We start from the raw sequence: 72089 nt of genomic DNA, 5'->3' as shown, positions 1-72089 counted from the left end.
TTTGGGGTTACATCTAAATCAAGGAAGTTTCTTTAGATAATGGAGGGAAAGAGGTCTGAGGAATTTATTTAAGGGGAAAGTAATTCAAGATGTATTTTAGATGTTCATTTTTGCACACTTTTATCATTTATTGGGTGAAATATTTATATTTAAAACATATAATACATAGTATACATGGCCAAAATGTAGTACATAATGGCCCCAAATAGTTCTTCAGCTTTATGGAGACAATTTTTCAGCATTTTAAGTTGGTGATGCTCACCACAGGATTACCTTATGGAATCAGAGGTGGGAGAAATACCTCACTGATTACTTCCCAGATACTAAGGACTAAGAAAAAGGACTAAGAACTCTGCCATTATTAATAATGAGTGAAGAGAATGATAAATATATTTTTTTTAACTCCACAGAAATATAAATTATATGTAATACTGGTGGTAATTGATAGGGTAGGGCAGGTAACAAGTTGCCATTTCCCATCATTGTCATTAATTTAAAATAACAGAGCCATATGGACTGCCAATAGGCAGTTATAAGATTAGTCATAAGCCTCATGGTTGCAACAAAGCAAAACATTATAGTAGACACACAAAGACAAAGAAATCAAAGCATAACTCTCCAAAAGTGAACAAATCACAAAGACAGTAAAGAAGAAAGGAACACAGACATTATAAACAGAAAACCATTATCAAAATGTCCATAGTAAATCTTTACAGATCAATAATTACTTTAACACTAAATGCATTGAATTCTATAATCAAAATGTATTAAACTCTAGAAGCTTCTTCATACAGTTTATGAGTGATTTCAGAAAATATATGTAAGGTACAAGAGTTGACTTTAGGCTACATATCAGCTAAACATGTACGGTTGGAAAAAGCTACTCCACCCAAGCGTTAGCCAGAAAAAGAACAGGAACAGCTATACTTATAATCAGACCAAAGAGACTTAAGGATAATCTGTTATAAGAGAAAAATAAGATCATTACATAATGTCAGCTAATCAAGAGGATTAAACAATTTAAAATATATAGGTACCTACAATTAGAATGCTTAAATATATAAAGGAAATATTAAGCACATTTAAGGGAGAAATGGGCACAATGCAATAACAGCTGGGGCAACAATGCCCCCCTTGAAGCAAGGGCTACATCATATGGCCAGAACAAGCACACGCCTAATGGGCTGTCCTTTGCAGAAATGTCTTAATCACTTTGAGAAGACTGAGGTCATGTCCGCTACCTTTCCCAAACACAGTGGTAAGAAAATAAAAATCAATCCTAGGAGGAAAACTGGAATTTTCATATCTGTGGAAATTAAGCAATAAGTTACTAAATAACCAACAGGTCAAAGAAGAGAATAAAAGGGAAATTAATGCATCTTAAGACAATAGAAAAATGGAAAATATAATATACAAATATACATAGTGTGCAGTGAAGACAGTTCTGAAAAGTAGGTTTATAAAGATAAATTGCATATGATGGGTATTTACTAGGCTCATGTTTGGATCATTTTACAATACATACAAATATTGAATTATTTTTTTGCTCACCCTGAAATAGTACAATGTCTTCTGTAAATTATGTCAGTAGAAAAGTAACTTCAGTATTCTTATCTAACACTTTGCAGGGGAAATGATAATATGGAATTGCCATATTGTGACAAGAGTTATGATTAGTGATAAGTTTATTTTACATACAAAAGTAACAGTTAAATACAAAGCAAAAGTTATAAAAAATTAGAAGTATTGGATAAGCCATAAAATCAGGCAATTTCAGAAGTAAATATAAAACAGCTAAAGATAACAACTCTAATGAAGAGTAATTGGTATTTTGAAAATTCTATACAATAGAAACGAAATGTTTTCACTAAAATGTATGTTTTATTTTGGAAATCACAAGTACCGAGCCACATATAAAAGAGAAAGACAGATGAAACAAAATTTTAAAGTATCTTAAAAGAACACTAATTAATTTGTGCTAAAACATACAGGGTATTAATAAATATTTCAATAATCCCATGTCATATCATGAGAAAAATAATTTTCATAAGAAAAATATTTAGAAAATAGTATATACTTGAAAATTTTTATTATTATACCATCTACAGTGGTAGTTAGGGAATATACATCTAAATTCTTCTAATAAAGGAAATTGGTAAATGATGTTCTTCTCTTTAAAAAAATCTGTGTACTTTTTTATAAAATGAACAAATGTAATATAATAAGAATAAAAATTATTGCATATATTACATGAATAAAATATCTCCATTTTTGTTATCATTCACTGCTGAGGTACACATGATAAACTATAAGAAAACGACCATGCTAAATTGTATCATTACAGAAAGCATTATATGTTTTCCCCTTTCCCAAATACATGGCGTCACCTGTTAAATGCACATGGATATGTCTGTATACATACCTGTTAATTCCATTTCAAAACAGAAGCTCACGCTGTAGTGGATTCACATTGCAAACAACAGCACCGCACAACCTTCATTTCCTGAGAAGCCTCCTGAGGGCTCTGGCGATGTCCTTGTTCCGCAGGCTGTAGATGAGGGGGTTGAGCGTGGGTGTGAGGATGGTGTAGAAGACGGAGAGCACTTTATCCTGCTCAGCGGGGTGGTAGGACTTAGGCAGAAAGTACTTGAAGATGGCAGCCCCATAGAACAGAGACACCACAGTCAAGTGAGAAGAGCAAGTAGCCAAGGTTTTCCCTAGCCCCAGGCTTGAGCTCATGCCAAGCACAGTGAGCAGTATGTGTCCATAGGAGGCCAGAATGGCTGAGATGGGAGGGAGGAGAAAAATCACCCCACTGACAAAAACACCCTTTTCATACTGGGAAGTGTCAGCACAGACCAGTTTCAGTAAGTGTGGGATCTCACAGAAGAAATGATGGATTTGCCTAGAGGCACAGTAAGGGAGATTCATAGTATAAATAACATGGATGGAGGCACTGAGCAGTGCACCCAACCAGGACGTGAGCACCAGGAGTGTGCAGACCCTGGGGTGCATGAGGATGGGGTAGTACAGTGGGTGGCAGATGGCCACACAGTGGTCATAAGCCATGACGGCCAGCAGCAGGCACTCGGTTCTCACAAGTCTCGTGAAGAGGAACATCTGAATGCTACACCCCAAGAAGGAAATGTGATGGTCCCCAGAGAGAAAGTCCAGTGCCATTTTGGGGACAAATGTAGAGATGTACAAGAGGTCCATGAGGGAGAGCTGGCCAAGCAGGAAGTACATGGGACTGTGGGGATGAGGGTCAGCCCTAATGAGGGTGATCATTGTGGTGCTGCCCAGCAGGGCCCCCAGGAGATCCAGCACAGTGAGGGCAAAGAAGGTCCAGGGAGCTGAGGGGCCTTGAAACAGATCCGAGAGGAGTGAGTCACGCCCTGAAGTCTGGTTGTTCTGCCATGACATTCTCTTGCTCCTAATTTGCAAATGTAAAGATCATTTTTAAATAATTGTAATTATAAGCATTATTTTTATAGTGTGGAGAAAATTTTTAAATTAATCCCTGCCTCACTTCCCAATATCTCAGGTCTGTTCCCTTCCTACCCTTCATCTTTTAATGTTCATAAATAGATATATTTTCCTTTCAGCAGAATTTACTAAGAAATCTTAAGAGATCATCTACGATGTAACACATTCCACACTAGGGATTATGGCATAGTTGTTTTTTACATTTTAATATATAGTCTAAATATATGTTTATTATTAAATTTTTTTAGAAATTTTAGCTTTTATGCAATTACATTAAACTTCCACTTTGGGTAACAGCTCTGAATCCAGAGACATGAATTTATTAATTAAATTCATTAATTAATATATGTTTCAGTTGTTTATCACATTTATCAATACATGTACATGGAACAAAAATGAAAAAGTTTGTAGAAAAATTCAGAGTCAGGTAAAGGACACAGCTATCATCAACTATATCTCTTACATACAGTCCAATACCTTCTTGGATTATTAGTTGCAAAAAGGAAATAATATCATCTAAGGAGCCATCGTAAAACAAGAGCTGTAATTAAATATTTATAATAGCCATGATTTGGAAGCAACCTAAGTGTCCATCAGTAGATGAATGGATAAAGAAGATGTGGTACATATACACAATGGTATATTATTCAGCCATAAGAAGAAAACAAATTCTACCATTTGCAACAGCACAAATGGAGCTAGAGGGTATTATGCTCAGTGAAATAAGCCAGGCAGAGAGAGACAAGTTTCAAATGATTTCAATCATTTTTGGAGTATAACAACAAAGCAAGACTGAAGGAACAAAACAGAAGCAGGATCACAGACTCCAAGAAGGGACTAGTGGTTAATAATGGGAAGCAGTTGGACTGGGTGGTTGTGGAGGAGGGAGAAGGGGATTAAGGGACACTACAATTTGCGCTCACAATATGGGTAGGTCATGGGGACAGCAGTACAGCATGGAGAAGACAAGTAGTGACTCTGTACCATCTTACTGCAATGGGGTGTGTGGGAGACTTGATAATGTGGGTGAATGTTGAAACCACATGTTGTTGATGTGAAACCTTCATAAGATTGTATATCAATGACACTTAAATAAAAAAGTAAAAACACGAGCAGTAATTATGTAGATGATAGTCTTTGAAGATTCATATTTAAATTTGTGTTTTAAATAATCCAAGCAAATAAGTAAACTCATTGGGCAAAGAACAACATGGATGCTGTGTATCTTACATGCCTATTATTTATATGTCTACAATCTGTATCTCTAAATGTGGAGGACCTTAACATGTAGTGATTAGGCATAAAGAAGTCAAACATGACAGAAATTCTGTCTGTTTTATGGCTGGAAACCAATACAATATTGTATATCAAGCAAAAATAAAACAGTGCATGGTGGAGAGCAGGTTACACAATGGAAATATATTTCTAACTCAAAGAAACTGAGTAAGTGTCTTACTGATGGTAACTCAGCAGCAATGTCACTGCTGGAACAAACACAAGGCTATCCTTTCTTTTCTTCACTTCTTGGTCTTGTTCCAAAGTGAACTTAGTGTAATTTCTGGAACAATATATGATACTAAAAGACGTTATCAAGAGATTATTTTGATTATCAGTTATACGCTGAAGGTAAAGTGTTGGTACTTTTATCTTGATCTGCAACCTAACTTTACTCTTGAAAGCAAGAAATAATAAAAATCATGAATTTAAACGATACTGGGAGTTTCCAAAAGTTACTGTATTACATAATATTAAAATATATGACCTGAATTTAATAAAGGAAATCAGTAAAGCAGCTATTGTAAGTTTAGATAGATAAGTTAAAGACACTCAGAACACATAGTTATGCACCTTTTCACTGAATGCACGCTCTCTAGGACACATGGTGACAGAGATGGCATCTGCTGTCCTCAGCCCTCTCCACCCAGCACTCCCAGAGAGGAGAAATGAAGTCAGTAGGTACCCGTTGTGCAATGACGTATTGAACACTTGAGAAGGATCAATGGACACACACCTCACAGAGCCCTGGCTGAACAGGCTGGTTCTCAGAATCATTATACATGAAACACAATATTGAGATTAGAAGACTTATGGAAAATTTCTAGTATCAAACACGCCAGACAGTGAGACATCTTCTAGGCTCACCGGTCCACTGTCCCAATTCACATTTAAAATTCAGCATATCTCACCTGGTATTTAACTCTCAAGCAAAGATTTCCTGATTCATATGGTACCTAACTCTAAGGCACCAATATCAACTGCATTACATATTTTAATAGTATAATCTGCAGAATGAAGAAAAAAATTTCACAATGTATTTAAATTAGCCCTTATCATGGACAGAACATAGCAGGTATTCAGTTTACAGTGAGTTAATGAGTATCTTGATTAGATTTTGACCTCTCTGACATTTAATAAATAACATTGATATATGTAGTTTTTTATGCTATTGATTTAATTCCAAAATTATCTACTAGATATTTTACAAAATATTTCCTAAGCATTTGGAGCTGAATGATGGCTCCATTCCCTAAATGGCTCATCCTCTGCTTGATGGACCACAGGTTTGACTTTCATATTTTTAAAGCCACTGTAGTGATGATTGTGAACAATTTAGAAAATATAAAGAAATACAGTCACTTAAATTATTAACAACCAATAAGATAGCATTATTTGGAGACAATTTTCCTCAACTACAATATAAAAATTTCATTCTATTCAGAAACATGAAGAAGAATAAAATCAACCAATGGAATTTTGTTTAGTTTATATATTTGGAAAAGTAGTTAATTATATTTAAGGGAGTGTTTATGCATCATTAAGATGATTTGTATTCAAATATTTACCAATCCTCATTCCCTTCAGTTGTCAAATATGTCAAGTGTTCAATACGTCATTGCACAACGGGTACCTACTGACTTCATTTCTCCTCTTTGGGAGTGCTGGGTGGAGAGGGCTGAGGACAGCAGATGCCAACTCTGTCACCATGTGTCCTAGAGTGAGTGCATTCAGTGAAGAGGTGCATAACTATGTGTTCTGAGTGTCTTTAACTTATCTATCTAAACTTATCTATCTAAAAAAATATATTTCAGGAACTATTTAAGCACAGTGGATAGATTTAATAGTCAACATATCATTCTTAAATATAAGTAAATATAAGTAGCTGTTGAGTGTGGCCTTAGAGTTGAAACACTGTACCACTTTAAAAGTTAAATGAAACCAGATTATCCATCCTGACATGAAAAACTGCCTTATTACATAAATTGGATGAAATAAAACCTAGCTCCTACTGAACTAAATTGCCTATTCAGGCTGAAGAAAGCATGTATGTAAGATTGCATAGACATGAGATGCTTTCAAGGAGGTGTTTTACTGAGGATTACCATTTTACTTGTAATCATATTTAGGCTACAGTATCATATATTAAGCAGCTCAAGAAATCATAACAATTTTCAACATATTTCCTGAGAAAAATACTCCTACTTACTCAGATAAATAAAATTAATGCTGCTTCATTTCTCTTCTCATTAAAACTTAGAAACAGAGAAGCCTGAACAAAGGAGGCTAACTACCTTGAAATTATAACTTCAATAGGTCAAGGCTAATTTACTGTTGTGCATACAGTCCACAGAGGAAAGCGGGTTTGCAGGCCTGGTCCCTTAGGTAAACAGTGCATCAATTATTCCTCTGTCCTTGATGCGTGGATGTGGTTACAGCCACTGTACATGTATATGAACCTCTGGAAATATTCCTTGTCAAATGATCTGTGATTGAAACATTAAGAGAGTTGGAATTTCCAAAAAACTTGAATACTAACAGCAAGTTGTTAAAAATAAACTATTTGAAGTCTACATTAGAAAATATAGAATACTCTGTTTTCAGCTCCCACCTGTAAAGATATTGGAAGTGCTTACTCATATCCTTACTAGAGGAAAAATTCCAAACCAAGGTTAAATCATTGAACTTTCTATAAATATCAGAGAACTGAGCTCATAGGAGAAATACTCCCCCACATGTGCAGAGATTGCCAAATCATTAACCTCATGGATATGATCACCTTTCCTGAAGGAGAAGCTGCCTGAGCTATAAGCTGTGATTTTTCACAGAAATAGTAATAATGGCAAATTGATCAAGGCTGAGGTTGAATTACTTGAGGATCAGGTAGGACCAGGTTAAAATAGAAAAAGTGTGGAAAATGCACTCTCAGTATGCTGTGTTGCAGCTACAGTTCTGTAGTGGAACAAAATTTCACATGGACTAAGAACTTGGTTACACGCTGAGTCTCACAGTAAACAACTGTGAAGGATACAGTCCTGGCTCTGTTAGGGACAATTATCCTTGTACACAAAAGTCATATGAGTCTCCAAAGTAATGGCCAACTCAGTGGGGTGAGTCTTTCTCAGATCTGTAACCCAACTGCAGGGAGGGCTCACCTCCAAGCACACATCCAAACTGCCACCACCTCTGTCTTCCTCTCACAGCTAACGGGAAGGGAAATGCTAAGAAATATTTGAGAAACTCAAATATCAAGACCACTGGCCCAAGAGAAGACTGAGATTTAATCATAAAATTATGAGATGTTTCTCCGCGCATATACCTTACCACCCAATCAACACAACCCCAGTATAATAGCAGTGGATTATAGCTAATAATTGCCATATATGAACTATGACTGTGGAAGCATTCTTGGAGAATCCCAAAGACAAAAGGGGGGGGAAGGACACTAGAGGAATTTGAAGTTTCTGTCACCTACAGCTGCAACTAATATGAAACTCATTTCAATTTTCAGCTGGATTACCATAATTCCTCACACTGAAGCCCTTTAATGTCAGTTCCCATTATCCAGTACATCATGTCAGACATTCAGTAGAAAATTACAAGGTCAGCTAAAAGGAAAGGAAACTCATTGTCTAAGGAAATAAATCAAGCATTAGTACCAGACTGAGATATGATACAGATTGGGGATTGCCAGATGAGTAATTAAAATGAATATGATTAATATGCTAAGCACTCCAATGGGTACACCATAGAGCATACATAGAAAAGATGAATAATGTAAGCAAAGAGGCAAAGACTATAAGAAATAATAAAACTGAAATACAAAATGGGAAATAATTTTTCAAATAAAAATCTGTAACATAAATGAAGAAAGTCTTTCATGGATACCTCACTAGACTGAACATGGTTGAATAGAGAATCAATGAGCTTGTAGATATGTCAATATAAATTTTCCCAAACAAATAGGAAAATAAATAATAATAGAAAAAGAAAGAACAAGAAAAATACTATGGGATGTTTCAAGGGATAGAGAATACAAAAAAATTCAGTACCAGAAGGAGAGAATGAAACAGAAGAAATATGCCAAGTGTTCTCCAAAATTAATGACAGACACTAAATCACAGCTCTGGGGATTTCATAAAATCAAAAGAGGAAGAATGACAAAAAATGTATATATAGACATGCCATATCCAAATTTCAGGGAGCCAGAGACAAATGGAAACTCTGGAGATAACACAACTGCAAAACAACCTTCTCTCAGAAACAGGGATTAAATGGTTATGGATCTCCAACTGACAGAAATCATACAATCAAGCAAGAAGGGAAATGAAATACCTAAAGTGCTTGAAAAAAAATAATGGTCAATCTAACACTTGGTAGATAGGGAATTATCTATGAATATTAAGGGAAAAAATTCTTTCTCAAACAAAAAGGCTGAGAGAGAGGAATTGAGAATAATGTGTTAAAAGTTACCTGCATAAACATGAAGTGCTACAGTGTTTTTTAAAAATGGATTCCATTAGCTGTAAACTATTTAATTTGCAACTTAGTGCACATAGATTAGTAACAAACATTAAGGAATTAAAAGAAAAAGTAAGTATGAGTCATATTTTAAGAAGAGAGCCAAAAGTAAAAACATGTAATCAACAATCAGAGCACCTAATAGAAAGCAAATTTAAGAAATCTGAAGGAAGAAATTCACAGTGATACAATAATCATAAGGAAATTTAATACCCCATTTTCAAAAATGGCTACTTAATACAGAAAATAAATCAATAATGAAAAATTTGATTTGCATTACACATTCAGCTAAATGTAGTTAATAGACATATACAGAACATTTGATCTCACAACAGTAGAATAACTATTTTCCCATGCCTCCCTGAAATATTCCTTAAGATAGATCATATATTAAGCCAAAAAACAGCTCCTAAACATTTAAAGTAGATAAAAATCACATTAAGCATCTTTTTTCAACAACAATGGTGTGAAAGTAAGAATCAATGATGAGGAATAATAGAAAATAATATATACGTAAAGATTAAATATGTTGCTTAACAACCAGTGGCTCACAGAGTAATTCAAAAGAGGAACCAAAAATGGTTTGCTACAAATGAAAATAGAAACGAGTAACTCCCAAACTTATGAGATGCAGCCGATGAAGCCCTAAGAGGGATTTTATCACCATAAATATCTACACTAAAGGAAAAATCTCAAGTAAATTAAGGAAATTTAAACCAAAAAGAAGCTGGAAATAGCAAACTAACCCAAAGTTAGAAGGGTTAAATAACAATGAATAAAGTGAAGATAAAATGAAAGAGAGAATACAAGTAGACCAACCTTTACCCAGACACATTGAGGAAAAAAAGAGAAGACTCCAATATATGATCAGCAAGAGGGGATATTAGAAATGATGGCAGAAATACTAAGAATCACTAGGTACAACTATAAATAATTACATGCCAACAAATTGGACAACCTAGAAGAAATGGATGAATTCCTAGAAATTTATGATACACAACTAAATCATAAAGAAATACAAAATTTGAAGATCATTAATAAGGAGTCATTAACTACTAAGTAGATTGAACCAATAACCAACAATCTACTAACAATGTAAACTCTAGGACCAGATGGCTTTACTAGTGAATTTTGTCAAACACTTAAAGAATGATTAATAAAAATTCTTCCAAAAAGGACAGACTTCCAATGGTAAAATAAATTAGTAACCGGGATGTAATGTATAGCATAAGGAATATAGTCAAGATATTGTAACAGCCTGGTAGGGTGATAGCTGGAACCTAGAATTATGTATATAAATGTTCTACCACTGTGTTGTACACTTGAAACTCATGTAATGTAATACTGTGCGTCAACTACCCTTCAATAAAAAATAATTATTAAAAAAAAAAAAAAAAAATTCCTTCAAAATATTGAAGAGAAGGGACCAAACCCAAAATATTTCATGAGGCCAGTATTATCCTATCAAAGGCTGATAAGAACACTTGGATGAAATACTCCCAACCAATATCCATAATAAATATAAATTCAAAGTTATCTTTAATGAATAGAAATGCAAAAATTATCAGCAAAATATTAACAACTGAAATGAACAGTACATTGTAAGAATAATACTATGTAATCAAATAGGATCTACCCCCTGAAAATCAGGGATGTTTCAACATATGTAAACCAATATATGAGATGCACATAATAGAATGAAAGATACAAATAAAATCCTATCAACAAATAGAAGAAAATCTTTTGAAGAACTGCAACATATTTTCATGTTAAACACAGTCAACAAACTGGGTAAAGAAACATATGTGAATATAATTGAGGTCATATATGAAAATCTCACTAAATAATAAAACTTTGGAATATTTTCTTCGAAGAAAAAAACAATATAAATGTGTCCACTTTCACAACCCCTATTCAAAATAGTACTGAAAGTCCTAAGAAGAATGAGCAATAAGACAAGAAAAATAAATAAAAGGCACTACAATTAGAAATGAGAATCAAATACATCATTGCAGATGATATAATTATATACATACATATATGAATAAATTAGATGAAAGCAGAACACACATATATACATGGTTATGTACATATGTATGAATTTTGGAGGTAACTTCTATATTTATTACAACAGTTAAATTATTGATAACATTTAGAAGCTTAAAAATTTTTATTAGAAAATATTTAATGTACAATATTATATTGTTTTCAAAGGTAAAACCCAGCAATTTAAAAATTAATACACATAGCTAATGATAAACATGGTAAGTGTAGTTACCATCAGTCTCCATACCAAGATATTACAATATTAGTGGCTCCATTCCTTATGCTGTACTTACAATACTGTGATGAATTTTGTTTGAACTTTGATGTTTTTGCCTCTTTATTCCCTTCACCTATTTCATATGTCCCCACAACCCCTCCACGTGGTAACCAACAGTCTGTTGTCTGTTCTTACTAGTGTGTTTCATTTTTTTTCATTTGATTCTTCTCTAAATTGAACATCAAAGTGAAATCATGTGGTCTTTTTCTTTCTTTGTCCTACTTATTTCATTTATAATAATATGCACTTGGACCATCCATGGTATGCAAATGAAAGATTTCACTCTTTTTTATGGTTAAGTGAAATTTTGTTGTATATACGCACCACATCTTTATCCAATCACCTATCAATGGACACATAGGTTGCTTCTGTATCTTGGCTATTGCAAATAGTGCTGCAATAAACATAGGAGTACATAAACCCTTCTGAATTAGTGATTTCATTTTCTTTGGGAAAATTCCTAGAAGTGAAATTGCTGGGTCACTTGAAACTTCTGTTTTTAGTTTTTCGATAAACCTCCATTCTGCTTTACATAGTGGCTGCACTAGATTACATTCCCACTAACAATGTAGGAGGATTCCCTTTTCTCTGCATCTTTAATAACACTTGTTAATTCTTGTTTTTGTGACATTATCCATTATTACTGGTGTGAGGTGCTATGTCATTGTGGTTTGGACTTGCTTTACCCTGATGATTAGTGAGGTTGAGCATCTTTCCATGTGTCCCTTGGCCATCTGTATGTCTTCTTTGGAAAAACGTTCTGATCATTTGTCTATTTTTAATTGGGTTATTATTTTTGGTATTGAGTTGTATGATTCCTTTAAAAATTTTAATGGTATCCCCTTATCAGAGGTATGAGTTGAAAATATATTCTCTCATGCAACAGGTTGTCTTTTTATTTTGTTGATGGTTTCCTATGCTTTGTGGAAGCTTTTTGGTTTGATATAGGCCCATTTACTTATTTTAGCTGTTTTTCCCCTTGTTTGTGGAGACACCCAGAAAAATATGAAGACTCACAGCCAATAATTTATTGCCTATGTTCTCTTCTAGGCATTCTAGAGTTTTAGAACTTATACTTGGGTCTTTCATCCACTTTGAGTTTCGTTCTTTTGCATGGAGCTGTAAAGTTTTCCAAACATTTATTGAAGAGACTGTCATTTTCCTGTAATATACTCTTGCTTTCATTGTCATAGATTAATTGACACTGTAATTCTGGCTGTACTTCTGGGCTATACAATGAGTTCCATCGATATAGTGTCTCTTTTGTGCCATTTGTTTTGATAACTACATATTTATAGTGTTGGTTGAAATCAGGTATCACAATACCTTCAGCATTGCTCTTTCTCAAGATTGATTTGGTTTTTGGGGGTCTTTTGGTTCCACACACATATTGATTTTGCCTCCTGTGACTTTAATGAGTTAATATATTTTACTATTTTTGGAGGAGTCTTTAAAGTTTTGCATATATAGTATCATGTCATCTGCAAATAACGACAGTTTTGCTTCTTCCTTACGAATTCAGACACACTTCGTTTCTTTTTCTTTTCTGATTACTGTGTATGAGACTTTTAGCACTGTACTAAATAGAAGTGGTAGAGTGGGCATGTTTGTCTAATTCCTGACATTATATAAAATGCTTCCAGTTTTTTAAGACACTTTTAAATAAGAAGAAGCAATAACTACCATTTTTTAAATCAGGGATGAATTCTTGTTTTTACCAATGATAAAAAAATGCTAAAATTAGAGCTTGAATTCAGGTAGTGTAATCCCCCAGTTTGGTTCTTTCTTAGGATTGCTTAGGCTATTTGGGGCATGTTGTGCTTCCGTATGAACTTTAGAACTGTTTGTTCTGGTTCATTGAATGATGCTGTTGGTAGTTTGACAGGGATTTTGTTGTATCTGTAAATTGCTTTTGAGTAGGATGGCCACTTTGATAATATTAATTTTTCCTATCCTTGAGTATGGGATAGATTTCCTTTTATTGGTGTTATTTTAAATTTCTCTCATGAGTGTCTTATAGTTTTCAGAGTAGAGTTCTTTCACCTCATTGATTAGGTTTATTCCTAAGTATTTTATTCTTTTTGATGTAATTGTAAGCAGAGCTGTTTTCCTGATTTCTCTTTCTGCTAGTTCATTGTTAGTATCTAGTATTGCAACAGATTTCAGTGTGTTAATTTTGTGTTCTGCAACTTTGCTGAATTCAGCTATTAGTTTCAATAGGTTTTTGGTGGAGACTTTAAGTTACAGTAACCACAACAGTTTGGTACTGGTACAAGAGAAGACCCATAGATAAATGTAACAGAATTGATAGCCCAAGTATAAACCCATGCATATATGGTCAATTAACATACCATAAAAAAGCCATGAATATACCATAAGGAAAAGACAACCTTTTTAATAACTGTGTTTGGAAAACTGGACAGCTTCATGTAAGAGAAAGAAACTGGATTACTATTTAACCCATACACAAAAATAAACTACAAATGGATTTTACCTAAGGGTAAGACATGAAACCATAAAATTCTTAGAAGGAAATATAGGCAAAAATCTTGAACATAAGCATGAGCAACTTCTCCTCTACACATCTCCTTGGGAAAGAGAAACAAAATTAAAAATTATCAGTTGAACTACATAAACTAAAATGCTTCTGTAGAGCAAAGGACACCATCAGCTGAACAAAAAGGCAACTTGAAGTATGGGAGACCATAGTCATAAATGATTTATCTCATGGTTTAACAATCAAAATATATGAAGAACTCAGATAGCTCAACACCAAAACCAGATAACCTTCTTCAAAAATGGGAAGAAAAACTGAACAGACATTTCTCCAAAGAAGAAATATAGATGGCCATTAGGCATATTAAAAGATGATCCACAGCACTAATCATCAGGGAAATGCAAATAACAAACACAATGAGATATCACTTCACACCAGTTAGAATGACAACTATTCCAAAGACAAGAAATAACACATTGTTGTCAGGGATGTGGGGAAATACAAACCCTTCTACACTGTTGGCAGTCATGTGAATTGGTGAAGCCACTGTGGAAAAGCCACCATGAAGCAGTATGGAGGTTCCTCAAGAAAATAAAAATAGGAAAATCATTTGACCCAGTAAGTCCACTTCTAGGGATTTATGTGTAGAAACAAAATCCCTGATTCAAAAATATATATTCAGCCCCATGTTCATAACCTCATTATTTACAATAGCCAAGTTGTGGAAGCAACCAAAGTGTCCATCTATAGATGAATGGATAAAGATGTGGCACATATACACACAATTGAATACTATTCAGTCACCAAAAAAAGATATCGAGAGTAAAAATTCAAAATTCAAGATGGCGGCATGAGAGGTGAGACAGAGAAAGCCTCCCAAAACTGCATATAGTACGAAAATATAGTTAATACAATCCTAAAAGAGTTACAGAAAAGAAGGCTGCACCTGGAGAACAGAGCAGACCTCACGAAACAGGGTAACGTACCAAAGCCTTGATCCGGTGGGACCCAAGCCCTTCCCCCACCTTAGCTCACTGGTGGGAGGAATAGAAATGGAGAGGGGAGTGGGCAGAAGACTAGGACTGCTGAACACCCATCCCTGGAGGTCTGCTTTGGGTGCACAAACCTTCATTGCATGGTGCTCTGGAGATTGGTGGGTTGAAAAGCTGAGACAGGCAGAATATTTGGAGAGACTGAGGTTCTGGACATCTGTGGAGGACTGGCATCCACATCTGGCCACTCTGGCACCATGGAAAGGTGGGTGGTCTGAGAGGCTTCCTAACAGCAAGAGGGCTGCTGAAGGGGCAGGGTTTGTACAGAGCTTGCTGGGCAGGAGAAGGGATAGGTGGACAAGGCTGTCTGGGCATGCTCTGCCCAGCACATTGGGAACTTTCGGAGCTTCAGGCACTCCATCCCCCTGGGTGGCTACTCACCTCTTAGGCCCCCCAGTGTGCTACACAGCTGGCTGCACCTTCCTCCTGACCTGTCTGCACTGACTCAAAAACTGGAAATCCCTGCCTGGGTGTCAGGCAAGCCAGAGGGAGACCCTGCCTACAACAGCCAGAGACACAAAGCACAGAGACTTACACCTGTTTGCTCGGCCCAGTGGTTCTGACAGCAGAGACAGGCAATGCAGCCGGGAAGCAAGAAACTGCTCTTTCCTCCTCCCAGGCAATAGCACTGCTCCCTGCAACCCTCAACATAACTCCAGGGGCTAAGCAGGTCCAGAGACAAGAGCTTCTGGGCACTTGAGTGTGCCACATACAAATATGAAATGTCAAAGGAACCTAGTTCAAACAAAAATCTCAGAAACACAAGAAAAAGGGACAAATGAAACTGAACTCAACAATCTTCCTTAAAGAGAGTTCAAAATAAAAATCATAAACATGCCCATGGAGGTACATAAAAATATTCAAGAACTCAGGGAAGAAATCAGGATGGAGATTCAATCACTAAGAAATTCCATGTCTGAAGTGAAACATACAATGGAGGGATGGAAAAGCCGATGACATGTAGTAGAAGAGATGGTAAATGTAATAGAAATTAGAGAAGAGGAATACAAAGAAGCTGAGGCACAAAGAGAAAAAGAAATCTCTAAGAATGAAAGAATATTGAGAGAACTGTGTGATCAATCCAAATGAAACAATATTTCCATTATACGGGTACCAGAAGAAGAAGAGAGAGGAAAAGGGATAGAAAGTGTCTTTGAATAGGTAATTGCTGAAAACTTCCCGAATCTGGGGAAGGAAATAGTCTCTCAGGCCATGGAGATCCACAGATCTCACAACACAAGGGACCCAAGGAAGACAACATCAAGACATATAATAATTAAATGGCGAAGATCAAGAATAAAGACAGACTTTTCAAAGTAACTAGAGAGAGAAAAAAGATCACATACAAAGGAAAATCTATCAGGCTATCATCAGACTTCTCAACAGAAACCTTACAGGCCAGAAGGGAGTGGCATGATGTATTTAATGCAATGAAGCAGAAGGGCCTCGAACCAAGACTACTATACTGGGCAAGATTATCATTTAGATTTGAATGAGGGATAAGCAAAAGCTGAGAGAATTTACCTCCCACAAACCACCTCTTCAGTGCATTTTGGAGGGACTGCTATAGATGGAAGTATTCCTAATGCTAAATAGCTTTCACCAGGGGAAATAAAACCACAGCAAAGAAAGTGGGAAAATTAATTACTAAGAAGATGCAAAATCAAATCAACTACCCCCAAAGTCAATCAAGGGATAGACAAAGAGTACAGAATATGATACCTAATATATAAAGAATGGAGGAGGAAGAAAAAGGAGGGAAAAAATATACTTTACGTTGCATTTATAATAGCATACTAAGTGAATTAAATTACAATGTTAGCTAGTAAGGGAGTTACCCCTGAACCTTTGGTAACCATGAATCTGAAGCCTGCAATGGCAATAACTACATGCCTGTTAATAATCACCCTAAATGTAAATGGAATGGTCTGAATGCATAAATCAAAAGACACAGAGTCACTAAATAGATTTAAAAGAAAGACCCATCTGTATGCTGCCTACAAGAGACGCACCTCAAACCCAAAGACATACATAGACAGAAAGTAAAAGGATGGAAAAAGATATTTCATGCAACTAATAGGGGGTAAAAAGCAAGACTTGCTGTACTTGTATAAGACAAAATAGACTCCAAAACAAGGAAAGTAACAAGAAACAAAGAAGGACATTGCATAATGTTAAAGGAATCAGTCCAACAAGAGGATATAACTATTATAAATATCTATACACCCAACACAGAATCACCTACATATGTGAAACAAAAACTAACAGAGTTAAAGGGGGAAATACAATGCAATACATTCATTTTAGGAGACTTCAAAACACCACTCAATCCAAAGAACAGATCAAACAGACATAAAATAAGTAAAGACACAGAGGCACTGAAAAACCTATTAGAACAGAAGGACCTAACGGACATCTACAGTACACTCCATTGAAAAGCAACAGGATACACATTCTTCTCAAGTGCACATGGTATATTTTCAAGAATAGATCATATACTAGGCCACAAAAAGAGCCTCAGTAAATTCAAAAAACTTTAAATTGTACCAACCAGCTTCTCAGACTGTAAAGGTATGAAACTAGAAATAAATTACACAAAGAAAATGAAAAGGACCACAAACACGTGAAGACTTGATAACTTGCTCCTAAAAATTAATGGATCAAAGAACAAATAAAAACTGAGACCAAGCAATATATGGAGACAAATGAAAACAATAATTCAACAACACAAAATCTGTGGGACGCAGCAAAGGCCGTGCTGAGAGGCAGGTATATTGCAATACAGGCCTACCTCAAGAAAGAAGAACAATCCCAAATGAACAGTCTAAACTCACAATTAATGTGACTAGAAAAGGAAGAACAAATGAGGCCCAAAATCAGTAGAAGGAGGTACATAATAAAGATTAAAGCAGAAATAAATAAAAGTGAGAAGAATGAAACAATAGAAAGAATCAATGAAAGCATGAGCTGGTTTTTCGAGAAAATAAGCAAAATAGATGAACCCCCTAGCAAAACTTATCAAGAAAAAAAGAGAGTCTACACACATAAACGGAATCAGAAATGAGAAAGGAAAAACCGCTATGGAAAATAAAAAGAATTATGAAAGAATTCTATGAGAAATTATATGACAACAAACTGGATAACCTAGAAGAAATGGACAACTTTCTAGAAAAATACATCTTTTTAAAGCTGACCCTGGAAGAAACAGAATATCTGAATAGCAATCACCAGCAAAGGAATTGAATTGGTAATTTAAAACTAATTAAAACAAATACACAGACCAGATGGTTTCATGGCTGAATTTTATCAAACAATTACTGAATACTTAATACCCATCCTCCTTAAAGTTTTCAAAAAGTAGAGGAGGAGGGAATACTCCCAAACTCATTCTATGAGGCCAACATCACTCTAATACCAAAACCAGGCAAAGACACCACATAAAAAATAAAATTACAGACGAAATCCCTGATGAAAACAGATGCAAAAATACTCAACAAAATATTATCAAACCCAATTCAAAAATACATTAAAAAGATTATCCATAATGATCAAGTGGGATTCATCCCAGGATGCAAGGATGGTACAACATTAGGAAATCCATCAACATTATCCACTACATCAACAAAAAGGACAAAAACCGCATGATCATCTCCATAGATGTTGGAAAAGCATTCAACAAAATTTAACATTCATTCATTATAAAAACTCTCAACAAAATGGGTATAGAGGGCAAGTACTTCAACATAATAAAGCCGTATATGACAAACCCACAGCCAACATTATATTTAACAGCAAGAAGCTAAAAGCTTTTCCTTTAAGATTGGGAGCAAGACAAGGATGTCCACTCTCCCCACTTTTATTCAACATAGTTCTGGAGTTCCTAGCCATGGCAATCAGACAACATGAAGAAATAAAATGCATCCAGATTGGCAAGGAAGAAGTCAAACTGCCCCTGTTTGCAGATGACATGATATTATACATAAAAACCCTAAAGAATACACTCCAAAACTACTAGATCTAATATCTGAATTCAGCAAAGTTGCAGGATACAAAATCAATACACAGAAATCTGTTGCATTCCTATATAGCAGTGATGAACTAGCAGAAAGGGAAATCAGGAAAAGAATTACATTCACAATTGCATCAAAAATAATAAAATACCTAGGAATAAACCTAACCAAGGATGTAAAATACCTGTACCCTGAACACAAAAGGACACTCATGAGAGAAATTAAAAAGGCACCAATAAATGGAAACACATCATGTGCTCATGAGTAGGAACAATGAATATTGTCAAAGGCCATCCTGCCTAAAGCAGTCTACACTTCCAGTGCAATCCCTACCAAAATACCAGTGACATTCTTCAACTAACTAGAAAACATAGTTCTAAAATTCATATGGAACCACAAAGACCCCAAATAGCCAAAGCAATCCTGAGAAGGAAGAATAAAACTGGGGAATTGTGCCCTCTGACTTCAGGCTCTACTACATAACCACGGTAATCAAGACAATTTGGCACTGTCACAAGAAGAGCCCCATAGACCAGTGGAACAGAATAGTGAGTTCAGAGCATCCAAGCATATATGGTCAATTAATATATGATAAAGGAGCTGGGGAAATGACAGCCTCTTCAACAACTACTGTTGGCAAAACTGGTGTTGGCAGCTACATGCAAGGGAATGAAACTGGACTATTGTCTAACCCCATACACAAAAGTAAACTCATAATGGATCAAAGACCTGAATGTAAGTCATGGAACCACAAAACTCTTAGAAGAAAACATAGGCAAAACTCTCTTGAATATAAACATGAGCAACTTTTTCCTGAACACGTCTCCTCGGGAAAGGGAAACAAAAGCAAAAGTGAACAAATGGGACTACATCAAACTAAAAAGCTTCTGTATAGCAAAGGACACCATTTGTAGAACAAAAAGGCATCCTACGGTATGGGACAATATATTTGTAAATGACATATTGACAGTAGGCTAACATCCAAAATATATAAAGAATTCACACACCTCAACACCCAAAGAGCAAATAAACTGATTAAAAATGGATTGAGGATCTGAACAGTCACTTTTCTAAAGAAGAGATTTAGATGGCCAACAGTCACATGAAAAGATGCTCTACTTCACTAATAATCAGGGAAATGCAAATTAAAACCACAATGAGAAACCACATTGATATATCACAATGAGATATCACCTCACACCAGTTAGGATGGCCAACATCCAAAAAACAAAGAAGTACAAATGCTGGTAAGGATGCAGAGAAATGGGTACCTTCCTACACTGCCAGTGGGAATGCAAATTAGTTCAATCATTGTTGAAAGCAATACGGAAGTTCCTCAAAAAACTAAAAATAGAAATGTCATTTGACCCAGGAATTTCACTGCTAGGAATTTACCCCAAAACATAAGATCCCAGATTCAAAAAGACATATGCAAGCCCATGTTTATCACAGCACTATTTACAACAGCCAAGATATGGAAGCATCCTAAGTGTCCATCAGTAGATGACAGGATAAAGAAGAGGTGGTACATATTTACAATGGATTATTCAGCCATAAGCAGAAAACAAATCCTACCATTTGCAACAACATGGATGGAGCTAGAGGGTATTATGCTCGGTGATATGAGCCGGGTGGAGAAAGACAAGTACCAACTGATTTCCCTCATTTATGGAGTTAAACAATGAAGCAAAACTGAAGGATCAAAACAGCAGCAAACTCACAGACTCTAAGAAAGGACTAGGGCTCACCAAAGGGGATGGGTGGGGGAGGGTGTGTGGGAAGGGAGGAAGAAGGGGATTGGTGGGCATTATGTTTGGCACACATGGTAGGGGGTTTATGGGGAAGACAGTGTAGCACAGAGAAGACATGTAGTGACTCTGTAGCATCTTACTACACTAATGGACAGTGACTGTAATGGGATATGGGGGGGACTTCATAATGAGGGTGAATGTAGTAGACACATTGTTTTTCTTGTGAAACCTTCATACAGTATATATCAATGATAACTTTTAAAAAAGGCATGGAATGACTTGATGAATAAAAATGACAAAATCCAACTATTGCTGCTTAAAAAGACTCACTTCAGCATTAAAGACAAATAGACTCTCAAAGTGAATGAATGGAAAAAGATATTCCTTTCAAATGCAAACCAAATGATAACAGGAATAACTATACTTAGACAATGTAGATTTTCAGCCGAAAAATTTAGGAATAGACAAATAAGGTAACTATATAATGATAAAGTGTTAGTTCACAAAGAAGACAGGGCAGTCGTAAATATATATGCACCCAACATTGGAACACCTATATATTCAGCAAATACTAACAGATCTGATAGGAGAGACAAGAGAATAAAAGAGAGGACTTCAATACCCCCACTTTCAGCAGTGGATAGCTAGATCATCCAGAAATAAAATCAACAAATACTTTTTTTTCTTCCTGGTTTGCAAACAGGTGCCTTACTGTCCCCTCATATGGCCTTTCCTCAGTGTACACTGAGAGACAGAGCGAGGGCCCTGGTATCTCTTCTCTTCTAATGAGTGCGCTAATCCTATGGGAATCCGGTTTTACCAATATGGCCTCATTTAGCTTAATTACTTCTGTACAGTCCCTGTCCCCAATACAATTGTTCCACTGGGGATTAGGTCATCCACATAGGAATTTTAAGGAGTGGGGCCACAATTTAGTCTGTGGCACAGAGCAAGGGCATATGAGGGAAAGCAAAACCTTAGATCTTTTGAAATCTGTTGGCCTCAGCCCCAGAGCTGACGCCAGGGGGCGCTCTGATACAGTGGAGGGCCTGTGCGCTCAGGACGCTAAAAGTGAGAGCTGCGAACAGAAGTCTGAGCTCCTCATTTCAGTATGTTCCCTGTGGGAAAATTTCAAACCACCTTGTCCCCTCCTGTTGTCAGTAAATTTTCCAGGGAATCACATATATATTGAACTAGTATTTGTTACTAGATGTCTTCTATGCGTCCCAACACATGATCCATCTGCTCAAATGCAGATGGCCAACCTGCACAAGCAGCATTGAAGGACCCCAGTCACTCTGATTTTGGAGAGAGTGTAGCTCATGAAGGGTCCAGGACATCAATCTGGGATCCTGCATTCACATAATCCCTTCAGGACAGCAGGACTTGCTCCCCCGGCTGCTCGGAATGGCAGTGTCTGACTCCTCTCAGCTGAGTCCCTCACAGGCATTGCTCTTGGTGAGGAAAAGCGCTAAGCCCCAGGTCATGCTCCCCTGCTGGGGACAGGCCACATCCTATCGAGGCTCAGTGAGGACACAGAGGGGCAGCGTCTGCCCTCCTGCAGGCCGACCTGGAGGAGCTGCCTCAGAGCCCCTCCTAGGGGGGCTGAGAGCTTTGCTGTGACTCATCACAGCTCAGCTTCTCCCTGCGCCCAGGGCTGACGCATTCACACCCTGGGTTTGACCCTGAGAGCATTCCCCAATGAACTTGAGTGCTGATCTCTGCTTCCGTCTATTTCCCAAGAGACACCAAGTGTGTTAATTAGGGGGTTCGGGGGAGGGCAACAGCAGATTATTTTTTCCCTTGCTTCCTGCCTGATAGTCTGTGGCTTCTGGTTGAGTCAGATAACCTGTTAGATGCCCTTTAGACAGAGCCTGTCTGTGTGAAGTCTGATGAACGGGTGGGCAAATCTTCTTTTCTTGCCAGGATGGTGTTGTAAATTTATCATTGGTTTGCCAATATTACCCCCATATTTATAAACAGAATTTAATTAATTTCAACTCACCCACCCAGGTTCACTGTACTGTCATTTGCATCATCCTACAACACAGAGAATGTCTGGCCATCGCTGTCATGCCCCCTGCATCTCACATAGGGCTTTTCCCGCTTTGGGCCAAGTCCATTCTCCCCCTTCTGACAATGGCCAACCTGTGTTACTAGAACCTCATTTTGATGAACCTGGGACCACAGCCATGAAAGTATTCAGAAGAAGGAAAGATGAAGACTTTATAGAAAATGATGACTACAGTCTGGCTGAAGATCTTACTTGAAACCTAAAGTCTACTTGCAAACAATGTACCACTTGTACTTAGCGAGGTCCTGGGGTATTAAATAAAAACATATATAACTTGACTTTTAATGTTGACTGAACTCATGATCAATCACATTCTAAATGGGAGTAAGATTCACCATTTTACATTAAATGCCACAAAGGAGAAAATGTTGATTGACTTACCTTTAAACAAAGAAACTGAAAATCACACTTCAATGGGATTAAGCAATTATAGTATTTGACAGTTGTACAGAGGCATATTTTCCCATAAATTATTCTTTGAAGAAGATGTGTTGTTTTAATTTTCATTAGTGGAATCTGGTATTAACATATACTCATAGTCAAGACCAAGGTCACAAAATTGGCAAAAGATGCAGCCAAGTTGGAAACTTTGCTTATAAACTGAAAATATTAAGGACAGTCAATAATGAAATCATGAAAAGCATTCCAGATAGAACAAAACTACAAGAGCTTGGTACAGTGAATACAATCTGCTGTGAATGTTGTTGTTATTATAGCAGATTTTAGTACTTGTGTACAAACATATAAGATGTAAACTAAAAGTCTATTACATGAACACAAATTAATACTTATTTTTATAAGTATAGTTCCCATCTGCCATCATACAAATGTCTTATGGTAGTATTGACTAAATTCCCTGTGTTGGACATTCATCCTCATGATTAATTAATTTTATAATTGAAAGTTTGTATCTCTTTATCCCCTTCACCTGGTTTTCCCTTTATTTACTCCTCTCCCCTAGGCAACTATAAGTCTGTTCTCAATTTATGAGTTTATTTCTATTTTCTTTCTTTGTTCATTTGTTTTGTTTTTCAGATTCCACAGATAAGTGAAATTCCATAAGTCATTTAGCCTTATACCTTCTTCTATCCATGTCACCACAAATGTCAATATATCATTATTTTTATGACTGAGTAATAGTCCATTGTACATATGTGTCATATCTTTATTCAATCATCATCAATGCACACTTAGGTTGTTCTATATCTTAACTTTTGTAACTAATGGAATAAACATAGGAGTGGTTTTTTTTTAAGATTAGTGATTATGCTTTATTGGGTGTAAATTCGCAGAAGTGGAATTACTGGGTAATATGTGGTTCCCATTTTTAGTTGATTGAGAAACCACCACACTGTTTTCCATAATGGCTGCATAAATTTACATTCTCACCAACAGCATAAAAGTGTTTCCTTTTCTCAACATCCTTGCCAAATACTTGTTTCTTGTCTTTTTGGTAATTGCCACTTTGATTGGTGTGAGGTAATATCTCATTGTGGATTTGATTTTCATCAAACTAAAATACTTCTTCATAGCACAGGTAACCACCAACAAAATGAAAAGGCAATCAGCTGAATAGGAGCAGATTTTTGCAAATGATATATCTGATAAGGGACTAATATACAAAATATATAAAGAACTCATGCAACTCAAAAGCAAAAAAAAATAATGATCTGATTAAAAAATGGGCAGAGGACTTCATTAGACATTTTTCTCAAGAAGAAATAGAGATGGTCAACAGCTCCAAGAAAAGATGCTCCACATCGCTGATCATCAGAGAAATGCAAAACAAGTTGTTATTTATAGCAGAGCTGTGATACTGCCAAATTAACCTCAGGACATAAAAGATAGGTGACTTCTACCATGGGCTAATCATTTTAATCACGATGGTGATATTGGGCTCTCAATAACATACTTGGTAATGTTCCCCACTTATCAGAGTTGAGACAAGTACTAGCAGAATCACATTAATTACTCCTTATTGTATTTTTAACTCATCATACATTTTCAAGGACATGTATTTACATTTCACTTTTGCTCATAAATGAGTCTCTTTCATTTTAGTCAATCACAGTTTTCTGAAAGGAGGTGTGGATGTATATTGAAGCTCTGGGGTTCTTTTTAAACGTCTTGGGCATCCACAGTGGCATACTTACACAGCTCAGGCATAGAAATATGGTGGTATTTTTAGCAAAAGACGTCAAAGGCCACACCCCTTAAGAGTGCACTCCAGACACTGATATAAGCAAATCTGATGCAGACAGACTAGAAGATCCTTCCTCCATCCACAGTGGTGTTTTAGGACAATGCTGCTCAGAGGGATGCCAGGGCAACTTGTTGGGGGTCATCATTTTCATCCTATGTGAGTAGGTCATGCTAAACTCAACATATAATTTGCTTGTGGATTTTGGGCTCCAGATAATCCACAATTTTACCACTGCCTCTATATAATTTTACAAATAAAATCCCACCTCTTATTCATCCTGAAGATGAATCATATGTTAGCCAATTCAGTCATGAAGTTAAAACTCTTGTAATAAACTGTCAGTACAATCAAGTAAATATTTTGGCTGCTACTAATTTATTTTTTACACTACAGGTTGATTAGTCATCTCAGTATCCTGGGTAAAAGAAAAAGATGTACAGTTTTAATATTAAGGTGGGGCAATAGAGATCAGAAATTTACAGAAAAGAAAATCATAAGTAGAGTTCTAAATTTTCTGTTATTATGATGAAAAGTGTAAAATATATTTGTCCCTTCTACTAACATTGAAAAAGAGAAGGATTTGTGATATAAACAAAGATATCACAATTTAAGCACCAAAAGGACTATGGAAACAGAACAAAATATAATTAGAAATTCTCTACCTTTCTGATGCTATACTGAAGAAAGAGAAGGAAAATATTTACTTTTCAGTGTTATAAATTTGCCTATTTCTACACAAGTCAATGTTGATATTTCATGCTTCCATTTAATGTCATTGTAGATATTTAATTTTCAAGATGAATTAATTTCTTTTTATTAACTTCAACCACATTTTGTACCCATAACACTTGTTAGAATTATCCCTTAGAGTCCTTTTTCATAAGTTATTAGTGGTTAATTATCTCACTTATGTAATATGAAAATATATAAAATAATTTTACTAAAAGAATTTTGTTATAATATTTTAGACAAATATAATTGCCTACCACTCATTTAATTGAACTAGGCACTCTTACAGGATCATTGCATTAAAAAATATAAACGCTATAGTATGCTGACTAGACAATTAGAATCCATGGTCTCTGGTTGTTTTTATACATTTATTTTAAATAAAAATAAAATTCATAGATGTAACACCGATCTCCATTGAGAATTTAATTGCTAATTACAGCAAATTTAACAAAATACTTGACCAATAGTAGAAACTTCATAATAAGAAAATATACTTTGTAAACTAATACTCATGTAAGTTGTGGATATTCTCAAAAACATCTAAATCTATTTTGCATGATTTAGCAGGAGTTAGCTCAAATAACTATATTTTTGCCAAAGTATTTTTTACCCTGTAAAAACAAAAAATGTATAATCTGACATTAGAATCCTATTAAATTACTACTTAATATAATGCTAAAGGAATTGGAAGCAACCCAAATGTCCATGGATGGATGAACTAATTAATAAACAAAATGTGGTATGTACATACAAAGAACTATTAATCAGACTTAAATAAGAAGGAAATTCTGAGCATGTTAGGGCATGGATAAATGTTGAAGATGTAATATTGAGTAAATTAAGTTGCTTACAAAAGGATAAAAACTGTGGTTACATTTATTTGGGGATTCTAGAGTAGACAAATTAACAGAGCCAGGAAGCAGACTGCTAAGGGCTGAGGGGAGAGCAGAAGGTGGCATTATTGTTCTTTAAATTTTATTTTTATTGCAGCATCACTGATATATAATCTCATATTGATTTTAAATATACAACACAGTGGCTCAACAGTTACCCATGTTATTAAATCCTCACCTTCTCTAGTGCTGTTACTATCTGTGAACAAAGAGAGATGTTGCAGCATTATTGACTGTATTCTCCATGCTGTGCTGCTGTCCCCAGGGCATTGCTGTTTCATTGGTTCAGATTTTCAGCTTAAGGAGATGGAAAAGATTTCTCAAGATTGCACAATATATGAAATAATTCACTTAATTGACCAAACTCTTAAAAACGGGTAAGATGTACCAAAATTTAAGAAATTTCCCCAACATTACACAGTTACTAAATTACGCATTGATCTCTAAACAAATTAAATATTCTATCAATTGCCAACAACAGGGAATGTCAACATACAGGAAAAACTGAAGTCACAAGTAAAAGAAATGAGGGTTTTGAGGTCCTTAAGGGAAGGAATATTGAAGGTAATAATTAGTTATTTAATATAGTTACTGTGAGTGTGATGAACGCATTGGAGATATGATGGTGTGTAGATCACAGAATTTTGGTAAATGCAGGGTCCACTAGGCAAGGGGGAAGTGTGTATCTAAGATATCTAACTAAACCAACCAACTAAAACCCTCAAGCAGAAGGCTGCCGGTACAATGGTGATGTGGAATCAATGGAGTCAGGGATTGAGGGAGGTTTTGCACTGATTTTTCCAGTTTACCTGGCTTTACAAATTGGACATGTAAAGTCGGGGTGGGAGGAGAAAAGCCCTTGGAACAGTGGGACCCATTCTGCTGTGAAACCTCGTTGAATTAAACCAGAGCTTGAGGTCAAATCATCCTTGTCTCTGGAGTTATAGTTGCATTTATCCCCCAGGTTAGAACAGTTTCAGCACCAGCAGATCACTGTCCATAAAGATTTACATTCCCTTGGAAATGAAGAAGAAATTAATTTATGTCTGCTTGGGTGAAGATCCATGGAGTTTTATTTTATCCTCTTTATCCAGGAAAGGTTGTGTCTTTGTGACTTTGAGGGGAAAGAGCCTCATTACAGCAAAATACCTTTTACAGTCAATGAAAGTGTGATTTAATATTCTAGTCTTACAATGGGGGAAAATGTTTCCAAGGTCACTGTTGTTTTCATTGTATAACTCAGTAAAATCAGACCAAAGACACTAACAATTTGTACTTTAGCTATTTTTCCACCTATAGACTCAATCCTTCCAGCTTATAGGCTTCAGAATATAAGTCCTCTTGTTTGGAATGTAAAATTGCCTTCCTAATCCAGGAATATTGATTAATCCAATCAATAACAGGAAAAATTAACTGATTTTTGGAAGGCTTCAATGAATTTTGATATGTTATATATGTGTAAAGCTCAATAGCATGTACACAGATATGTATAACTAAAAACAATGATTTAGCTCAGCTTCTGGATATTGTCCAAACATATATAAGCCAAACATAATCATACCTGAAAATAGGTGAATAATATGGCTGTAGTCCATTTATGTAGTGTAACATAGAGCAAAACCACACTTAACAAAGCATTTGCACTTCTTTGGCAACTTGTTAAAATTATGCCAATTATTCAATACTCAAGCCAAAGAGTAGTTATGGAAACCTTGGAAATGAGAAAAAGTTGAAGCTAATTTTATGCCGAAGTTAATAGATTTTTGCAAACGGCAGATGAAGGTTTTGAAAGCACACAAGTGAAACAGATGAAACAGAGTGCTGTGTATCCTGGAACTCATCTGCTTCTCCATTTGCAGTGTCAGTCCTGTGTGAAACCATGGCGAGGGGGAACACCACCTCAGATTTCATCCTCCTGGGGCTCTTTAACCACTCAGGAGACCACCTCTTCCTCATTGTGATGGCTCTTACAGTTGCCTTCACCTCCCTCGTGGGCAATGCCCTCATGATCCTGCTGATTCACCGGGACCCCCAGCTGCACACGTCCATGTACTTCCTGCTGAGCCAGCTCTCCCTGATGGACGTGATGCTTGTCTGCACTATTGTGCCCAAGGTGGCTGCTGGCTACGTGACAGGGAGAAAGTCCATCTTCCCCACTGGCTGTGGTGTACAGATATTGTTCTTCATCACTCTGGAAGGGGGAGAGTGCTTCCTCTTAGCAACCATGTCCTATGACTGCTATGTGGCTATTTGCCACCCCCTGAGATACCCCATCCTCATGAGCTGGCGATTATGCCTGAGAATGACCTGGGGGTCCTGGTTCCTGGGGGCAGCTGATGGGCTCGTGCAGGCTGCTGCCACCCTGAGCTTCCCATTTTGCAGGACTCATGAGATTGACCATTTCTTCTGTGAGGCGCCCGCTCTGGTGCATTTGGTTTGTGGTCACACATCTGTCTTTGAGTACGCCATGTACACCTGCTGTGTGTTAATGCTCCTGGTCCCGTTTTCCCTCATCCTGACCTCCTACAGTCTCATCCTTGCTGCTGTTCTCCAGATGCGTTCTGCAGAAGCCCGCAGAAAGGCTTTTGCCACCTGCTCCTCACATTTGGCTGTGGTGGGACTGTTTTATGCAGCTGCCATATTTATCTATATGAGACCCAAATCCTATGGGTCAGCTAACATTGATAAAGTTGTTGCAGCATTTTATACTATCTTCAACCCTATGCTGAATCCCATTATCTATAGTCTAAGGAATAATGAGGTGAAGGGAGCCCTGAGAAAGTGTGTGGGTCAGTGTACAGCCTTGAGTCATGACTAACATTATGCTTCTTTGCCCCAAAGTGTAAGACTAAACAAACTGACTGAGATTTTCTAGAGCAAAGCATACATACATACATACATACATACATATATATATACACACACACGCACACATGCACATACATTTTTCTATTTTTCTGAATTGTGAACAAAACTGCATATTTGCAGATCACATACTAAACTGTCATGAGCAAACCAAATTGTGGAGTTTTATAAATCTGTGATATAGAAATCCTAACTACAATGTTTCTACTCCAATTTTTGCAAAACTATTTATTTAAAAAGTCAACTAAGTATTTATTTTTGAAGATCACTTGTTGATATTTGTTTTAAATTACTGTATAATTTACAAAGAGTAGATTGTTCACATGTGAAGTGTGCCTTTCAATCACTCTCCACCATACATGCGTTTGTAACTCAGGCCCAGTATCAAGACACACAACTTCCCCCATGGCAAAAATGTCCCAGGCGTCTTTTCCAGGAAATTCTCCCCAGCTACAACCACTGCTGTGATTTAAATGTCTAACCTCCAGTTTGGTATATTCTTAATTGTCATATCAGTGTAACTAAAATACACACATACATATATATGTGTGGATGTATATGTATATCAGCTTAATACCTTTTTGATGATCACTCCACACTTTCAGTTTTCTGAAATTTGTTCTTTTTTTGTGCTACATTTTAGTTTATTCTTTTCATATATCACCTTTTATTTATCCACTGTTTTGTCAATGGATACCTCGGCTATCTTCAGGTTTGAACTGTTATGATTAAAATTTCCGTGACCTCCTATTTGTGATCATATATTTTTACTTCTTTTGGTAGATACATCATGAATTTTCTGGCAACCCTTTTCAAAGTGGTTGCTTGATATTACACTATACAGCAGAGCACACTACGACCAGTAGTTTCAAATGAGCAGAAATTGTGGGTTTTCTCAGCCTTTTTCATTTTAGGAACTCTACTGGATGCAGTAACTCATTTTGGTTTTGATTTGCATTTCATTGATGACTAATGATGCTAAGGAGTTTGTTGTCTTATTTCCTAATTGTGTATTGTTTACAGTTTTTGAAATATCTATTTTAGTCTTTGAAGAGAAAAAGACATGTGATTGCTTCCAAAGCTATCAAAATTGGTTGTTTTACTGACAAAAACTAAATTTGAATAGCTTGAAACTATGTTTATCTCTGTTTTATGTTTGACTCATGAATTGTAATAATGTACTCCAGTTCCATTTGTGGAATCGTGTCACTGATGATCTGATTCTTTTTTTAGTAGGTACTTTTTGTCTGAAAATGAAGAATAAAAAATACATTGCAAAATGCTGGTTTCAGGTGTTCAAAGTGTATTTCTTATCTTATTCTGGTATCTAAATATCTAACTACAAAAGTACTCAACCAAGAAATTTGGGACATTCAAGGAGGCTATTGAGTTTGCAAAGTAAGCAAATATAAAAATATGTGTCCAAATTTCTATACAAATACATACATATATGCACACATGCACATGCATTCTGTAAGTACATATATATGGTTATAAGACATATTTATGTATATATATTCTTCTAAGCATATACGTATGCATCTAAGACATGGCAACTCACTGCAGAATCCTCAGTAAAAATAGTGTGAAATAACATTCCCAGGAATTCATTTTTATGTCTTCACCTTTGCCATTTTTGCTTGAACCTGAACCTTACTTTTCACAACCTTTTCTTTTCTTGAGTAGATTTATGTCAGGGTTTGTTTCCTGTATCTCATGAAATAAAAGACACAGAGAAGATCAGGGAGTGTGAGATGGATCCAGTTCTGTGGCTTCTTAGGGGATATTGGAAGTGGTACCCGGAGGAATCAGAGGAAAGCTTCTTGAATAGAATGTTTCACAGGGTCTGATGGGTACCTGCCATTTCACAGTACTTTAAACCCAGTGTATAGCCACAAATGCTGACATACTTTGATAAGAAAGTGACATTTTGAAAATTCATCTTTTTCCAAGTCTCTTTAAAATACATTAAGTGGATTGAGAGAGTCTTAAGTTCCATTGGTTTAAAAAGAGTTTAACATCATAAAATAAACATAACAAAAAGAATTGACATATAATGGACTTGTTCATTAATTTATATATATACATATTATTTTGTTATCATTAATCTATAATTAAATTAATAACATTATGTTTACTAGGCTCTCCCCTACCCGAAGTCCCGCACACAAACCCCATTACAGACACTGTCCATCAGCATAGTAAGATGTTGTAGAATCACTACTTGTCTTCTCTGTGTTGCACAGTCCTCCCCTTTCCCCCACATCCCACATTATACATGCAAATAATAATACCCCCTTTCTTCTTCCCTGCCCTTATTCCTCCCTACCCTCCCATTCTACCCAGTCTCTTTCCCTTTGGTAACTGTTACTTCATTCTTGGGTTCTGTGATTCTGCTGCTGTTTTGTTCCTTCAGTTTTTCCTTTGTTCTTATACTCCACAGATGAGTGAAATCATTTGGAATTTGTCTTTCTTCACTTGGCTTATTTCATTGAGTATAATACCCTCTAGCTCCATCCATGCTGTTGCAAATTGTAGGATTTGTTTTCTTCTTATGGCTGAATAATATTCCATTCTGTATATGTACGACATCTTCTTTATCTATTCATCTATGGGTGGACATATAGGTTGCTTCCATTTCTTGGCTACTGTTAATAGTGCTGTGATAAACATAGGGGTGCATCTGTCTTTTTCAAACCGGAATGCTGCATTCTTAGGTTAAATTCCTAGAAGTGAAATTCCTGGGTCAAATGGTAAGTCTATTTTGAGCATTTTGAGGAACCTCCATACTGCTTTCCACAATGGTTGAACTAATTTACATTCCCACCAGCAGTGTAGGAGTGTTCCCCTTTCTCCACAACCTCGCCAACATTTGTTGTTGTTTGTCTTTTGGATGGTAGCCATCCTTACTGGTGTGAGGTGATATCTCATTGTGGTTTTAACTTGCATTTCTCTGATAACTAGCGATGTGGAGCATCTTTTCACATGTCTCTTGGCCATGTGAATTTCTTCTATGGACAACTGTCTATTCAGCTCCTCTGCCCATTTTTTAATTGGATTATTTGCTTTTTGTTTGTTGAGGTGCATGAACTCTTTATATATTTTGGATGTCAATCCTTTATCGAATCTGTCATTTATGAATATATTCTCCCATACTGTAGGGTACCTTTTGTTCTATTGATGGTGTCCTTTGCTGTACAGAAGCTTTTCATCTCGATATAGTCCCACTTGTTCTTTTTTCCTTTTTTTCATTGCTCAGGGACATATATTCATGAAGAAGTCACTAATGTTTATGTCCAAGAGATTTTTGCCTATGTTATTTTCTAAGAGTTTTATGTTTTCATGACTTACGTTCAGGTCTTTGTTCCATTTTGAATTTACTTTTGTGTGTATGGGGTTAAACAGTGATCCAGTTTCATTCTCTTACATGTAGCTGTCCAGTTTTGCCAGCACCATCTGTTGAAGAGAGTTTAATTTCCCCATTGTATGTCCATGGCTCCTGTATCAAATATTAATTGACAATATATGTTTGGGTTAATGTCTGGAGTCTCTAATCTGTTCCACTGGTTTGTGTCTCTGTTCTTGTGCCAGTACCAAATTGTCTTGATTACTATGGATTTGTAGTAGAGATTGAAGTTGGTGAGTGAGATCCCCCCCACTTTATTCTTCTTTCTCAGGATTGCTTTGGCTATTTGGGGGTCTTTGGTGTTTCCATATGAATTTTTGAACTATATGTTCCAGATCGTTGAAGAATGTTGTTGGTAATTTCATAGGGATCACATCAAATCTGTATATTTCTTTGGGCAGGGTGGGTATTTTGACTATATTAATTCTTCCTAGCCAAGAGCATGGGATGAGTTTCCATTTCTTAGTGTCCTCCTTGATTTCTCTTAAGAGTGTCTTGTAGTTTTCAGGGTATAGGTCTTTCACTTCTTTGGTTAGGTTTATTCCTAGGTATTTTATTCCTTTTGATGCAATTATGAATGGAATTGTTTTCCTGATTTCTCTTTCTATTGGTTCATTGTTAGAGTATAGGAAAGCCACAGATTTCTGTGTGTTAATTTTGTATCCTACAACTTTGCTGTATTCCAATATCAGTTCTAGAAGTTTTGGAGTGGAGTATTTAGGGTTTTTTATGTACAATATCATGTCATCTGCAAATAGTGACAGTTTAACTTCTTCTTTACCAATCTGGATTCTTTGTATTTCTTTATTTTGTCTAATTGCCATGGCTAGGACCTCCAGTACTATGTTAAATAACAGTGGGGAGAGTGGGCATCCCTGTCCTGTTCCCAATCTCAGAGGAAAAGCTTTCAGCTTCTCGCTGTTCATTATGATGTTGGCTGTGGGTTTATCACATGTGGCCTTTATTATGTTGAGGTAATTGCCCTACTGAGAGATTTTATCATGAATGAATGTTGAATTTTGTCAAATGCTTTTTCAGCATCTATGCAGATGATCATGTGGTTTTTGTCTTTCTTTTTGTTGATGTGGTGGATGATGTTGATGGATTTTCGAATGTCATACCATCCTTGCATCCCTGGGATGAATCCTACTTGGTATATCCTTTTGATATATTTTTGAATTCCGTTTGCTAATATTTTATTGAGTATTTTTGCATCTACATTCATCTGGGATATTGGTCTTTAATTTTCTTTTTTGGTGGGGTCTTTGCCTGGTTTTGGTATTAGGATGATGTTGGCTTCATAGACTGAGTTTGGAGTATTCCCTCCTCTTCTATTTTTTGGAAAACTTTAAGGAGAATGTGTATTATATCTTCTCTGTATGTCTGATTAAATTACTAGATAAATCCATCTGGCTCGGGGTTTTTTTCTTGGGTAGTTTTTTGATTACTGCTTCAATTTCTTTGCTGGTAATTGGTTTGTTTAGAATTTGTGTTTCTTCCTTGGTCAGTCCTGGAACATTGTATTTTTCTAGAAAGTTGTCCATTTCTTCTAGGTTTTCCAGCTTCTTAGCATATAGGTTTTCATAGTAGTCTCTAATAATTCTTTGTATTTCTTTTGGGTCTGTCATGATGTTTCCTTTCGCGTTTCTGATTCTGTTGATGTGTGTTGATTCTCTTTTTCTCTTATTAAGTCTGGCTACAGGCTTATCTATTTTGTTGGTTTTCTCAAAGAACCAGCTCATAGTTTCATTGATTTTTTCTATTGTTTTATTCTCCTCAATTTTGTTTATTTCTTCTGTGATTTTTATTATGTCCCTCCTTCTGCTGACTTTAGGCCTCATTTGTTCTTCTTTTTCCAATTTTGATAATTGTGATGTTAGACTATTTATTTGGGTTTGTTCTTCCTTCTTTAAATATGCCTGAGTTGTTCTATACTTTCCTCTTAAGATTGCTTTCGCTGTGTCCCACAGAAGTTGGGGCTTTTTGTTGTTGTTCTCATTTATTTCCATATATTGCTGGATCTCCATTTTAATTTGGTCAGTGATCCATTGACTATTTAGAAGAGTGTTTTTAAGACTCCATGTGTTTGTGAGCCTTTTTGCTTTCTTGCTACAATTTGTTTCTAGTTTTATACCTTTGTGGTCTATAAAGTTGGTTTATTAGAATTTCAATCTTTCTGAATTTACTGAGGCTGTTTTTGTGGCTAGTATGTAGTCTATTCTGGAGAATGTTCCATGTTCACTTGAAAAGAATGTGTATCCTGTTGCTTTCGGGTGTAGAGTTCTATAGATGTCTATTAGGTCCATCTGTTCTAGTGTGTTGTTCAGTGCCTCTGTGTCTTTACTTATTTTCTGTCTGGTGTATCTGTCCTTTGTAGTGAATGGCGTGTTGAAGTCTCCTAAAATGAATGCATTGCATTCTATTTCCTCCTTTATTTCTGTTAGTATTTGTTTCACATATGCTGGTGCTCCTGTGTTGGTGCATATATATTTATAATGGTTATATCCTCTTGTTGGACTGAGCCCTTTATCATTGTGTAATGTCCTTCTTTATCTCTTGTTACTTTCTCTGTTTTGAAGTCTATTTCATGTGATACTAGTAGTGCAACACCTGCTTTATTCTCCCTATTGTTTGCATGAAATATCTTTTTTCATCCCTTGACTTTTAGTCTGTGCATGTCTTTGGGTTTGAGGTGAGTCTCCTGTAAGCAGCATATATATGGGTCTTGTTTTCTTATCCATTCAGTGACTCTATGTCTTTTGATTGGTGCATTCAGTCCATTTACATTTGGGGTAATTATCAATAGGTAAGTACTTATTGACATTTCTGGCTTTAGATTCATGATTAGCAAAGTTTCCAGGTTACTTTCCTTACTACCTAAGAGTCTAACTTAGCTCACTTAGTATGCTGTTACAAACACAATCTAAAGGTTCTTTTCTATTTCTCCTCCTTTTTCTTCCTCCTTCTTTCTTTATATATTAGGTATCATATTCTGTACTTTTTGTCTATTCCTTGATTGACTTTGGGTTAGTCAATTTACTTTTTCATTTGCCTCACAGTCAGCTGCTCCACCCTCCCTACTGTGGTATTACTACCTCTGGTGACAGCTATCCAACCCTAGGAACACTTCCATCTATAGCAGTCCCTCCAAAATAGACTGCAGAGATGGTTTGTGGGAGGTAAATTCTCTCAGCTTTTGCTTATCTGGAAATTGTTTAATCCCTCCTTTAAATTTAAATGATAATCTTGCCAGATAAAGTAATCTTGGTTCCAGGCCTTTCTGCTTCATGCTATTAAATACATCATGCCACTCCCTTCTGGCCTGTAAGATTTCCGCTGAGAAGTCTGATGGTAGCCTGATGGGCTTTCCTTTGTATGTGATCTTATTTCTGCCTCTGGCTGCTTTTAACAGTCTGTCCTTATCCTTGATCTTTCCCATTTTAATTACTATGTGTCTTCATGTTGTCTTCCTTGGGTCCCTTGTGTTGGGAGATCTGTGGATCTCCATGGCCTGAGAGACTATGTCCTTCACCAGATTAGGGAAGTTTTCAGCAACTACCTCCTCAAAGACACTTTCTATCCCTTTGTCTCTCTCTTCTTCTTCTGGTATCCCTATAATGTGAATATTGTTCCACTTGAATTGGTCACACAGTTCTCTCTATACTCTTTTATTTTTAGAGATCCTTTTTTCTCTCTATGCCTCAGCTTCTTTGTATTTCTCTTCTCTAGTTTCTATTTTATTTATTGTCTCCTCCACTGTATCCAACCTGCTTTTAATACCCTCCATCGTGCTCTTCAATGATTGGATCTCCGACCTGAATTCATTCCTGAGTTCTTGGATGTCTTTCCATACCTCCATTAAAATGTTGATGATTTTTATTTTGAACTCCCTTTCAGGAAGATTCACAAGGTCCATATCATTTAAATCTTTCTCTGGAGTTGTATTAATAATTTTACTCTGAACAAGTTTCCTTTGGCGTTTCATGTTTGTATATTGTGCCCTCTAGTGTCCAGAAGCTCTACTCTGGAGCTACTCAGCCCCTAAAGCAATGTCGGGGCGGCAGGGGGGCGGTACTGGTGCCTGGAAGGAGGAAAGAGCTGTTCCCCACCTCCTGGCTCCTGTGCCTGTCTCCACTGCCTGAGCCAGTGGGCTGGTCACACAGGTATGTTTTTGTACAAGAGCAGCTGGATATGGATCCCTGCTTTCCACAAATGGCTGTAATCCCAGTCTTCCCAGGAACTCTGCCTGTATTAACTTTCCAACCCAGTAGTCATGTGAGTCTCATGAAAGTATTGTGTAATGTAGGTTTGTGCCCCCAGAGCAGGTCTCCAGAGCTAGGTATTCAGCAGTCCCAAGCCTTCCACTCTCTCCCTGCTCTGTTTCTCTTCCTCCCGCCGATGAACTGGGGTGGAGGAGAGGCTCAGGTCCCGCGTAGCCACAGCTCTGGTATGTTACCCCGTTTGGTAAGGTCTGCTCTTTTCTCCAGGTGTGTGCAGTCTGATGCCGTCCTCTTTCCAGTTGCTCTCTCAGGATTAGTTGCACCAATTAAATTTCCTAATTGTATCCAGTTTTAGCAGTTTTAGGAGGAAGCCTCTGTCGCTCCTTTCACACTGCCATCTTTAATCCCTCCCTGTTCATTAATTTATGACTGTGTTTTGATTGACATTTCATGTTCATATTTTCCTGTTCATTAGTATCATGACCTCCAGACAAGGGTTCAATGTTAGTTCTCAGTTTTGAAAAGCAGACACAAGTTTACCATAAAAAAATTTATTGTGCAACTTCATACAGACCTGAACCTAGTTGTCTTCTTTATGAAGCTTACACATGGTAAAGGGTTGTCTTAAAGGTAGCACTGACATGCTGCCCATGACCCTCACATTCCACATACCCACATGAAATAGGCATCCTTTCTCCTCCTCCTAACAGGTATTTCCAAATTATGCTCTGATGTTCAGTGAGATAGAATTGTGTGGGGTAGAAGTGGTGTTACTTCAAAATGTTAGTTCTGACACCAGAACTTCAGGACTGGAAGCCCGGATTAAGCTGTATATTCTTGGGAATGTTGTCTAATCTTTGTGAGCCCCATACAGTTTTTTGATGACTCAATTAAACAATAACTATCAGATGCTAATAAACGCAAGATGCTTAAAATCTTACCTGACACTTAAAATTCCCAATAAGGTATATCTGCCATAATAAATATGGTAAAAAATTAATTCATGTCTTGCTATACTCACTTACATATTTGGTGGGTTTTTTTCCATCCAAAAACTCAGAATTCGAACAAAAATGAATTTAAGCAGAATCACTTCTGTGAAGGGAGTCCACCTTTATTACCTGCCTCTCTGTGATACGTGGTCTATGAGATAAGTAACCTCACTGACTCTGGAAACACCTAGAAGAATCTCGGTGATGGTGCCGGGGAGGCCCCCTGACAGCCCGTCCCTCAGCTTCTGTCCAGTGTAGCCAACAGGCCGTGGCAGGTCCCTTTGTAGGCAGTGAGCACTCAGGCTATAAAGAATAAAATGTGCTCTGAAAAGGAAAGGATCGAGAAAGGCAGGTTTCTCTTTTTTCTTCAACAAACGTTCAGTCCCACTTTGCTCAGCCAAGGTCGAGACGCCGCCCCCTGTCCACGTGACACAGAGCTCTCCGTGGGGCCCTGAGGGCACCTTGTCCACCCCCAGCGTCCCCGCCACCCTCTGCGTACAGTACCTCCTCATGGGCCATTCAAACCCTTCCTTAACAGCTCCCAGGGGACACAGCTTTCCATCAAAATGTGACCATTTGTCTCTCCCAGAAGCCACAGGGCGCAGGATGTCGTGGCGGTCAGCTTCCTTTCCTCTGCTTTCTCTTCCCGAACACTTACCAACCTTCTCGTTGCAAACCATCAGCTCATTGGCAGCAAATGCCTGACTTTAGGCACCACCCCAGGTCTCTCGGTTCCTCTGGAAGAACTAACATTTGAGCAAAAACCCCTGGGTGGTGTGAGCAGAGGCCAGACTCCAGTGAGGGGAGTGCCACCTGACCCTTCTGCGGCACCAGTGAACCCAGCATCCTAAATGGGAAAGGCCCCTGTGCTGGGAGACGTGAAACTGGTGAAGTGAGACGGGGTGAGAGTGAGGGCTCGGGGGATTTCTGGAGCCAGGCCAGAGAGGGGTGCACAGCACATATTCAGGGTGCCCCCAGCATGACTAACAGAGAGCATGGATCAGACACGATGTCCTGACAGAGCAGTGCAGCTTTGCGCTGAAACAGAGAAGCAAGGAAGAAAGGTGTGAAGAGAGCAAGGACGCTTCAAGGAGGGAGGGTTTACACTGAATCTCACAATGGGAGACCTTGAGGCCCCTAGAAATAGTGGGGTAGGCCGTTTATGTGAAAGAAATAACTTGGATAGAGTCAAAGACATAAGAAAAACAAAGTTATGTAAATTTAAATTATTCAGCACCACTGGAAATGGGAACTAAAGGTGTGAGAGTTTATAGATTTCTTTTTAACCCATTGGATGTGACCTAGTAGAGTATTTGTATATTCAGAACTGTGTTCCAGAAAGAAAAATCAAGACTAAGACAAAATGTGTATTTACATGTGGAGAAAATGGATGTAGAAATGACTTGATATAGCCTTACACTGTCAAAATACTTTGAAAATCTATCTTATAAAACAAAATGCTAAGGATTTTGACCACAATATAGAGGAATTACACTAGATACATGATGGCCAAAATGCACAGTCTAAAAGGAAGGTTAAGGAGAGCAAACAGCATAGAGTAACCTCCTGCCTTTTCCCATTCCAGACAAAGTTATTTGAATGATTTGAAGCATTAGTTGTAATTTATAGCCATGCATTATACACTCTTATTGTGAATATTTATGGCGTTCTAAAATCTGTATTCTATTTACAAAGCTAAACAAGTAATTAAAACATCTTTTAATAGGTCAGACTTTCAGAAATTAATTGCAAGTCAACTTAGATATAGTGTTTTATTTAGATAGATGAAATATCATTTAAAAATTATTTGAAACAGTGTTAAAATATATATAAACAGTTTTTTAACACATGATTTTATTTTTTTATTTCTGAATAAAAATGTTGGAGGAACAGAGATATTTAATATATTATTATATAACAAAACCTGAGAAGTAATCTAAATTGGACAAATGAGATGATAGTTAACTAAATTACTGTATATCCAGTCGAAATAGACTACATTACAAACAAAATTTGGAAGATTTTTGATTGACAGGGGTAGTAAAGTGTGTCTGACCCAGCGGAGCAGGTTTATGACACGTCATGGGCTTCTGGACTCACGCCTCTGAAGGAATCCCTTTGCTCACTGGGCTCTATTGCTTTCAGTATCACCCCTGATGTTGAATTTTCTCTCCCTGTCCATAATCCTCATACTTGTCCTATCTGTAGGGGAAATTAGAGTTTATTCAATACAGAATGGAATTAGTAACCAAATTCTTTTTAATGCAGTTTCGATGTACAGAGAATTTACTTAAACCTCTAGAATTAATGCCATCAGTGAGTAATAATGACCAGAGTTAGGTTTCCCTTGGCAGTACAGATAGAGTTGGCTTCTAGCCATTTCCATAAAAGTGTAATTCAGCCAAAATCTATTGCTATGGTAGAATTTTTAATTTCAGTTGCTGCTGACATTAATCAATGTGTCTGCATTGAGAAAATATGCAACAGTAGGTCTGGGCATGAAGAAACTTAGCTTGTGCTCTGTGACTGTGAGGTGGCTGCAGGCTTCTGCCGGACATTTCTCCAGGGAAAGCATTCAGTAGGGCTGGACCCACGGAGGAGTCTCCTTTTAAAGCTGACACTACATGTTCTACTTCCAGATGCTTTTGTTTTAAGTATAAAAATAATCGAAGTTTCAGTCCTTCAAGTCTCTTAATTATGAGGCATGGATGAAGTTCATTGTGTATACCGGGGCAAAAATCTTTTACCAGCAAAGCCTTATTTCCTCTTCTTTGCCAACTCTTTGTTGACGTCATCTCCCTCTTACTGAACTTTGCTGATATTAAAAAGTACGTGACCAAAATTCTGAACTCTTCTCATGTTGGATCTAATACCTCAGCTGCAGGAACCTCAGTAATGCCCTATACAACACAACAGTTAACTAAACAAACATCTTGCTCACAATAGCAAACACATTTCTCCAGCTTCTCAGAGTCACCTGAGTCCTTTCTTTTAATTGCCTCCACCATGAAAATGAAATATTTGTTTAAGTCACACTTGTAGGGTTTTTAAAAAATATTTTACACATATTTTTATTGTGGGCAGCATTAAGTGTATTACCAAAGAGATGTGGATTCTGATAAAGAATGGTTTAAACATCAAATAAGGATTTTCTGACTTGATCACAGAAAGGTGGTCTAGATTGAGGCAGACCCGGGATTCTTTGGTGAATCCTGGTCAAGAGGAAATTGCCTAGCCGCTCACAGCTTTCCGCTCTTGAATCCCTGGGGCTTGTTCCCTGTACAGCTCCTCCCGGGAGAACTCAAGACCACACCACGCCCCATGCAGATGGCAGCCAGCAGGAAGAAGGAAGAAGAAAGGCATGTGCCTCCAGTGCCCGCACTCCCGCGGTCATCGTCCAAAAAGTAGATGACTGGCCGCACGGAGCTTGAAGGAGAGCCATGAAGTGAGTGACCTGCTGGGAGGGCTGAGCGCACGCAGGCCTGTCAGGTGGAAGGAAACGGCGGAATGGGCACCCAGAGGTCCTGTGGTCACTCGTGGGATGCAGCTCTGGTGAGGGAATAAACTCTGACGCAGGTAGAAGAGGTAGAAGATGGCTCTTTGTGGGTCAGAGGTAGCAGATAAAGAGTGAAGCTGATTCTGGTCTCTGGCTTGCGCAGCTGCAGACGTAATGCTGTTCGCCGTTTCAGGGTTTCTGTGGTCAGCGAGGGACATGATGAATCTGATGCCACCGTGAAACACTAATCGCAGGATTCCCTTATATGGCAGCAGTAACAGAGAGATGTAAGATCACCTTGTAATGATTCTTTAGGGTAGGATGCAGTGCCCTGAAAAGTCAGGACAAAAATTGGTTAAATAAAATATCAAACAGCTACTATAAAGGGAATGTTGAGCAGCTCCCCTGACTGATTTCAGAAAAAGGAACACTGCTTTGCTTTCTCACACCACGTGACTGTATGTTCATGTGTAGGTGAGGAAGTCACAATCTTATTCAAACGCTGTGCTCTTCTCTCCCGCAGGGAGCATCATGGACCAATTTCTCCAGGCAGTGAGGACAGTTATACCTCTGACCCACCTCCCTGAATCGCTCTGTGCTTTCCTCAGTTATATTCTCTCATATGCTGAGTCTTTCTCTCTCCAGCTCTCTCTAACATGAGTTTAAATTATTAAAAAAATAAATACTAGTGATACAAAAATAATGATACTAATATTAATAGAGTAATGATGAAGTAATAATTGTAACAATAACATTAATCATTGTTTCTGAATACTTACTATATGTTATAAGCGCCATTTAATGTGTATGTGTGTATGTATATGTATGTAAGTATATGGCTCTGTGTATGTGTATTTGTGTGGGTTAGATTAACGTGTCTCATTTAACCTTATAAACAAACCATATGAGGCTGTTACTATTATTATCCTTATTTAATAGGAGTTAGTTAATAGAAGTAATTGCCTTTCTGATTAGTGTTTTGTATTCAGACAGAAAGTGAATTATGTTCACAACACTGAATGTGTGTTAAATTTTCTAGTTAATATCTTTTCAAATCAGGGTTTTTTTTAAGCTTACGCTTCTACTTTCTTCATATTTTAGTCTTTAGCACAGTCATTTCTAGGTGAGGTATCATCTTTTGTGCATCTATTCCATAAAAACTCCTTCAAATATCAATGGTTTTATCCCACCCGTATTTAGGGTAACTCAGTGTGTGACTTCCGCCTCTTCTGTGACATTCCACTGCAGTTGAGCGAATTCTCAGTAACGAGCTATGCTGAGCCATTTGGTCACAAACCAAGTAAGTCTGATATATGAAGTATTTGTGATAGTGTTTGTATTATTATATCAAGTAGGTTATAGAATTATTGGATTTTAGAAAAGGTCAGAAAATAAAAATGGTATTGTCATATAGTATAAAACATAAGTGTATACATCAGACTCAATATTCTACAGGATTTCCATATTTTCCAAATAAATATTTTTCAGGCAGAATTTATTTGATGTATTTCTTTAATCGTTTTTTGTTTGAAAGTCAGAACCTTAATGAAGAAAGACTCTAGGAGTAATTTAATAATTCTTTAAACAGTGAATGTGTAGTCTTACCAATATATTGAATAATTGCACACTAGTTAATTTTATTTTAAATAAATGTTTTCTATGTTTTATTTATATAAGGAGAGACATGGTAGAAAAAAAATATGGTTGAGTTTAGTGAAGTCAAAATTAGTCAATGTACTGAACAATTGAGAATATTGACAGATACAAAGGGATAAGAATGGTTTTGTTGTAGGGAACATAAGTAAATGAAAAGGAAGGCCTTTATTTTTCATGAGAGAAAGGATTGTGGTATGACTGTGTTTGTGAATAATAAAAGATTTCAAAGTATATGTGAATTCAATGAATGTTTTGTAAAATAACCAGCTCAGAATATCTTGATTCACTTGATATAAATGTACTGTGTGCTTGGAAGTTCCACTGACAAATTGAATAATTTGGCTGATCATTCAAACTTGTTGGAATTTTGGCTAAATTATTGTAGGGGCCCAAATAATGCAGTCGCGAATGAAACCTCTTTTGATAGGGTGAGAAATATGACAAAGGGTTTAATTAGATACAGTTATTACTTGAAAGAAATGTGGTCTGTGTAGAAAACATAATTATGGTCTATTCTGTTCCTGCATTAAATTTTCTTAGTATGAAATGGCCTACATGATTAATGTCAATTTTAGTATATGTTCATTTATCCATAAAAACAGTCTATGTTGCCGTAAGTGTCTGTTTTAAATTCAGAAAGTTTTCTAAAGAATAATGAACAATGGTTCATTTTTGAGCTGAATAGACTAACCTCGCTGATTGTTTCTTTTAAGTGATACTTTGCATGTATAAACAAAATGCAGAATCTTAGGAAACAAAGTAAAAATTCCCCAGAAACCCTTTGTTTGAAAAAATTCTCAAGCAACTGAAGACATATAAACATATGCATAACATCACTGATCAGCCTCTACGCTTCTAGAAGATAGAGGTGTGTCACTGCATGTGACATCTCTTTTCTGACATTTAACAGTATTAAACAAAGAATGTTTTGAGTTAAGCACAGAGCAAGTTTACCTTGAGTTAGAGTTCCATGTATGTAGAAGAAGCTATGCGATAATCCACATTTTAACTTGGAAGCTCAACACTACAGCATTCCTCTTTGGATTCAAGAATATATTTCATTCAAGATCATTGATGTCATTAAGGATATCATTTTATGTATCATTCAAGCATCAGGTGAGGATATTCCAGATGCTTTATGGACTAGCTAAGCTATGAGTCATGAAAGAGGGTTAAGAGACTTGAGAACCTCATGGAATTGGGGAGATAATGATAGGAACAATATAATAAGGAAGTTAAGGAGTGTATTATGGCATGCTCCCAATAACTAAAGACAGAAATATAAACATTATGTTGTAGAAAACACAAAGTCTCAAAAAATATAATTATAAGAACTAAGGAGAAGTACAAATTGATGCACTGCTGAAGTCTTTGATATGAGAGGCCCTGAAAACATGTGAATGATTTCCGTAGAATCTGCAATGGTCCAGAGACTCTGCTAAGTCATGAAGATTCAGGAGTAAATACATATTTTCCATACACCCTAACATTAATAATAGTATTAATTTTAGCATGATAATGAATTTAATAAATCATGAATAGGAAAAGCAAAACCAGGAGGAGAAAATTATTCTAGTAAGGGAAAAGTGTTAATAATATTAGATACACATATACTGACTTTGAGTTATCATTAATGCTTAATGATTTTTGATACATTTTTATGACCCACTGGTTGATAGGAGACACCACTGGTCTTAAATATGAATCCATGTCTGTGCCAAATTTTGCTAAGCTATTGACCAAAGCCATCAAAACAGAAAACTTAGATGCATAAATATTTGTAAGCCTATACTGTGCTGATCATTAAAAATTCTTAAAACCATAGTAAAACACTGTTAACATTTCAGCAAATATAAAATAGGATTTGGGGTTTTGCTCATTTCACAATGAAGAATCTCAACATTTAAAAAATAAAATACAGCTGAATACCCAGTATTTATATTTTATCAGTGATATATATCTACATTTATTTCATGAAAGTAAAATCAAAGAACATTTAATTCAAACTTACAATATGGTTGTTCAAAATGACAAAGAATGAAAAATTATTTGTAATGATATTACCCTTTATTAAAGGTCAAAAATCTGGATTCATGTTTTCATAATTGCAACACATGTATGTGCATATTTATCTATTTAAGCTGAAGTATAGGTGATATAAAGATGCACACATAATTGTAAACTAAACAGTTAAATAACTACTCAAGTATAAGCAATATTATTAAGCATCTTTGATTCCTTTTCATATAGAATTGACAAGTGTAATTAAATTACCATAACTTAAGAAAAACAGGCAAAAATAAAATATATTCTTAAAGATAAGTATTTGATTGTAAGTGAATAAAGCTTTCATTTTTGCATTTAAAAATATAGGTGATGTTTCAAATTAAAAACATAGACTTTTAGTTTTTGTTTTAGTATTAGATTACTTACTTTTGGATAGTCTAAAAATAGTACATTTCATTTTCTTCTAGTTTTCAGTTTTAAACATTTTATTGATGAATCATTCACCAAAATAGTTGTATATAATTACAGTACAATGTAATGATTTATGTATACATTTTAATGACCACCAAGATCAAGATAACCGACACATTTATCACCTCATAGTTAATTCTTTGTGCATGTGTGGTGATAATGCTTAAGAATTATCAGCAAATTTCAAATATACATGTAGTATTGTTACCTGGAGTCACCAAGCTATACATTAGGTACCCAGAACTTCCTATAATTGAGGAGTTTTACCCTTTGAGTGACATCACCTCATTTTCCCTTCCACGCAGCTCCTGGAAACCACCTTCAATTCTCTGTTTCTATGAAAATAGATTCTTATTAGATCCCACTGAGTGACACTACACAGTTTTATCTTACCCTGCCTTGTTTCACCCAGCAGAATGCCCTCAAGATTCATCCGTGCTACTGCAAAAGACACAATTCTTTTCTTGTACATGGCTCTGTAATATTGTATTATACTTTTATACCATGTTTTCAATGACCTTTCATCTGTTTTAGGACATTTGGGTTGTTTCCCTCTCTTAGCTATTATAAAAAATACTGCAGTGAACGTAGAGGTGCATATGCCTCTTTGAATTAGTATTTTCATTTTCTTGATTTATATTACCACTGAGTGTATGTGTTTCCCTTTCTCTACACTCTTCTCAACATTTTTAATGTTTTATCTTTTTTATAAAATCCTTTATAACATGTGAGAGGTGATATCTGACTGTGGTTTTGATTTACATTTCCCTGATTAATGATGTTGAACAACTTTTCATGTTCCTGTTAGTTGTTTTTATGTCCTCTTTATGACAAAAAATATTCACCAGGTCCTTTTCCCATCTTCAATTGAACTTTTATTTTTTGGTATTGAGTTTCAAAAGTTTTTTAAAATTTTATTTTGAATAGGAATCCCTTACAGTATATGGTTTGCAAAGACTTCTCCTAGTCTGTATTTACATTTTCAACTTATTGTTTCTTTTGCTATGTAGAAGCACGTTAGTTTGATGTAGTCCCACTAGTTTATTCTAGCTTTTGCTGCCTGTTTTTTGGTGTCTGATCCAATAAACATTGCTAAGACCAATGTCAATGATTTTTCCTGTTTTCTCCTAGGAACTTCATAGTTTCAGATCTTACATTTAAGTCTTTAATCCAATTTGAGTTTCTTTTTGTGAATGGTGTTAAGTATGGGACCAATTTCATTCTTTTGTATGAGAATATGCAGTTTTGCTAACATAATTTATGGGGAAATAATCCTTTCTCATTGTGTGTTATTGTCACTCATCAAGAATTATTTGTATATGAATTTACTTATGTCTGGATTCTCTATTCTGATTCACTGGAAGATGTGACTATTTTTATTCCAGTGCCATACTGTTTTGATTCCTATAGCTTTTTAATACACCTTGAAATCAGGAAGTGGAATGCCTCCAGCTTTGTTCTTCTTCAGAATTAGTCTGGCTATTTGGGGTTCTTTGTGGTTAAATATAAATTTTACCATTTTTCCCTCTTTCTATTAAAAATACTGTTTGAATTTTTATAGGGATTGCATTGGATCTGTATATGACTTTGAGCAGTGTGTACATGTTCACAATATTAATTCTTACAATCTAAGAACATGGGATAGCTTTCCAATTATTTGTACTTTTCAATCTGTTTTGTTAATATCTTGTAATTTTCAGTGTACAGTTTTCTCACCTCTTAAAGTTAAACTTAATCCTAAGTATTTTCTTGTTTTCAGTTCTATTGTAAATGAAATTGCTTTCTTAATTTCTGTTTCATACTGTTCATTATTAGTACACAGGTGTACAATTGATATATATGTTTTGATTTTATAACCTTCACCTTTACCAAATTCATTATCAGTTTTAACAGGTTTTTCATGTACTTTTTATGGATTTTCATATATATAATTTCATCATCAAGTATATCATTTTAATTCTTCCTTTCCATTTTGGATACCTTCAACTTGCAAAATTTCTCCAGCTAGGAATTCTAGTGCTGTGTTGAGTGGAAATGGTGTGACTGAGTACCTTTGTCTTGTTCTTGTTGTTAGAGGAAAGGCTTGTAACTTTTCACAATTAAGTATGACATTAGCTGTGGGCTTATCATATATGGCCTCTATCATGCTGATGAACATTACCTCTATATGTATATCTAATTTGTTGAGAGCTTTCTCATGAGTGAATGTTAAATTTCATAAATGTTTTTCATTTGCATTTAAAAATATAGGTGATGTTTCAAATTAAAAACATAGACTTTTAGTTTTTGTTTTAGTATTAGATTACTTACTTTTGGATAGTCTATTAAAACAATCACACATTTTTTATCCTTCATACTGTTAATATGGTTATTCTCACTTACTGATTTGTATATGTTGACCCAGTGATAAATCCAAAGTGACCAGGATATATTAACCTTTAAATGAGTTTGTGATTTTTGTTTGGTAATATTTTGTTGAGAATTTTTGCATCGATGTTCATCAGGATTATTATTCTGTGATTTTCTTTTCTTGTAGTTACCTTGTCTGACTTTGGTTTCAAGGTAATGCTGCCTTAGAAAATTGTTTTGAAAGTGTTATTTCATCATATTTTTTAATAATTTGAGAGGAATTGGTATTAATTCTTCTATACATGTTTGGTAGAAATCACCTGTGAAGTCATATACTATTAGACTTTTATTTATTGGAGACTTTAGATAATTTATTTGATCTCCTTGCTTATTATTGTTTGATTTTTTTAATTACTTCATGGTTCAGTCTTGACAGGTTGTGAATTTAAAGAAATGTATCCGTTTCTTTTTTAAATTATGTATTTTGTTGGCATAATTAATACTAACCTTTTGTATTTCTATGCCAGGTGTTGAAGCTCCTCTTTCATTTATAATTTTGTTACTTCGAGTCTTCTTTTATTTTTAATTTAGTTAAAAATTTATTAATTTTTTTATTTTTTTCAATAAAACAGCTTATTGTTTTAATGAACACTTTTCTGTTGTCTTTTAGTATAATTTATTTATTTCTGTTCTAATAGTTATTTCTTCCATTTGCCAAATTTGGGCTTAGTTTATTCTTTCTTTTTTAGTTTCTTAAGGTGTAAATAGGTTACTTTAGAATATTTTTTTCTTGACATTATGTTTATTGCTATAAACATCCCTCTTACAACTGATTTTGTTGCATCCCATAAGTTTTGGTACATTGTGTATCTATTTTCACTTGTGTCAAGATATTTATTTATTTCCCTTTTGATTTGTTCTTTGGCCTGTTGGTTATTCAAAAGTTTGTTATTTAATCACCACATATTTGTGAATTTTCCAACTTTTCCTTTGTTACTGAATAGAGATTCATACTTTCTTGGTTGGAGAAGATTCTTGACATGATTTTAATCTTAATTTGTTAAGGCTTGTTTTGTGACCTATCATAGTCTCAGTATTGGAGAATGTCGCATGCATACTTGAGAAGAATGTGTATTATGTAGCTGTTGGATGGAATGTTGTTTAAATGTCTTTTCAGCCCATTTGTTCTAGATTGTCATTGATCCCCACTATTTGCTTACTGATTTTGTTTGATCTATCCATTGTTGAAAGTGTGGTATTGATGTTGCCTACAATTACTGTATTGTCTACTTCTCAATTAAGATCTTTTAATATTTAATGTACTTCAGTGTTCCAATGTTCTATGTGTATATGTTTATAATTGCTATACCTTCTTGGTGAATTGATCTTTTTATCTGTATATAATGACCCATTTTGTGTCTTTTACAGTTTTAGACATTAGGCCTGCTTTAGCAACTATACATATAGATAACCTATGTCTTTTGAGTTATGATTCTGTGGAATATCTACTTGCATTCTTTTCTGTTCAGGCCATGAGGCCTCTAAATCTTAGGTGAGTGTTTTTTGGCAAGAACAGTTTTTGTTTTGTTTTTAACTCACATAGCACTCAATATCTTTTACGTGCAAAATTTATACCACTTAAATTTAGACTAATTATTCATAGCAAACAATTCAATATCATCATTTTATTAATTATTTTCTGAATGTTTTATAGTTCTTTTTTCCCCTTTATTCCACTCTTTCTGTTTTCTTTTGTGAATTGATATTTTTGTATGGTAGTATTTGATTTTTAATATATTTTTATTGTAGTGCAGTTGACATACACTATTATATCAATTTCAAGTATACAACACAGTGATTTGACAGTTATATACATTATTAAATGCTTACCACAAACTAGTGTAGTTACTGTCAACATAAAATATATCACAGAAATGTCCTAATGTCAGTGCCAATCAACAGGTGAATGGGTAAACATATGCTACTTTATCTATACCATACAAGTAAAAAATTTTAACTATTAAGAAACTCAAGAAAATGAAGATCAAAATATGCAGAATGAAAGAAGCCAGACAAGTGTATACACCATAGGATTTCCTTTATATTAATTTCTATAATATGAAAACTAATCTATAGTGACAGTATTTTAAAAAGAGAAGAAAAGAGGAGGGGCGGAGCCAACATGGCGGCGTGAGTAGGAGAGTGGGAATCTCCTCCCAAAAACATATATACTTTTGAAAATACAACAAACACAACTAGCCCTAAAAGAGAGACCAGAAGACGCAGGACAGTGGCCAGACTGCAGCTACACCAGCGAGAACCCAGCGACTGGTGAAAGGGGTAAGATTCAAGCCCCGGCCCGGCGGGACCCGAGAGCCCCTCCCCCCAGCTCCCGGCGGGAGAACAATAGGCAGAGCGGGAGGGAGACGGAGCCCAGGACTGCCGAACACCCAGCCACAGCCATCCGGGCCAGAGCGCAGACACAGTATATGCCCAGGGGGCCCTGGATACTGGGAGAACAGGGGGTAAGACCTCAGAGCGGGTGCTGAAGCTGATGCCCCTGTGACAAAGAAAAGCAGGGGCTTTTTGAAAGTCTTAAAGGGACAGGGACTTAACAGCTTGACGGAAATAACCCAGGTCACAGTACAGCAGCTGGAAATTACAGGGAAAACCGGGTGCACTAACCCCCTGGGCAACAGCTCTGAGACCCCTCACGGAGGCAAACAGTCAAGCAGCCCCTCCATCCATCACCCCACCGGGCGCTGCGAAAGCAGAGAAGCAGCCTGAGACAAATTCCGCCCACAGAAAGGGAAATTTCTCCCTCCCGGCCAGGCAAGACACAAAGACCCACTCTACAAGCAATTACCCAACACAAGCCACTAGGGGTCGCAGTTGTCCCAGTAAAGAAAGGCCAGTAGTAAGTGAAAATTTTGGCCCTCCCAGCTGACAGTCAATAGCACCTGTCAACATGAAAAGGCAAAAAAGTATGATTCAGACAAGACTAACCCAGACAGCTTCGGCATCTGCTACATCTTCCCCTGAGAAGGAATCTGGGGAGATAGATTTAGCCAGTCTACCTGAAAAAGAATTCAAAACAAAAGTCATAACCATGCTGATGGACTTGCAGAGAAATATGCAAGAACTAAGGAAGGAGAATTCAGAAATAAAACAAGCTCTGGAAGGACTTCAAAACAGAATGGACGAGATGCAAGAGACCATTAATGGACTAGAAAACAGAGAACAGGAACGCAGAGAAGCTGATGCAGAGAGAGATAAAAGGATCTCCAGGAATGAAAGAATTTTAAGAGAGCTGAGTGATCAATATAAAAGAAATAATATAAGAATCATAGGCATTCCAGAAGAAGTAGAGAGAGAAAAGGGGATAGAAAATGTCCTTGAAGAAATAATTGCTGAAAATTTCCCCAAACTAGGGGAAGAAATGGCATCTCAGAACACAGAGGTACACAGAACTCCCATGACAAGGGATCCAAGGAGGGCAACACCAAGACACATAATAATTAAAATGGCAAAGATCAAAGACAAGGACAAAGTATTACAAGCAGCCAGAGAGAAAAAAAAGGTTACCTACAAAGGAAAACCCATCAGGCTATCATCAGACTTCTCAACAGAAACCCTACAGGCCAGAAGAGAATGGCATGATATACTTAATGCAATGAAACAGAAGGGCCTCGAACCAAGACTACTGTATCCAGCACGAATATCATTTAAATATGAAGGAGGGATTAAACAATTCCCAGACAAGCAAAAGTTGAGGGAATTTGCCTCCCACAAACCACCTCTACAGGGCATCCTACAGGGACTGCTCTAGATGGGAGCACTCCTAAAAAGAGCACACAACAAAACACCCAACATATGAAGAAGGGAGGAGGAGGAATAAGAAGGGAGAGAAATAAAGAATCATCAGATTGTGTTTATAATAGCTCAACAAGCGAGTTAAGTTAGACAGTAAGACAGTAAAGAAGCTAACCCTAAACCTTTGGTAACCACAAACTTAAAGCCTGCAATGGCAATAAATTCATACCTTTCAATAATCACCCTAAATGTAAATGGACTGAATGCACCAATCAAAAGACACAGAGTAATAGAATGGATCAAAAAGCAAGATCCATCCATATGCTGCTTACAAGAGACTCACCTCAAACCCAAAGACGCGCACAGACTTAAAGTCAAGGGATGGAAAAAGATATTTCAAGCAAACAACAGAGAGAAGAAAGCAGGTGTTGCAATTCTGGTATCAGACAAAACAGACTTCAAAATAAAGAAAGTAACAAAAGACAAAGAAGGACATTACATAATGATAAAGGGCTCAGTCCATCAAGAGGATATAACCATTATAAATATATATGCACCCAATGCAGGAGCACCAACATACCTGAAACAAATATTAACAGAACTAAAGGAGGAAATAGAATGCAATGCATTCATTCTAGGAGACTTCAACACACCACTCACTCCAAAGGACAGATCCACCAGACAGAAAATAAGTAAGGACACAGAGGCACCGAACAACACACTAGAACAGATGGACCTAATAGACATCTACAGAACTCTACATCCAAAAGCAACAGGATACACATTCTTCTCAAGTGCACATGGAACATTCTCCAGAATAGACCACATACTAGGACACAAAAAGAGCCTCAGTAAATTCCAAAAGATTGAAATCCTACCAACCAACTTTTCAGACCACAAAGGCATTAAACGAGAAATAAACTGTTCAAAGAAAGCAAAAAGGCTCACAAACACATGGAGGCTAAACAACACGCTCCTAAATAATCAATGGATCAATGACCAAATCAAAATGGAGATCCAGCAATATATGGAAACAAATGACAACAACAACACTAAGCCCCAACTTCTGTGGGACGCAGCAAAAGCAGTCTTAAGAGGAAAGTATATAGCACTCCAAGCATATTTAAAAAAGGAAGAGCAATCCCAAATGAACGGTCTAATGTCACAACTATCAAAATTGGAAAAAGAAGAACAAATGAGGCCTAAGGTCAGCAGAAGGAGGGACATAATAAAGATCAGAGAAGAAATAAATAAAATTGAGAATAATAAAACAATAGCAAAAATCAATGAAACCAAGAGCTGGTTCTTCAAGAAAATAAACAAAATAGATAAGCCTCTAGCCAGACTTATTAAGAGGAAAAGAGAGTCAACACAAATCAACAGTATCAGAAATGAGAAAGGAAAAATCACAACAGATCCCGCAGAAATACAAAGAATTATTAGAGACTACTATGAAAACCTATATGCTAACAAGCTGGGAAACCTAGGAGAAATGGACAACTTCCTAGAAAAATACAACCTTCCAAGACTGACCCAAAAAGAAACAGAAAATCTAAACAGACCAATTACCAGCAACGAAATTGAAGTGGTAATCAAAAAACTACCAAAGAACAAAACCCCCGAGCCAGATGGATTTACCTCGGAATTTTATCAGACATACAGGGAAGACATAATACCCATTCTCCTTAAAGTTTTCCAAGAAATAGAAGAGGAGGGGATACTCCCAAACTCATTCTATGAAGCTAACATCACCCTAATACCAAAACCAGGCAAAGACACCACCAAAAAAGAAAACTATAGACCAATATCCCTGATGAACGTAGACGCAAAAATACTCAACAAAATTTTAGCAAACCGAATTCAAAAATACATCAAAACCATCGTACACCATGACCAAGTGGGATTCATCCCAGGGATGCAAGGATGGCACAACATTCGAAAGTCCATCAACTTCATCCACCACATCAACAAAAAGAAAGACAAAAACCACATGATCATCTCCATAGATGCTGAAAAAGCATTTGACAAAGTTCAACATCCATTCATGATAAAAACTCTCAGCAAAATGGGAATAGAGGGCAAGTACCTCAACATAATAAAGGCCATCTATGAAAAACCCACAGCCAACATTATATTGAATAGCGAGAAGCTGAAAGCATTTCCGCTGAGATCGGGAACTAGACAGGGATGCCCACTCTCCCCACTGTTATTTAACATTGTACTAGAGGTCCTAGCCACGGCAATCAGACAAAACAAAAAAATACAAGGAATCCAGATTGGCAAAGAAGAAGTCAAACTGTCACTATTTTCAAATGACATGATACTGTACATAAAAAACCCTAAAGACTCCACCCCAGAACTACTAGAACTGATATCGGAATACAGCAAAGTTACAGGATACAAAATCAACACACAGAAATCTGTGGCTTTCCTATATACCAACAATGAACCAACAGAAAGAGAAATCAGGAAAACAACTCCATTCACAATTACATCAAAAAAATTAAAATACCTAGGAATAAACCTAACCAAAGAAGTGAAAGACTTATATTCTGAAAACTACAAGTCACTCTTAAAAGAAATTAAAGGGGTCACTAACAGATGGAAACGCATCCCATGCTCATGGCTAGGAAGAATTAATATCGTCAAAATGGCCATCCTGCCCAAAGCAATATACAGATTTGATGCAATCCCTATGAAACTACCAGCAACATTCTTCAATGAACTGGATCAAATAATTCAAAAATTCATATGGAACCACCAAAGACCCCGTATAGCCAAAGCAATCCTAAGAAAGAAGAATAAAGTAGGGGGGATCTCACTCCCCAACTTCAAGCTCTATTATAAAGCCATAGTAATCAAGACAATTTGGTACTGGCACAAGAACAGAGCCACAGACAAATGGAACAGACTAGAGAATCCAGACATTAACCCAGACATATATGGTCAATTAATATTTGATAAAGGAGCCATGGACATACAATGGCGAAATGACTGTCTCTTCAACAGATGGTGCTGGCAAAACTGGACAGCTACATGTAGGAGAATGAAACTGGACCATCGTCTAACCCCATATACAAAAGTAAACTCAAAATGGATCAAAGACCTGAATGTAAGTCACGAAATCGTTAAACTCTTAGAAGAAAACATAGGCACAAACCTCTTAGACATAAACATGAGTGACCTCTTCTTGAACATATCTCCCCGGGCAAGGAAAACAACAGCAAAAATGAACAAGTGGGACTATATTAAGCTGAAAAGCTTCTGTACAGCAAAAGACACCATCAATAGAACAAAAAGAAACCCTACAGTATGGGAGAATATCTTTGAAAATGACACATCCGATAAAGGCTTGACGTCCAGAATATATAAAGAGCTCACACGCCTCAACAAACAAAAAACAAATAACCCAATTAAAAAATGGGCAAAGGAACTGAACAGACGGTTCTCCAAAAAAGAAATACAGATGGCCAACAGACACATGAAAAGATGCTCCACATCGCTAATTATCAGAGAAATGCAAATTAAAACTACAGTGAGGTATCACCTCACACCAGTAAGGATGGCTGCCATCCAAAAGACAAACAACAACAAATGTTGGCGAGGCTGTGGAGAAAGGGGAACCCTCCTACACTGCTGGTGGGAATGTAAACTTGTTCAACCATTGTGGAAAGCAGTATGGAGGTACATCAAAACGATCAAAACATACTTACCATTTGACCCAGGAATTGCACTCCTAGGAATTTACCCTAAGAATGCAGCAATCAAGTATGAGAAAGATCAGTGCACCCCTATGTTAATCGCAGCACTATTTACAATAGCCAAGAATTGGAAGCAACCTAAATGTCCATCAATAGATGAATGGATAAAGAAGATGTGGTACATATACACAATGGAATACTACTCAGCCATAAGAAAAGGGCAAATCCAACCATTTGCAGCAACATGGATGGAGCTGGAGGGTATTTTGCTCAGTGAAACAGGCCAAGCAGAGAAAGAGAAATACCAAATGATTTCACTCATCTGTGGAATATAAGAACAAAGGAAAAACTGAAGGAACAAAACAGCAGCAGAATCACAGAACTCAAGAATGGACTAACAGGTACCAAAGGGAAAGAGACTGGGGAGGATGGGTGGGTAGGGAGGGATAAGGGGGGGAGTAGTAGGGGGGTATTAAGATTAGCATCCATAGCGGGGTGGGAGAAAGGGGAGGGCTGTACAACACAGAGAAGACAAGTAGTGATTCTACAACAGGTTGCTACGCTGATGGACAGTGACTTTAAAGGAGTATATAGGGGGGACCTGGTATAGGGGAGAGCCTAGTAAACAAAGTATTCGTAAGTATTCGTCATGTAAGTGTAGATTAATGATTAAAAAAAAAAACGCAGTTCCTATGTGGTGACCTCTAATGAGTTCTACACAATTATATAAAGGACATATAAAAGTGTAGGCAAAGGGTCTGTTTGTGTTTATACAGAGGATCAAAGCCTAATTTGGCTACCCCGAAAATGAACTAAGAAACGATGTGAAAGAGAACTTCCAACATCAGCACTCTCGGGAAGACTCATGCCAGAAGATGATCATCAAAAAACCCCAACAAAGATCCACGCACTGCTACAGCTGTAGATGCACTCATCCCACCATCTCCTGGACTTGCCATGGGAATGAAGGAGATATCTAAGCTGGCCTGTGCATACAGTAAAACAACAAATTTGACTGGATCTATACTGTTGGAACTCAACCAAGAATTAGGAGAAGTGCAAATTGTAGCGCTCCAAAATCTTACAACTACAGACTATTTACTGTTAAAAGAACATATGGGATGTGAACAGTGCCCAGGAATGGGTTGTTTTAATTTGTCTGATTTTTCTCAAACTATTCAAATTCAGTTAGATAATAACCATCATATCATTGATAAGTTTTCACAAATGCCTAGGGTGCCTAACTGGTTTTCTTGGTTTCACTGGAGATGGCTGGTAATTACAGGCATGCTTTGGTTATGTAACTATACTCCTATTATGTTAATGTGTGTGCGCAATTTAAGTAGTAGCTTAAAATATATACATGCTGAAGTTACTCTACAAGAAGATATGTCAAAGAAATGATCAATCTTCCCATGTTTTCTCCTGCCTGCTACTTCTATAGCTTTTCTTCTTCCTTCCTAATTACAACGAATTCTTAAATAGAATTCGTGCCTCATATCAAATTTACCGAGTATCATAACTCCTCCAAGTGGTAAAGATACCTCAAGACAAATGCTGGGCATAGAAGCCACAGGACATAAATATGCAAAGAAGTAAAAAGCTAACCTTTTCAAACAGTAAGGCTTCCCTCTCACTTACCAACTTCACATTTCCCTGTATGGCCCCGGAAGATGACTGGTTAGCCAGAGACGGGTAAGATTCCTCAAGGGAGGAACAACCTAAGACAGGCACAGTCGCAGGGGGGTCATCAGGTGAGAAATTGGGGATCAACAGAGGTGAGGCTTAGAACCTCACCCCCCCCTGTTCTGCGAGAAATCTTCTGCATATGTGGATGTTTTATTGCCCTTGTCTAGCTTGGATTAACACATAGTCTACAGGCACACACCTGATCATCTACATTTGCTCTCTTACAACACTAAACTATGTTTTCTACCTTTATGTTGTATCTACCTACCACTTCAGCATCTTATTAAAAATAATAAAGAGAGAAATGTGGTATCCACATATAAATCAAGTATAAAAATCAAATGTGTATTCATATTTGAACTGACTGTTTATAGTTCATAATGCATGAGCAAAACCAAAAGTTTCTGTGATGACTGCCCTTGTACTGTTCACCATGTAACTTATTCACTATGTAAGAATTTGTTCTCCATGTAAGAACTTGTTCGTTATGCTTCAGAAGATTGGAGACTGACGAAAATTAGGCTTGGGGTGGATTAATGATTGTGCATTGAGCATTGACTCCCCTATACAGAATTTTATTATTGTTAACAACCATTTGATCAATAAATATGAGAGATGCCCTAACAACAACAACCAAGAAAAAGTACACACTTCCAATTGTAAAATAAATAAGCAACCGGGATGTAATGTATAGCATAAGGAATATAGTCAAAATATTGTAACAACTTGGTATGGTGATAGCTGGTACTTAGAATTATCATGTATATAAATGTTGAATCACTGTGTTGTACACCTGAAATTAATGTAATGTAATACTGTGTGTCAACTACCCTTCAATAAAAAATAATTATCTAAAAAAAAAAAAAAAAGAGAAGAAAAGAAACTGTATGGAGAACAGTACTCTGGCTCCTATAGGTTTTACCCAGAAGGGGCACACATCTGTGCTCACATTTCATTGCCGAAGCAAGTTATATGGCCACATCTAATGTTAAGGGGAAAGAGAGTGTAACCATGTGCCCAGAAGTGAGGAAAACAAAAACACTTGTCAGCGTTATCAACTACAATACTTCATTATCTAAAAGGAGCATTTTGTTTGAATATGAAGGAAAGCTGAATACTTAATGCGCTGATGTCTACAGGTTAAGAGAGACTCTTGTGGTGTAAGAAAAAGGATGATACACTACTGCCTATGGTTCCTTCAGGATCTATAACCAAAGTTAATTCCCATAAACTTATAGGATTTTCTCAACCTTGTCCTTAATTCCAGTATGGAATCTATTGTTAAAAGAAAAGTGTGTGGTCAGTTATAAAATAAGAGTCTTAGGGATGAAAACTACAGCATAGGGAATATAGTCAATAGCATTGTAATATCTTTGTATGGGGATAGGTTACTATACACTTATTGTGAGCATTTTGTAATGTACACAATTGTCAAATCACTATGTTGTACACCTGAAGCCAATATAATATCATATATCAGGTATACTTCAATAAAAATAAAGTAAAATGAGAAAAAAATATGTCACAAAACTATTGACTATATTCTCTATGCTTTACTTTTATCCCCATACTCATTTATATTATGACTGAGTTTTCATTCCTCTTTATCCCCCTCACACACCTTAGCCACCAACCCCGATCCCTCCCCCATGGTAACCACCAGTCACTTCTCAGTGTCTGTGAGTATAATGCTATTTTGTTCATTTTGTTTTGTTTTGTTTTTAGGTTCCACATATCAGTGAAATCACATGGCATTTGTCTTTCTCCACCTGGCATATTTCACTTAGCATAATACCTTCTAAGTCTACCTGTTTTCCTCTTTATCAACTGGGTACCTTTTATAGGTTTTTGGCTTGTGGTTACCATGGGGTTATAATGATAAATCTTGTATCTATAACCATCTATCTTAAGCTGATAAAACTTAACTTTATTGCATAGAAATTCTACACCTTTGCTTTGTGCTCCCTAAATTTGTGTTGTTGATGTCCTAACTTACATCTTTCTATGTTGTATCCATTTAAAAATATTTTACCTATAGTTATTTTAACTTTCTTCTCTCTTATGTATCAGAGTTTTAAATGATTTAAACACCACTATTGGTACTTTGAATATATCATCTTACACTTTTATGATCTGCATAATTTCTTCTAAGAAATCTGTTGTTAGCCTTATTGTGCTTCTCCTTCATGTTGTGAGTCCTCTTTCTCCTGCTTTCAAAATTACCTGTCTTTGATTTTTGAGAACTTGTTTATAATGTACATGGTTGAAGTTCTTTGTTGGTTAAATCTGTTTAGCAATATTTGACCTTCAAGTACCTGTATGTCTTTCCTCAGATTTGAGAAGTTTTCAGCCATTACTTCATTAAATAAGTTTTCTATCCCTTCCTCTTTCTCTCTCTCTTCTCATACTGGTATATTCATAATGTAGGTATTGTTTTGTATGGTTTTGTCCCATAGTTCACTTAGACTATCTTCCGTAGATTTCATTCTAATTTACATTATCATATCTGACTAGAAAATATCAGAGGATCTATCTTCAAATTTATATATTCTTTCTTCTGCCTGATTGAAGTGTGGTTGAAACTACTACACTATTTCACTCATGTATTCTTGAACTCTACAATTTGTTATGTTCTTTTTATATCTTTGTTGAACTTACCATTTTATTTATTTGTTGTTTTACTGAACTCATTTAGTTGTCTATATCTGTTTGCTTGAATCTCTCTAAACTTCCTTTAAAATAATTATTTTGAATTGTTTAACAGGTTAACTCTCAGATTTGACTCTCTTTGGGGTCAGTTGCTTGAATATTATTTTACTTCTTTGGTGTTGCTATTGTTCCCTGGCTGTCTTCATGTTTCTAGTACCTTCACATTGGCAACTGTGCATTTGAGGGGACAATCATCTTTTTCACCCTTTTTAGGCTGGCTTTGATGGGCCAAGGCTTTCCCTTGAAGGGGGCACTCAGGGTATCAGTTGGGTCAGATGGAGTGTCTTAGGTTCCTAGGAAGTCACAGTGGCAAGGTTTTCAGGCGTCCCCACCAGCACCAGCTTTAGAACAGAATGTGTGGGTCTTCTGTGGGCAGTACTGTGAAGTTACAGGTGCCCATGGTGTCTAGGACATTGGGATCCTCAGGGGCTTGGGCTGCTGGGACCTTGATAGCTCTTTTATTCTTCAGATGAGGTTCTGCCTTAGGGGAATCCTCTTGGTGTCTCACCTTGTGTCCTGGCAGTCAGAGGAGCTGATGAGATGTCATCTTGGATCAGTGCACATGGAGACACCACAGTGTCTGGGTTCTGGGACACAGTTGCACTTGCTGAGCAGGTGGATGAGCCCCTGACCCATGAAGACACCCTGTAGAGCTGGGACGTGCATCTCTGGAGGTCACTAGAGTGACTCTCACTAGGAGCGGATACAGCAGGGGAATGGGCCCCGGGAGGCCAATGAAGAGCAGGCTGCGGTCCATGGGGAAGACAGTGTATAGCATAGCCTGCCAGTGCTGAGTGAAGTCACCAATTCTGCCCCATGGAGCAGATGCATGTCAGGCACAGCATGTTGCTTTAGGCCGCACCTTGCCACAGCACATTGTTAAATGGGGAGCAGGCCTCAGAGCAGCAACCATGTGCTCGGGCACTGGTGATTCACAGCTCTTCTCTGGCACCTGGGACAATACTTTTTATATTTTTTTATGTGGCCACCTTTGGGCTTGATCTCCACAGGGTTTTTGCTGCTTGTCGCTGAAAACCAGAGCTTTTCTTTATCTGTTTTTCTCAGTTTACTGTTTCTTATTTATTGTCTTTGGTTTTTACAAGATGAGCTTTGGGAATCCTTAGCTGTCTACCTTACTGAATAAGCTTTATTTAATGAAAAATGTCTCATAAAGAAAATTGACTTCCATGTCTACTCATTAATTGATGCATTCAAGACCAATATTAAACACATGTTATGTGACAGACACTGTTCAAGGCATTTGGCTTTTAACTGTGAAGAAAACAAACATCTTCCATGAAGAAGTTTGATTTCTGGTTGGATGGGATGGCAATAAATAATAAAGATGAGTCATAGATTTATTTTTTGACATGCTAAAGGGTAAAAAAGTGATCAACAAAAAATTTAAATAAAACAGCACAATTAAAAGAGAATTCTTTGAAGTTGATTGCAAAATATACATCATTAAATCTCATTTTATATCCAGATTTATATAATTGAAATTGAAACACATACTGGTTTTTCTTTCTTTGTACTTAACATATGTACACATTTTTTTCTTTTCTTTTTAGGTGAAGTAGAGGAATTAATTATGGACATGAGAATCACACTTTCAGCAGTGACTTCATTCTTTTGGGGCTCGTCACGTCTTCTCAAACAAGCCTAGCTTTCTACTCCCTTATATTCATCATTTTCCTGATGACTAGCGGAGAACACAGTCATGATCCTCCTGATCCACAGGGACTCGCACCTTCACACCCCAATGTATTTCCTGCTCAGCCATCTCTCTTTTATGGATACCTTGCACAGCACCAACACTGTTCCCAAAATGCTCACTGACTTTCTGTCTGACAGCAAGACTATTTCATTTGCAGGCTGTGGCTTCCAGATATTTCTGTCCATCTCCCTCCTGGGGGGTGAGTGCTTTCTCCTGGGAGCAATGTCTTATGATCATTATGTGGCCATCTGTCACCCACTGCGGTATCCCATTCTTATGAATGAGTATGTCATCGTTTTCTTGGCGGGAGGATCCTGGATTGTCAGGACTCTCAATTCTATTATTCACACAACTTATGTCCTCCACTTCCCCTTCTGTGACTCAAGGGCCATCAATCACTTTTTCTGTGAAGTCCCTGCCATGTTGAAGTTGTCCTGTGTGGACACAACACACTATGAACAAGGGGTTTTTGTCAGCAGTATACTTTTCCTGCTTGTCCCTTTCTCCCTGATCTCTGCTTCATATGTCCAAGTTCTCCTTACTGTCCTCCAAATAAAATCATCATAGGCACGAAAAAAGTCATTTTCCACTTGTTTTTTCCACATGATTGTAGTTATAATGTACTATGGGCCATGTATTTTCACATATATGAGACCTAAATCGTACCACACTCCAGGGCAGGATAAGTTCCTGGCGATATTCTACACCATCCTTACACCCACACTGAACAACTGTGCAGGTTTCTTAAAAAATAAAATATAGAAATATCGGATGGCCCGGAAATTCCTCTGCTGGTAATTTACTTAAAACAAAATAACTAATATTCAAAGATAGATGCAATCCATTTTTTATCACAGCATTATTTACAAAAGCCAAAATATAGAAACAACCTTAATGTTCATCAATAGATGAATGGTTTTTTAAAAATGGTGTACATATAACCAATGGAATATTACTCAGTCATAAAAAAGAAATGGGATTGTGCCATTTATAATAATGTGGATGGACCTAAAGGTTATTATGCTAAATGCAACAAGTCAGTCATATAAAAATAAATATCATATCATTTCATCTATAGGTAGATTCTAAAAAAAAACGCAGATCAGAAATGGACTCATTAGCAAAGAAAACAGACTGGATGCTACCACAGGGGAAGTGTTTTGGTGAGACTGGTGAGGGGAAACGTGCGAACACAGTCTTAATATGTCTTAAAGGAAGCTACCTGACATAGTTATTCATCTAATAATTTATCTTTATGACATTTGTTTAAACTACCTTTTATGTTTGATTATATGTAACAAATATAATGATGATATCTTATATTTGTTTTACCTGTTTGTATAATCCAAAATAGTTTAAATGTGGAGGTAAAGATACTTCCTAGAAACCATCTTTGGAGACTCACAACGCTTTCCAGGTGGTGGAGCAACAGGCCTTTCCCTCTGTGGGATGCGTTGCTGGGGGTGAGGAGACTGCCCTCTGCCTGGGAGGAGGCCATCCCTACTCAGGGGCCATGTGGTTGGGGGAGGACGGTCACATGTCACATGGGCAGAGAGTCTGTCTGTATTAAGAGGCTGATTTAAAATTTTTATCTCTGGTATTTTGGGTTTTGTTTGTTTATTTCTTTCTCAGTCTTTAATAGAGATTGGTCATGCTGGGCTGTGGATAAAAATTTTAAGGATTTAGTCCATATTAGGGCAAATTAGTGAAGTAGATGTGTCTGTCCCTGAATCCTTCTTAGCTTATACAGAATGATAATTTTTAGAATGCAATAATAACAATAATAGTCCTCATTAAAACTAATAATTTTAGAGTGCATGCTGCATTCCTAGCAATACTGTGAGTAATTTGCCTGTATTAACTGAATATGTTCTCAAAAATTACCCTCAGAATAAACACTATCCTGAGAACCAATAAAATGGTGAGTAAATCTCAGAGAAAAGGAAGTAACATATTCCTGGTACTTCTATTCAGACGGAGCAAGCCATCCTCTCTGAGCAGCCCTCTACCACCATGCTGCACTTCTGATCCTTAGCTCAGTGTATGGAACCCTGAAGACATGACGCCATTTTTAAACCACAACATTATTGTGCATTTTAGTTTTATCATATCTACCCTATGTAGTTATTTGTGTTTGTACATCATACACACTTAAAATAGTTTTTTTCACACAATGTCAAGTGAAAATAGCAAAATCAACAAAATGATAAGCATTGCTATAAGATAGCGAGTGGACCTAATTAGCAAGGCAGATTTGAAGATAAAGATATTTGAGGCAATGTTAAGCATTAGTAGGACTCAATTATTTTTTTAAAATTTGTTTTCTGGATTTCAAAATGTGTATGTTTCCATCTAAAACTGATATTCTTGATTTTATGAATGTTGGAGGTTTTTGGTTTTGGTTTTCCTGAGAAAGCGGTTATAAGGTATGTTATAGTAAATTTAGAAGTGTTTCAAATTAAGATTATCATTGAGGAATATGAAGATAAATTTGCTAATGGAATAAACCAAGAATTTTATGTCCCATTAAGTACATGCTTTAATAAGCCTCTGCATCTTTCCTCCAAAATCTAATGTACATCACATTCCCTGTAATTTCTTAAGGTCTCTAAGATTATCACTTATTCCTATAGCTTTCAATACTGTTTTCCAAGCAAAACAATGTGGTCAACACAACCATTTACTGAAATACTGCTATTCTCAACCTCTTAGCTATGTTGAAGATTTCAGTTATCTTTTACACATACGTCTCTAAACACCATTTTATATATGTCAGATTTGTCAGGACCTTGTCTATCATGCTACTGCAATTTCTTTTCATAATTTATCAAAATTATGTTATCTCATAAAATTATTTTAAGAAATTGACTGGTTAAAATTCATTTACTATAATTTTCCTAAATACATATTTTAGCAATAGAGTAAGATTAAGTGTCAAACTATTATCTATTGCCTCTCCATAAACATGGTCATATTTAAAATGGTTACATTGGTATTATACCTGTACACTTTGAGAAGTATAAGTCCCCTACTTCCATAGCCATGTCAATCCTCTCAAGATATTTAAAAAATAAATATTAACATAAAATTTCGAGTAACATAATTCCTCTAATTTTCTTAATTATTTTGTACACATTATATATAATTTTGATATTAATAATGTGAAGTCTAATATTTATGCATTTTTGAAATAAAAGAAGTGACAGAAAACCTAATAGGTAAAAATTTTTACTTGTTTTTCATTTAAAAATGTATTTTTGACTATGTTTTCTTCTAAGAGTTTTATGGTTTCATATATTACATTTAGGTTTTAATCCATTTTGAGTTTACTTTTGCATGTGGAGTTAGACAGCAATCCAGTTTAATTCTCTTGCATGTAGCTGTCCAGTTTACCCATCACCATTTATGGAAGAGACTGTCATTTACCTATTGCATATTCAGGTTCTTTTGTCATATATTAATTGAACATATATGAGTGGGTTTATTTATGGGTTCTCTATTCTGTTCCATTAATCTATGGGTCTAAGTCTTCTGGCTGTACCATACTATTTTCTTTACTGGAGCTTTGTAGTATACTTTGACATCAGGGCCTATAACACCCCGGCTTTGTTCTTTTTTCTAAAGATTTCTATGGCTTTTCAGGGTCTTATGCAATTCCATATGAATTTTAGGATTCTTAATTGTAGTTCATTGAAAAATGCCATTGGTATTTTGATAGGGATTGGACTGAAACTCTAATCTGCTTTGATCTCTCCATGAAGGGAATTGATTATCAGGGAATGTCATAAGAGAATTCCTGCATGCCTATCTTTATCTCAGTCTATGTCCTCAAAAATCAACACATGTGTCCCCTTCTGGTGGGGAGAGCACCTGCAGTGTGATATTTATTTCCCTTGTTTCCTGCCTATTGACCAGTGGTCTTTTGGCTCTGTGGCCTGGCCACATCTAAGCACCTATTATTTGGCCTTTTCCACAAAGCCTGTCTTTGTTAATTTAAAGCACTACATCCTCACATGCATTGAGGACCAGGGTTCGATAAAACATCTCGTTCTTGCTAAAATAGGCGTGAAGTATAACCTCTATTTGGTTTTCCTAAATTATACCCACATACTTAAAAATATTACTAAATTAACCTCAATTTTGGCATCTGGCTTCACTGCAGTCTGTTTACTGTCAGAGTTCTGAGCAGACGGTCCCTTCCTCCTCTGATTTGGAGCTAATTTGATCTTCATTCTCAGGCTCCCTGAGAACCTAGAGTGTTTGAGCCACATTGTACAGGCGCATCCTCCATTTGAGAGTGGCAACCTGTGCTACAACAGCATAGTTCTGGCACATATGTGACCACAGCCATAACAGTATTTAGGAAAGATGAAGTTTATTCAAAGTTATTGTTACACTCTTGATGAAGGTCTTATTTGAAACCTGATATACTACCTGTACATGGTGTATGAAATTTGCTTAGCTAGAAGCCTGGGGTTTTGCACAAGAAATAATTCTTGCTGACTTATGTGGACTTTCCTCAGGTGGCTAAATGTGTTCCAAACCAGAGTAAGATTTGCCACTTCAATAGAATCCAACATCCACAGGCAGAATTGTAACTAAAGTCTGAGATGTGCCTCTTTCTAAATAGACAAAATAACAGTTATTGCAGCTCACCTGGATTAGATAATTGCAATATCTAATGTTTGTACCAAGGTAGCTTTCCCCATCAATTTTTTCATGACTATATATATATATATATATATATATATATATATGATTTAATCGTGTATATATACACTATTTTAGAGTAGTGGAAGTTGTTACTTAAATTTACTTGTAAACAAGCCAAGGCCACAGGAGTGGTAAAAATGGAGCCAAGAAACAAGGCTTGCCTATAATCTGAAATTATAAATTTCAAATAATAAGAAAATCATTTAAATCTACCCAGATAGATTTAAACTACAAAATGTTTGGCACCATAAAATCTGCTGTTACTGCATTATCATAGATTTCATTACTTAGATCCAAGGGACTTACTTACATACAATTCAAAAAACAAAAAGCCTAGATGGCAAACACCATATTTTAATATATAAAATAAAAAGAATTATGCTATTTAGATACAAACAAATTGAAACTTATAACACAGAAATGCTATCAAATTAAGTTCAAACAAGAAAAAATTTAAATTCTCCCATGTGCTTCAGCAATTTAATTACTGTCTTTAACAAAAACTTGTGTTTCAATAACACATCTTAGTCTTTCTTTCTTATCAATGTTTAAACAAGTATCAGATGAATTTACTCCTTGATGTATTTTCTAATCATCATCCCTTTCCAAGGACATTTATTTATTTACTTTTACTTTCCCTTGTTAAGTATTCTTTCTTATTTTAATGAATAATAGTTTTCTGAAAGGATTTGGGGAAATATATTGAAGTCCTAGGCAACTCTGGAATATTTCAAAATTAATCATCTTTGTCATCCAAATAGATGCATGCAGCTCAGGTGCATTAATTGCATAGTAGAATTGAGAAAAGGTAGTAAGCCACACCCCTTAATAGATCACTCTAGACTTACATGAACAAGTTGATGCTGTCATATCAGAAGAGCTAATTTAGGAGGATGCTGCTCAGAGGGGATGCAGATCCAGTGATGTCGGAGGTCATCATTTTTATCATAGGTGAGTAGGTCACATTAACCTATTAATATTTAGTAATTGGTTATGACTTTTGAACTTCAGAAAACCCACCAATTACACTACTTCCTCTATATAGTTTTACAAAATCAATTCCACTTGTTTTCTATTCTACATCTGAAGAATGAAAATGTATGTTGCTTGACACAGTCATCAGGTAAAGATCTTGTTCAAACGACCTATCAACTCAGTCAAATAAATAATTTGGCTATGCTTATTTTACTTTTTACAGAACAGATTGATTAATCTTCCCAATCTTTGGGAAAAATATTAATAGTTTTACTGTTAAGTGAGGGCAAGAGATGTTAGAAAAAAATATATAAAAGTAAATTATATACAATTTTCTAAATGTTCTATGATTTTAGGAGAAAAAGGAGAGGCTCTATTTATGTCTTCTATTAGCACTGCAAAAGAGAAGAGTTTGTGATTTAAAGTAGAAATATCATAATTTTAGCACCATTCTAAATGAAAATCTATGGAAACAGAAGAAAATTTCTAAGATTCTGAAGTTATAGTGAAGATGATAAAGAAAATGTGCCTTTTTCAGAGTATTAAATATTCCTATTCCTGCACTAGATAGTGTCAAGTTCTAGTTTCCATGGATTTCATTTTATTACTTCATTTGCAATATGAGTTAATTCCTCATTTAATTTCCCTCACATTTCTTTCCCATAGTCAGTTTGTTAGAAATTTCACTCAGAATCCTCTTTGTATAAGTTTATAAACATTATAAGTAGTGGCAAATTGTTTCACTTATGTAATGTGAACAGGTAAATAGAAATTTTATTGAACGTTATCACAGCATAGTAAAATATAACTACCTACCATACCTTTCATATACTTGAAACATTACATAATCTAAACACTATTAGCACAATGAATAAATTAGATTCGGGATGACTGTTTGGTATATTATTTTCACCTAAAATGAAAATCAATAGATATATCAATTATCTCCATTGAAAAGTTAAGAGCTCATGATCTCATATTTGGCAAAATATTTAACCACAAGTAGAAACTTCATAGCAAGAAAATACATTTTGTAAACTGGAAATTCAGGCAACTTGTCAAATTATTGTGTAAAATCATGTAAAACTCTTTCACGGTGAAAGCAAAATTTAGCTCAAATTGCTACTTTTTTCTCTCCATGTTTATTAAAATAAAAAATATGTTATCAAAACCCCATTATATTCATACTTAAATATACAACTGGAGAGAAAACAACTTACAATTGTCTTTAGAGGGAACAAATTAATAAATAAAATGCAGTATATGTTTACAAAGGAATATTATTCAGCCTTAAAAGAGAAAGAAATCCTGGCACATATTAGAACATAGATAAATGTTCAGGATATTGTGTTACATATAATAAGCCCATCACACACACACACACACACACACACACACACAAACTGTGTGACTCCACTTACCTGCAGTTCTTAGAGAGACAGAGTGAAAAAGTTGTTGTCAAGGGCTGGGCAGAAAGGGGAAAGGGGAATTATTTAATTGGCAGACTTTCAATCTGAGAAGATGAACAGAGTCCTGGAAAATGATGTTGGTTATGAATGCACATCAGCATGGAAAAACTTAATGCCCCTCTGCTCAGGGTACACTAAAATAAGTAAGATGGTAGCAAACATGAAGTTATGAAACTTTCCCAACACACTACCATTGCTAAAGTACCTATTGATCTTTAAGCTGGTTTAGAGTTCTAACACTTCAACAGTAAGGAAGGTGAAAACAATGAAAAATCAGAAGCCCTCAAAACAGAGAAATGAAGAGCATTTTGAGGTCCTTGAGAAAAGTGATACTAAAGGCTATCTTTAGGGAATTTACATAGTTACTTAGGTGTACAAACTCTTAGGAGTCCTTGTTGTAGACATGACATGCAGATCACAAAGTTTTGGCAAATGCAAAGTACATTTGACAGGGAGGAAATGTGTACCTGTGATGTCTAACTTTGAAATAACACCTAAAATTGTCAAACAGAATGCTACCAGTACAATGATGATACTCAAGCAACGGAGTTAGGGACTGAGCGAGGGTTCGCACTGCCTTTCTCTGTCCTTAACAGCTTCCTGTGCAGGATGGCTGCACACAGTCGGGGAGAAGGAACGACCACGGAGGACGGGGCCTCCTGCCACCTTGGCACTTCACTGGATTACATCATATCCTTGAGACTGAATTACCATCCCCATTGCTGGTCATATTTATTCAACATGTACAACAGTTTCATACCAACATATCAGAAATGAAATTGCCTTTAAATATGTTGATTTTATTGAGACAGAAGAAGAAATTAATTTATCTTGGTTTTGGGAGAACTCAGGAGTTTTATTTTCTCTTCTTGATTCAGAAAATATTGTGTTTCTGTAACTTAGAGGATAAATAGTGTCATAACACAAGTGCCTTTACACAGTTAATGAAAGAGTGCATTAAGTATCAGTCTTGCAATTCTAGAAAACATGCTCAGAAATCATTATGCTTTTAGTATATAACACAATAAAGTAAAACTTTATGCACTAACCATTCCAAGGGAAGGTATATGTCCATCTGCAGAGATAGTCTTTCCAGTTTCTAGACCAGAGACTATATATCCTCTTGTGTGGAAGGAGAAAATGCCTTCCTGAATTAGTCAATGTCAGGAAATACCTGATTTTGGTAGGTTTCGATACATTTTCATGTGTCATATATTTGTAACATTCATTGTGAAATAATTCATTTTTAATAAACATGTTTATGTTATTCAGCATCTAAGAATATTAACTATGAATGAAACAAGGAAAGTGCAAATATAAATGACAAATTATGTGAATAATTTCCTTCTGTTCATGTAGGTGTCGGGTAAAACAAAGACACATCACATTCTTGCAATTCATCCAGAATCTTTATTTATTATGCAAATTAATCAGTAGTAAAGTTCAGAGATAGTTATGTTGAAAAACTTGAATATGAAGTTTTACAACATTGAAATTTATTTTATGTCCAGTTAATTTTTTTGTAAGTGGCAGATGAAGTATTTAAAAAAGGTTTCATCATTTTTCCACAAAAGTATTGTCAAGAAATATGCAATTCAAAGAGAGGACTGTGAATGATAAAACTGTATCTACTTCTCCATTTACAGTGTTACTACAACTTGAAACCATGGAAAACAGGAACGCTACCTCATACTTCATCCTCCTAGGACTCTTTAACCACTCAGGAGCCCACGTGTTTCTCTTTGTGATGACTCTGGCAGTTGCCTTCACCTCCCTCCTGGGCAATGCCCTCGTGATCCTGCTGATTCACCGAGACCCCCGGCTGCACACGCCCATGTACTTCCTGCTGAGCCAGCTCTCCCTCATGGACATGATGCTGGTCTGCACTATTGTGCCCAAGATGGCTGCTGACTACATGACAGGGAGAAAGTCCATCTCCCCCACTGGCCGTGGAGTGCAGATCTTCTTCCTCCTCACATTGGGAGGAGGTGAGTGCTTCCTCTTGGCAGCCATGTCCTATGACCGCTATGTGGCTATTTGCCATCCCCTGAGATACTCCATCCTCATGAGCTGGCAATTATGCCTGAGAATGACCTGGGGTTCCTGGTTCCTGGGGGCAGCTGATGGGCTCATGCAGGCTGCTGTCACCCTGAGCTTCCCATTTTGCAGGACTCATGAGATTGACCATTTCTTCTGTGAGGCTCCCGCTCTAGTGCGTTTGGCTTGTGCTGACACATCTGTCTTTGAGTACACCATGTACACATGCTGTGTGTTAATGCTCCTGGTCCCGTTTTCCCTCATCCTGACCTCCTACAGTCTCATCCTGGCTGCTGTTCTCCAGATGCATTCTGCGGAAGCCCGCAGAAAGGCTTTTAGCATATGCTCCTCACATTTGGCTGTGGTGGGACTGTTTTACGGAGCTGCCACTTTTTCCTATATGAGACCTAAATCTAATAGGTCAGCTAACCATGACAAGGTTGTGTCAGCATTTTATACTATTTTCACCCCTATGCTGAATCCTCTCATCTATAGTCTGAGGAACAGTGAGGTCAAGGGATCCTTTAGAAAGAGTTTGGGCCAGTGTGTTGCCTTAAGTCATGACTAAGATCAAATTTATTTGTCCCAAAGTTGAAGTCTGTATAAAGTAATTGTGTAAGAGTTCCTAGAGATAAATTATATATGCATTATAACTATAGTTGTTATTTCTCATTTAATATGAAGTGCAGACAAAAATCCCTATGTTGAGGCTGTTTACTAATTCATCAAAGAGTCAAATTGTGGATTGTAAAAAATCTGTACCTTCATGTACAAATCCTACACACCAAGTCACAATATTTGTTCAAAGAATCAATTAAGTAGTCAAAACTTTTTCAAGTTTGTTGACTTCTATAAATTGATGTATAATTTACAATCACTAGAATGCTTACATCTCAAGGCTACATTTCAATCAGTTTTGATAATATATCCACTCGTACTTTACACCCACCAGCAAGGGACCCAACTCTTACCAAACCAGAAATGTTA

The 72089-nt window shown here is 36.4% G+C and overlaps 2 protein-coding genes and 2 pseudogenes across 2 annotated transcripts; 3 read left to right on the top strand and 1 right to left on the bottom strand.

Moving 5' to 3' along the window:
- Positions 1 to 2436: 2436 nt before the first annotated feature.
- Positions 2437 to 3423, bottom strand: LOC130680188 (olfactory receptor 2AG1-like; annotated as a pseudogene).
- A 25225-nt stretch (positions 3424 to 28648) lies between these two features.
- On the top strand, positions 28649 to 29635 carry LOC130680340 (olfactory receptor 2T8-like). Its single transcript, XM_057490705.1, has one exon. The coding sequence runs from the start codon at positions 28697 to 28699 to the stop codon at positions 29633 to 29635; it is 939 nt and encodes a 312-aa protein (XP_057346688.1). The 5' UTR covers positions 28649 to 28696.
- Positions 29636 to 39295: 9660 nt separating this feature from the next.
- Positions 39296 to 62670, top strand: LOC118920012 (olfactory receptor 2AJ1-like; annotated as a pseudogene).
- An 8058-nt stretch (positions 62671 to 70728) lies between these two features.
- LOC118920032 (olfactory receptor 2T33-like) lies at positions 70729 to 71670 on the top strand. The gene has a single exon (XM_036900450.2). It carries the CDS (start codon positions 70732 to 70734, stop codon positions 71668 to 71670), a length of 939 nt encoding a protein of 312 aa, XP_036756345.2. The 5' UTR covers positions 70729 to 70731.
- The last annotated feature ends 419 nt before the right edge of the window (positions 71671 to 72089 follow it).

The sequence above is a fragment of the Manis pentadactyla genome, chromosome 13, assembly GCF_030020395.1.
Source record: "Manis pentadactyla isolate mManPen7 chromosome 13, mManPen7.hap1, whole genome shotgun sequence".
NCBI lineage: Eukaryota > Metazoa > Chordata > Mammalia > Pholidota > Manidae > Manis > Manis pentadactyla.
Note: the sequence above shows the minus strand (reverse complement) of the source record. Positions and strands in the feature narration are given on the sequence as shown.

Coding starts and splice junctions, on each gene's coding strand:
- LOC130680340 (XM_057490705.1), top strand. CDS start 28,697: ATGGCGAGGGGGAACACCACCTCAGATTTCATCCTCCTGGGGCTCTTT.
- LOC118920032 (XM_036900450.2), top strand. CDS start 70,732: ATGGAAAACAGGAACGCTACCTCATACTTCATCCTCCTAGGACTCTTT.